Here is a 60,958-nt window from a genome sequence, read left to right as displayed (position 1 = left end):
CACACACACACACACACACAAAAATACATATGACCTTATCACTCTCTACAACTACCTGAAAAGAGGTTGTAGCCAGGTGGAGATCAGCCTCTTCTCCCAGGTAACTAGCGACAGGATGAGAGGACACAGCCTCAAGCTGTGCCAGGGGAGGTGCAAGTTGGACATCAGGAGGAATTTTTTCACTGAAAGGGCTGGAATGGGATGTTCAGAGAGGTGGTGGAGTCACCACCCCTGGAGGTCTCCAACAAACAACTGGACATTGCACTTAGTGCCATGGTCTAGTTGACAAGGTGGTGATCAAAGGTTGGACTCAATGATCTCTGAGGTCTTTTCCAGCCTAACCGATTCTGTGATATGTGTGCACAATCCATTCATATGCTCACACACAAGTACATCCATTTCTGTATGTACATGGGATGTAAAAGTGGGAACACTCCCTTACCTTGGGCTCTTTTAAGTAACAGTGCATGGCCTGAGTCACATCAGCAGCATGAACTGCATTATGGTAAGGGTTTTGACTGTGATAATCTTCTTGAACCATAACTGCAGGAAAATAACAAATATCCAAATTTAAATAAAACAGCAATTTTTTCAAGTACCATTTTATATTCCCTTATTAGGCACAGAAATATGCAATATCACAAGTTACATACACATAAAAGCATCAGAGTCAATAAATCATCAGCTGAACCTCGATGCAGGTGTAAGATTTTTATGCGAAGAAACAGTATTTTCTAAAGGAAATCAACTACATGTGAAGTCATCTCAGAGCAAAAAGTAAACAACTTTAAATCAATATATAATCTGAGATACTTTGAGAACTTCCCAAGGAAGGCTCCCTTTGATAATCTATCCTGTCTGAATGGTGAGGCAACCCTGAATACAAAACTAAGGTGGCACTCTTTACCAAAGCATCAAGATGACTTTGCATCATGCCTTGAAAACAGACAGGATCAGAGGAATTAGGCACTGCTTTCCTGTCAAATGAAGTGCTTTTCTTTCCCCTTCCGGAAAGAGTCATGGAAAGTCACCTCTATGTGTTTATAGGAATCTTCTCATAGTTGCCTGTAGACAAATTTAAGCCCATATGCAGTTTAGAAAACAATCTCATTTAGATGATGGTCTGACTAACCACTCCTAGATTTAATATTCCCTATTTGACTTCTTCCTTGCTTTCCTCCTATTTTATCCATCTTCCTGTCTGTCTTATAACATTATGGGTAGAATTCTTTAAAGGACATCAACATTAACTCAAGTACCTGGAATGAAAGAACTATAACGATAAAAAGGATGGAGGGGAAGAAGATCTGAAGCACAGCAATCAAAGTATATTCTAAAGGTTTGCCTGATGTGACACATTAGTTCTCCCAAGTCTGTCAGTCCCATGCAAACAAACATGCCCACAGCCTCTTTTTTTACCCAGTTTACAAGCCCAAACCATCCATGTAACTGTGACTTCCCTGCTACATCATTACTGACATGAGATTTCTGAAGAGCTGTGGTTGAAGTCAAAATACTGTAACCATTATATAAGCTCAACAGTACTCATCGCACAGCTGACAGCTCATATGAAAAATAATGAAAACAAGCATCTCCAGGCTCTATTAACCTGCAGTAGAACTCTCTCCCACCTATTCCTCACATCAAGGGCATGAATGCATATATCCTTGGCTTACTCCTCAATTTTTGGGGGCTTCATATGCTAGTCCTGAAGTCTACAACTTCCCTACTTTATGTTTTTTAATAACACAGACCGAGGTCAACATTTTGACCATGGTCTGCCAAAACTAGAACAGCACAACTTTATGTTTTGAAGAATGTAGTACTTTGTAATTTCTCTCCCCTTGTTCAGGTCTGGAATAAGAACTTGAAAACACACAGTAGGAAGATGCAGATCTCCAAGTAACCTTTGGGAATCACTGAAAGACTACATATGTGTATAAACGTATATACACACACACAAAGTAAAATACTGAGATCCTACTGAGGACTAAAACCAGATTTCTCTGCTTAAAAAGATTCCTGTAAATTCTCAAATAAAGTGAATTTTGTATGGCACTATGGACCACTTGAGCTGTCTTAGTCTTCCAGAATTTGGTCTTCAAATTACTTTGGACTAGAGTATAAGAGGTAGAAAAGAAAAGAACAAACTATGTTCATGCTAGGAAGCTGTATTTGGAAGAAAGGTTCCTTGATGTAACAGATGGACTAGGGCAGAGCTAAGAAATGTTCTGCTTATTGATATTAATTAGAAGGCATTAACAAAAAGGGAAAGGTGGTAACTTTCAAAATTAGAGTAAAATTTTGTCTTCTTCCAAGTCTAATCTCCTTTTAGAGTAGTCACCATCTTTTGATAACCAGATAATTAATCCAGTCACTCCTAACTTGTCTTTCATTTCAAGTACTATCATTTGCTAAATCTCAACTAAGGAGGAGATAAGCAAGAGGAGAAAGACAAACCATGCTCAGTTACAGCTCGAGTAGCCTAAGACCAGAATTCTATAACCATTTTCTTCACATTACAATATATCTGTCATTAAGGTCACCTGATACACCTTTCTTGAAACTAGAAGAAATTGAATCCACTTTAAAACAACATGAAATGCAAGACAGAACTGATTTATTTTCGTTTCTTAACCTGAAAGAGAACTAAATGATGGAAACAAAAACATTCCCTTATTTGAAAGGGGACAAAAGACTTTCAAATGTGATTTTCCCCTGTTAAATGACAAGCTTTGTAATCACAGAATTGTTCTGTCTGAACCTGTGAAACACTGCTAAAAGGGACCAGAAATTTGTTTCTTCTGCTCAACTGAAAAAAAAAAAAAAAAATCATCCTACTTTTCACAAAATGAAATAAGAGGTACTGTCATGGAAGAACCAAAGGAAAGAAGTCTCACACCAGCCCCTGCCTACATATTGAGATGCAGAAAGAGAACTCTTCCAGCTGTGGAGCGAATGTCCCACTTGGTTTGAATATTCCATGTTGTATTTACAATTCTTTCCATTGAATCATTCCAGTGCCACAGGCCCAAACACTGGAGTAAAACTGTCCTGCACTCTGTCTAGGGAAAAGCTGTGCCCACATTAGAGTGCTTACTTGTAGAAGAGTTTGAGTAAGCCAGAGACAGCAGTGAATTGGCACCAGTAAATAAGGCCAACCCAACATACTCCATAGAGTTAGGAAACTGTATCATTAACTTGGGAAGTAAAGATCAATACAGAAATGAAAATCAAAACAAAGTAAGGAGCTGTCCTGCCTTTCCCAAAGTAAATGTCACACAATGTCACACATACTTCTGATGATTTAGATTTAATAAATGGTATGCAGCATCTGCTATGAAACTACTGAACTTGGTAATACTTGTTTGGATTTAACACTCAGAAACTTTGAGAGATTGTCTCAATCAGTGCTATTTAAATCACTGCACAATCTGAACTGCATCAGTACTCTTCAAACCTTATTGCTAAGCTACACCAGCACTTCAGTTAAGGCACAAAAATGCAGATAAACAGCAATATTCATCGTAATAAAAGGCTGTATTTACCCAAAAATCTACGAAGTTTCATCGTATCTAATTGGAAGTGTTCAATTAGTCCATGAAGATTAAACAGATGAAAGGTTAAGCTGACTAGACTGTTTCCTAAAAATAAGATGAAAATACTAATTCATTGGAAGCCATGAAATCAGTGACTCTTTCATAAGAAATGAATTATTTTAAACAAATTGGTCGCAAAAAATATACAAGCAAATTTCTCTACAGCAATTTATGATACATATTTAAATCTTACTGCATGACAAGATTCCATTAGGTACATCAAGTAATCACCAATGTCTTTGCTTAATTATAATGCATTCACCAACTGTCCATTGTCAACTGATAGGAGGAAAACGTTACAGAGCATTGAAAAAGCAACAGGTTTCAACATGCAAACCTGTTACAATGATATTCAACTTCATAAATATCTTTATGCAACTTAGCAAGAACACACATACAGCTTAAAACCAAATACAGAAATGATCAGGCAGCAAGAAAAGTTAGCCACCACTGTTGATTAGCACACATTGTACATATGCTCTCTCTCATTCTCCTCATATATTTTGCTGAACTACTCCTTATTTCACACATAACTCAAAGAAAAGTTTTACATTTCCCTAGGAAACATATACCATTACAAGCTTACAATGCACTTTGCCTACTCATAGCTATATTATAATCATTTGCAGTGGTAAAACAAGTAAAACTGTAAGAGACAGAGAAATAGCCCAAAATGTTGATTTGAAATAGCTTGCTCTGCAAACATTATGTAATGGCTGACTATCTTCATTTAGCATTAAAGAACCTAGCACAGACAAAAACTGAGGCACAAAAGGGCAAACACTCCTGCTAAATCTAGCTTATTACTATGATTAATGTATTCTTGTGTGCATGTCACTCCCTCAATTCTTCAAACAACATTTACTGAGTAATTTGTTTCCCACAGGTTCATCCAGGGCAGCTCATCCACCAGAGTTTTATATACAGCATTCTCCCCTTACAAACTTTCAAGAACAAGGCTGCCTGGATCTAAATGACCTCCTAAAATGATTAAATCAGGATGCAAAACCAATGGTGGCATAGAAAGCCTTCCACAATAGAAGCTCTACTGGTAGTATCTTCAATATATTTGTAAAAAAGCATATTTAAAAGGTAGAGAGGACTCTTACAAAGATTCCTTCAGATTACTCCCATATAATAATTTGTTTGCAAACATAGCTTATTTTGGATTAGTTTAACTTGCACACAGCTTTTTCTCATTCAGTTATCTAATTTAAAGTCTATCATTATCTATAGAAACTTTCTAATTTTAAAATCCTTGCTATTTTCATTTTTTCTACCCATTTTCTGCATTAAATCAAACTGTGAGGATACTGCTTTTACACTAGGTTAAGCCAAGCGCCCCTTCAACAGAATAGGAGAGAAAATTATCTTCTGGTGCCACATTTTCCTTTCTAAACATTTCTCTTTGCCAACTTTAAACACTCTAACTGCAACTCTGCTACCTGCTCCACATGACTGATGTAAAACCTGCAAGAGCTGCCCTCCATTCTCCTCCCACACTGGCACAAACGTCACTGTGGTGCTGAACTTGGTCATCTCCTTCCATTCCCTTCTAAACCCTGTTTGCACTGCTGGCATTATAATACAAAACTTGACCCTACCCACTGCAGCAGCCCTCCCTCCTCCTTTCTAGCACACTTAGACTGTCCATAGCTTAAACAATACTTTATTATTTTTTTTAGCAAATACTTCTGTAGTTCCTACAGCTATTTGTGACAGGCACACAAAAGTAACCATCATGTTCTTTTCCTTCCTCTATCTTGTGCAAGCTATACATACAGCAGCCTCTGCCTGCTCAGCTCCAAATTCTCCAGGTATTTACACATCATAATTATAATGCATTCACCCCAACATGCCTTCTGATAGTACTATAAACTAATAGAACTATTCTAAAGCTGCATTTATCAGAAAAATACTTGTTCAATATAAATGACCTTTTGAACACAACCATATAAATTACCAGCTGCCCATAAACGAGGAAAGTCTAAGGTAGTAAATTTATTTGTTAATTTATATCAAATTACTACCATAAATTACTAAGAGAACAACAACCTACAAAGTACATGAAGTGACTCTTCTACAAATCAACAAATATTATCAGTACTGACAGTATCATTATTTTAAGAGAGTGACCAGACAAACTAGGACTTAAAGACTATTAAGTCAAAAAGTACTACCTGATGAAATTTGTGCTTTTTAGTGAACAAGTAATCATACACTGCAACGTAAGTGGATTAGTTAAGTTATGTCAGGAGATAAAATACTAACGAAATAGCAGAAGTTAACTCACCATTTGTCAGTCTATCAAAAAGAAAAATATCAAAATTCCAATTTCCAACCTTCTCCAGCATACACTGAAAGAAAACACAAAAGCTGTCATTTTTTTAATCAGTATATGCCTATCTTCTGTAGCCTGGAGGAGTATTTAAGATTTCAGAGACAGATCAAGTCTTAGAATTTCTACATACAAAAAAAAATAGTAGTGGAAGAGTAACTGCATTTGTCTGAAAAACCTTAAAATACACGTTACAAATTAAAAAACTGAGAAGTGCCTTGACAGAACTCGTTGGAGATTTTCCTTTCATCTTTTATTCAATTTCTTAAAAGAAGTAAGACACAATTAAAACCAATTAGGTTAAAACCAGAAACAGTATGAAAGACTCTGCATTCAGTCTTCTCTCACTTTAGTTTTTGCAATAAACTAGTAAACTCATCTGTGTAGTCTTTTACTTCATTTCCTCTTTCCTGTGCTTATAGAAGTAAAATAGTGTCCAGATGATTTAATAGGTATATGAGCCATAATGCATGTCAATCTCTTTAAGAACATGGCCTTTGACTTTCCATCTCCCTGACCTAGCACATCTTCACAGCTGTTACACATGAACTGTTCTTCTAGCAACAGGGACGAGCAAGAACAGCAAACAGCACTTGAGGCCTCAGCAGAGTTCAGCAGTCACGATCTTTGCCTCCCCTACCTGTATCAGAAATTCCTGTCCAGCATACTTTACAACAGACACCTGCCTACTCCTGTTCTCATTAGATTGGTAGAGGTGTTCAGTGATCAAATGATACATTCTAGCTTTTCTCTACCAGCCACTAGAACTCTGCTACCAGAAGAAACAAGAGAATTGACAAGATCTCTTTACTATTCAATTACATGGACATTTTTAAGCTACATCCTCCAGGTTACCAGATTTCTTCCTACACCACAGCCTGATCATGTTCAGCACAAACAGTTTGTTGTATTATAAGTATATTCTTTTTCTGTGTCAAGATGACAAACAAATAAGCACTGCATGCAGTGCCACAGCCTTGGGGATCTTGAACAACCTGACCAATCTTTGCCTGCTCAGTCCCCTGCGGCACTATCTATCCCCTGTCCCCACAAGAGGTGGTGCTCTTAGCACCACCTCTCTTTGTAGTACCTGCCCTCCCTGCTTTAGTGCTGCACAGGCACACTACAGCTATCAGAGTTTTCTAGAAGAATTGCCAGCCAAAAAAAAAAGTCGGTTTGGCATAAACATGTCCTGAGAAACCGTTTACAGCATTTCATTGAGTTTGCAGCAGTAGTTAATGACTCTTTCAGATGTTCATTAGTGAGGTTAGACTAAAAATGAAAGAGGGGGAATAGCTGCCCAAATTGCTCAACTGCATTCTTAAATACAGATACACGTTCCTGTCTTCATTTTTGTCTTCAATTATTCAAATGCATCCTTCACTCACCGATTTTTTAAAAAAATAAAGAAAAAAACACTCATCACATAAAAATCATCCCAGTATGACTGTGGGCAGTAAGCGAGTTTGTTAGAAACCATGCAATTGTTGGCTGGACTTTATTAATACATATATATATATATACACATTTATCTAAACACACAAAAATACTTACACAGGTAAAAAAACCCATACTTAAAATTTGTATTTGGCTGCACTTTTAACAGGCAATGTAGTTACACAGACTAGCAAGCATTTTAAAAATCATGAAAAAAAATTAAAAGTCAAGCAACCAACCTTTGCTTGTCCATTATAATCATCATCTAAAATGTTTGAAGAATTTGGAACAGTGATACCACGGAAAAATCGGGAAGATCTCAGGTATCGCTGGAAACTAAGTAACCTTCTCACATTTCTCGCAGACACAGAGACTTCAATTTCAGAGTTTGCTACAACAAAAGAAAAAAAAAACAAAAACAAACCAAACAAGAAAATAAACACTCTCTCTAAAAAACTTTTATCAAAAAGATGAGTTTTCAGGGAAGTTTAGCACAAAGACAATGCGATTTTTGGGTGTATGAAACATTTTAGCCACAAATACAGACGTTTTTATTTATAATAAGCACAGAGCCTTGGCTTGGAAAAAAAGTTCTGTATAAGCATCCTGTGAAGAAAAAGCAGTATTTAAATCACAGCTGCAACTTATCTTTTTAAGGAACTCTGTTACTGAAAGGACAGAAACGCTATGGAATTTGTGTAAAAACACACCCAGTACCACAAACAAATTATTTTTGGAACACTGCTCTCATGTATGCACATCCAATCTGTGTCCCTAACAAGTCACATAAGGTATGTACACCAGTATCAGTAATTGCTTGTTGGTACAGGAGATACAAGTAGGCTTTGAACATCTACAAGTAACTTACAAAGATTTTAAAACTCAGAAAATCTCTTAACTCTGCTACTGGCAAAACTTTAAAAACACTCAAGTCATTTTGATGCTTTTGCAGATAATTATGCTCTTCTGCCAAATGAGTACCACATTTATTTTCACAGCATATGCAATTCTCTTTCCCAGTACAGTGAAAACACGACAGAAAATTATTTTAGCCTTTTCAAATGTTAAACCAAATATTTTTGTTTTACTCTTATTAGGTTAACTGGTTTATTTGAAGGACTGATGCTAGCTTATGTTCAATTCCACTTGATATGCCTGAAGTGTTTTAAAAACCTCAAGATCAAACTATGCATAGCCATAGCTTTCTGCAATGAGTCAGATAATCTCATTTTGAAATACTTAAGGACAAACTCAGCCTTTACTTTCTTTTCAGCAGTACCTCCAATAGCAGTTTTATACAACCAACAGTCAATAATCTGGATATTCGCTCATTCTACCCAAAATGACTCGTGTTAAAAGACAAAAAATAAGGTATGAAGTAAGCAAGTCAATGCTAACACGTTCTTTTCAAAAATGCAGATCCTCAAAACCAACATGAGCTCAACTCTGGTGTACAGATCTCTTGTCCTTCCAAGAACACAGCATGTTAGAAGTTGGTGAAGTAAGGAGTTACAACTTTTGTTCTTAAAGTCAGTCTAAAATGTTGTGCAGGAAAAGGTGTAGTAGCCTTATTGACAACCTCAATTAAAACCCTTAGTGACTTCTAGCGACAGCAGCTTAATTCTATGTAAAATAAATCTTTATTTAAATTCTTCTCCCTGCAGAAGATCCAACTTACTTTCTGTTCTAGGTTAGCTCATTATCATTTCCAAACCACACTAATAAAACACCTCTGAACAGAACCAAATCATGTGAACATACAGTATCTAACCAAACGCAGCAGAATTCCACATCGACACTCAGCCCTAATGGAGACTGAACTGACAACACTGGAATGTTCTTTCAGACTTGCCTGAAACACTGCATCAAGACATTGAAGTCCACATCAGTTTCCAAGGGCTAAGACAGGCAACTTCACATGAAATATCTTTCATCAAGTTACCATGCTCAAGGCCAAGGACACTTCCTCTGAAGACACTGGTACCTACATCTCCCAGTTAAGTAAACAGGAGAACTACATATTGCAGAGGTTGTTTATAAAGCAACATTTGTGCACAGCAGGCAAATAAATAGATTCTGTCATGCTGCATTGCCAGTATTTCTAAGCACCTTTGTTAACATGAGGTTACAATCTGAGCACTGCCAGCCTGCAGGACAGAGCAGCAGGGAGCAATACAGCTGCTGCTGTTACCAGAGCACAGACTTCAGGTAAGAAGTTCTTCCCCTTCAATCTTGATCCAATCCCTTCAAAACCCAAATTTCAAACCAGAATCTATTAGGTTGAAAATAGAATAATCAAAAATGGTTATAATTAGGTCATAAAATGTTCTAAATTATCCACAAAGTCACATACAAAAGCCAGGAACTTCCCTAAAAGTAGGAAAAATGAGCACTCTTCCAGAAGCACAGATACTTTTCCTAGATCTCGAGTACTCTTCTACAGTTCTATACTTTACAAAAACCTATTTTTGTTGTCATGCTACAAATTCAGTTTCACTGTCACAGAGGCCACCTGTTAACCTTTGACAGACCAGTATGATGTACGTAATACAAGTGAAACAGCAGCTTCTGGCAGCAAAGCACAGAACAGAACACAGAGGTGCAGTAATTCGGCAGTATAGGCCTGTGTTCCACCTATTCTTGTAAGTCACTGGGGGGAGTTTGCACGTGTTCTTGCTTCAGTATTTCTTCTGATGATGATGACGCAGGTACAGAGGCAAATGAGTTATTTGGCTTTCTGTGAAGCTGAACCATCATTACTCTTTACTCCGTGATATGCTATTGAGACTTATTCCTCTTTTAAATATATTTAAACTCTCTAAATTATCACCAATTTGTATAGCTCATGAACCATTAATTTTACACATTAATCTTAGTTTTTCTACCTTGTTTAAAAAAAAAAAAAGTAAAGAAGAAAAAAGTACTACTCCAGCTGATGCAATTCAAACAAACCATTTCAGCCTTCCTGGCAGCAACGCTGCTTATTACAGAATCACAAAACAGCTGAGGTAGGAAACAACTTCTGGGGTTCATCTGGTCAAACTCCTCTGCTCGAGCAGGGCCACCTCAACCACATCACCCAGGACTGCATGCCAGAGGCTTTTGAGTATCTCTCAGGATGGAGACTTCACAGTCTCCCTGGGCAACCTGTGCCAGCACTTGGTCACCCTCACAATGAAAAAGTGTTTCCTGATCTTCAGAGGGAATCTCCTGTATTTCGTTTTGTACCCATTGCCTCTGGTCCTGGCACTGGGCACCACTGAAAGGAGCCGGGCTCTATCCTCTTTGCATCCTCCCTTCAGGCATTTATATACATTGACAAGATCTCCCTGAGCATTTTCTAGGCTGAACAGTCCCAGCTCCTTCAGCCTTTCCTCATCAGCCCCTTAATCTTTCTCACCTTTGTTGGACTCTCTCTGGTACATCCCTGTCTCTCATTTACTCGGGAGCCCAGAACTGGACACAGAACTCCACATGAGGCCTCATCAGTGCTGACTAAAGCAGCAGAACACCTCTCCCCATCTGCTGGCAGTTCTCCTCCTAGTGCAGCCCAGGATACCATTTGCTTTCTTTGCAGCAAGGGCACATGCCTGGTTCATATTCAATCTGGTGCCCACCAGGAGCCTCAGGTCCTTTTCTGCAAAGCTGTTTTCCAGCTGGTCACCCCCAGCCTGTGCTGGTGCCTGGGGCTGTTCCTCCCCAAGGGCACAGCTTTGCACTTCCCTTTGAACTACCAGTTATTGTACATGTATAGCTCAAGCTAGGTAATAACATCTTGACTAAATGTCTTATCATTTAGATCTGCAATGATCAGAGTAACTTCCAAATGAGGAGATCTTGAGCCTTGCCATCCCTCTGCAGATTCAAAACCCTAATTCAGGGGACTACACCAACCTGAGAAGTAAATTTCCCTCTCTGTAACAGGTAAGTATTTGCCACAAGACAATTCAGAACACGCGAGTCAGATGCGGAGGTTTGACAGGTTATTAACTGAAAAAGGAAGGCTGACACAGAAAATAGCTGCCTTTCAAGGAAGGGAGTGGGGGGAAGATAGGTTCTTCAGCTGCAGCAGCACTGATAGCAACCGTGCCTGCTGTTTCCTTCTCCTAACAGATAAATTATTATTACGGACAAAAAACCCACCTGCTTTGTGATTCTGGTAGGGAGAGCAGCTAAGACCAGTTCACGGGAAGGACTGGTAAAATGAACAACATAGTTGTGCAGTGGAAATGTGGTATTTCCCTCCTGGCACATTCATTCCTTTATGTGCATGATTAATACGAGAATGACAGCCTACCCTCTTCCATCGTGAGTCACGAAACAAAATGCTAATTTCAGAGACCCTATCAAGGTTCAATAATGCATTTATTATGGAAAGAAGGTGGTGAAGAATGAAAAGTGCATTACATTTGCTCATGAATAAGCATGCTGCAAAACCATCCCAGCCCAAACATCTTTCATTTGGAGCTTTCAGTGTGCTAAATACCCTTCTAATATCCAATACTGACCATTGGCTCTTAAGGACAGTTTAAAGACAAAATAGCATGAGAAAACAAATACGACATTTTAAAGCCTTAAGAACTGAAAGAGAATGAATGCAAAGTCTGCGTGGTGGGTATGAAGGATGCTACAGCATTCAGAAGTGCCTTTGATGCACAGAACCAGAAGACAAACTGTAGACCTTCGTATGTAGTCAACGGCAGCTGCCCTACGACATTCCCCTTCCCTTCCAACCTGAAGTTATCACCCAAAGTATTTTCCAAGGTTTTTGCACTTTTTGTTTGCTTTATTAAAATGGTTATATTCTTCTTCCTAAGCATTTTAAGTGAGATACTGGTATAATAAAAACATTCCTTTCTCTAAAAAAAAAAAGTAATCCTGGTTACTAATATCAGTTCTTTTGCTAATGTTATGCATACACAGTAATAAAATAGAATAATGCCAAGTTGCCTTCATGCAACAGATTTCATCTGTATTCTAAGACACTAATTTTAATCTCTTCCCACTTCCAATCTTTTAAGTGTGTCATATTTCATGAAGACCTAAAAAAACGTTTTATCACATTTCACAGGGATATTAAATTTTTTTTCTCATACACATATAAAAATAGTAAAGACAAGTGATAATCACTTATAAAGTCATAATATGCTGCTGATAGATTGACTCTCGGAATTTTTGCATCTTTCATATAGCACGGATAGTCAACAAAAGGAACAACTTAATCACGATTTGGTTTAATTTTTTATTGATGGAAAACTGAAACCCTAACAATATGCTTCGATTTTCTTTTAATGAAAAGATAGTGTCTCACACCCTCTGGTCGAAACAAGGCTATCCAGCATAAGAACTGTACCTCCACTTCTTCCCTGATACAGCCCAAAAGGCAAAGAGACAACTATACAGCCTAAAAATCACTGCTTTTTGCTATTGCCAATATCAAGAACACAACTGGGGATCTCAGGTGTCACTGCCCCTAACAGGAAGAGAAATGTAAAAAAAAATATTTGAGAGGACATGTCTTTCTTATGCTTGAATGTAAACACTACAGTCTGAGGTGCATAGAACCACCAGAGGAGGTTTTTTCCTCGAAAAAATATGAAGCAAATAACCACTTTTAATGGAATTTATCTCTCATGATTTTTCCATATTAAACCAACTACACACTTATCATTTTTACATAGCAGATACTATCACTAAACCTGACATAATATCTGAAAGCTTCCACTACCTGTAAATATGTATGTTTGAAAGAAATATTCCATTTCACAAGCTAATTATAAGCATCTTTCTAAGGATGCACCTGTCTCAAGATTCATCTTTCCAGGATACAATTTTCTATTTATGAATAACTTGAAAGTCTTATGTAGCATTTCACACCACTAGAGGGACCCATCAGCATTCTCATGTCACATCTATTCCCATCAAACCATTAAGAAATGCTTTAGATTGGATCCATGAACGTTTTCCACAAGTCCTGTTACTTAGTTCTTCTTTAAGATTTCCACTCACAATTTGCATTTTGAAGCATTTTTAAGACATTCGGTACCAAAGTATTATGTAAAACTATGATTTTGGTTGGAAGATGCAATTTCAGCAAGGACTTAAAACTTGCATCAAAAGACAACTGAGGTCTAAAATACGTTATTATACTTCCTGTCTTCCTTAGAACCACCCTGAAGCCCTTACAGCATCACTGTTAGGCACTATACCCCCTCTTCCACTTAAAAGAAAAAATTAAGCCTGTTTTGGTATTAATGTATGATACATTCAGTACTTTTTTTCCCTTCAAATAATAATGAACACTGGGAAATATGCTGTAGGTTAAGGATAAAGGAAACAAACATGGCTTTGCAAGTGTCTTCTGACTTAGTGGAATCAGGAAAAATTGTTAAGTTTCAAGGAATTCTACCAGTGCCACAACTCTCTTAAGTACTCCAGTAGTTTTCAACAGATCCTCCCTCATGGAGGAGAACTGCTAGGCATCACCACCACCAAAGGAAATGTCTTTCCTGAAGGATCATACAAAACAAAATATTGCTTTAGCAAAGTGCCACAGAACAGTAAAATAATTTAGGTGGGAAGGGACTGAAGAGACTTCTGAAAGTCCTTTAATCCAATTCTCTGCTCAAAGCAGAGCTAATTTGACAGAAACTATTCAAAGTGCAGAGATTAGACTACTTCAGTATGAAGTAAGTACCATTTCTCCAATGGCACTGTAAAGTCATTGCACAGCAGCGAAAATGTAAAGAAAACACTGTGAAAAGGTATCTACAGGATTTTGCTAACATACCTGTCTTGAATTTTGGCTCATCTTATTATTTCTGTAAACACCTAAATGAAACAATGCCATTCCTGTGCTGGAATGAGCAACATTTTCCAATAATCTCAGGACTAGGAAGCTATATACAAGGCATAGTCTTTCCATACCAAGTCCCAGCAATCCTGCAGCTCTGTACATTTTTTGTAACCTGTATCCACCCAGTGGGCAAAGCAAATCTGCAGCTTACAATACAGTGTGAACTAACAAACCTCACTGAAGCAAAATATTTAGAGGAACATCATCAGAACACAAACACAGCCCTTATGAAAATGGGTTATGCTGTGTTAGTCAAGCTACCGATGCTCCTGAAGAACAAGTACATGACACAATGGTTCAACTCTTTTCCCAAAAGGATAATATATTCCAGACCATTGCCCAATTATTTTCTCGATGTCTTCTCAAAAAAAAACCACTTCTCTTCAGTGTCCTAGAAATCTGTTCTATAGGAATGGAATGACAGAATCCTCAAGTAGTCCTTTTTGGCTATTTTTCACTGCCAGAGAGGAAAGAAGAGTTCAAAAATTACACATCATGGTTAACAGAAATTTCCTTTACCAGTCTGTATGACTGTCAATACAAAAGTCAAACTGGGAGTAGAGAACAAAAAAATTCCCACATACTTTATGCCAAATTGTCCAGCATGGAAAAAAACCTAAAAAAAGCCTTTCAAAAGAAGCTACTTGGAGAAGTAACACATTGGAGAGGTTCAAAAGAAAAGAAAAAGAATGTGTCTCTGTCTTCTTCTAAGGTCAAACTTATTTCAGCAATAAAACATGGGGTGGGCTGTACCCATGCAAGACTCCAGAGCACACAGGCTGTTTTACAGGAAATTGATAAGAAGAAACTGTAGGTAAAACAACAATCTAGGATAGCAAAAGAAAAAAAAAACTAAACCTGTGCTATATTCTTAATTAACAGTTTTAATCCAAAAATCTTCCTTGACCAAGCTCACTTTTCACTTCAAGTTTATCTTCACAGTTTTTGTTCAGCCAAAACTGTATTTAGAGCATTTTCTGTGACTTCCCCTTATGTGACTGAATTCTCCACACTAAACCAAAGTCAAAATTTCTCTCACATTGAGGAAAACAATTTATTCGAAAATTCTGGGTTGTGAATAATTATAAGACAATTTTGGAAGTACATCCTTCACAGGAAGGCAGCTCTTGGACAAATTGCTTGAGTACAAGCTTTTTAGTCCTTAGTGCTGGTATTTTCACAAGGAAATATATACTTCATTCAACCTATGAGCACACAGAAATCTTCTTGCATGACTTTATTAATGGTGGAACTCACCCTTCTACAGAGAAAACTGTGGAACAAGACAGATATTCAGCCAGGAAATTCCTCTATTTTCTTGAAACAACAAAGGGCATTCAAATTCACCTGGACTATGCTCATTTTATCTCAATCTCTAGATGGTATCATCAAAAGCACGATCACCTGCTGATACAAGGATTTTCCAAATTGTTTAAGGCAATCAACTTGGATTTGCACTCTTCTCTCTTCTTTGACTTCTGGCCTCTCAGCCAAGGAAAGTTTATATTCACTGTTCAAAGTAAACTTTTCCCAAAGACTTGAGTGAAAAACTGGAAAGTTAAAAACAACACTGCAAAAAGTAGATGCTAACATCTTTCCCAGATCTCAGAGTAGCATAGATGTTCCATGAACTGTAACTTCTAAGTAAACAGTCTGAAGACTGTATAATAAAGAGACTGGAATTTCTTAACGTTTGCACTCTAAAGAAAGAGAATTAGATTTACCCATTCCCTATAAAAGTCTTCCTCTTTTCCTTTCCATGCTAAAAAGGCTCCAACAACTAACAAGAAGAACCAGCTAAGCCTCAATGAAGTCTTAAGTTCCAAGCACATTGCTTTCTCTCCTGTGTGAAGCATTATACTGCATGCAAGTATCCATTTGCTTCAAAACTGGGACATTCCTAAACGATTACAGAAACATACTGATTAACTCAAAAAAAACCTTTCCTCTAAGACATTTTAACTCACAGACGTGACGTATTCGGTTCTCTATAAAACACAAAATGGAGCCCCATATGTTGGCCCCAACCTCATCTCCTCACAGAGCCATGTTCAGACTACAGTGACACAAGAGAATTCTAAAAACCTTTTGACAAGATCTTATTTGTTCTGGGTCAGGCACAACAGGAAAAGCAAAAAGAAAAAAATGTTTTCACTACACAAAACCAAAATATTCAGGTTTTTATCTGGTTCTTCCAGACTATGCCAAACAACCCTTTCCTAAAAAGGAAGCTTAAAAGCATTAATTCAAGTAGAGTGCATAAGACACTCCCCACTACTTTTTCTGTTATCCTAATTATTCATTATATCTTCACTTAGTTCATTTTGTCTTCACTCCCTCACTAATAAGATATTGTACACATCACTGAGCGCATTCACTATTGGGGGTTTTTTTTCAGGTGAAATGGTGAGTGATTGGGGCACATTACACATTTTTTTTTATGCAGAGAAACTCCTCACAAACATAATCAAAGTTTCTTTAGTGTATGTGTGTGTATGTATACAGAGACACATGTATAAATAAATAGATATTACTGACAAACTCTCAATAGCAAGAAAACAAAACCTAAGCATTTATCACTGGTTTACTATTTCTGAAAAAGGGAGTATTTTTACACTGTCATTTACCAATTCTTCTAACAAAGATTTTGTTTTGCACTAGCTTTTATTAACATATTCTGTCAGCACTGCAGACTGAATTCGTCTATGATGTAAAAATAAATGTAATCATGTTAACTGTAGCCTATTTGTAAACCAACAGACAGCAAAACAAGAGTGGTTATAACCACTGCAATCACTTTTTCAATAACTTCCCTGAAAACCAAACAGCACATGCTGCATTGTCACAGTGAACTGCAGAACTCTCTCCTTGTTACGCATGGAGTCAAAAGCAGATCCAGTGTTCTATCTTGTACACATTTTACTGTGCAACTGAGCGACATGTACAGTCGCTGAACAGCATCAGCACTTAAGGGGGAAATTTACTTCGGGGCAAGAAAGTTTTGTGGCTGCTCTCTCCTTTCTAGAAATGGTGGCCCTGAGCTGCTGCATTTATACCCATGGTCCCACACAGACATAAGCAGCAGATCAGAAGCACAGAAAAACTACTAATTGCTGAGCCAACATTAACCAATTGCCAACCAACATGAAGAACACAATCCTGACTCTCCCCACTCATCAGGGAGCAGCCTCGTTGAAACAAAAAATTTGTTCATTAAGCTATTCCTCCTGGCTAGATCCTGCAAGTACCTATGAAAAAGTGACTTCTGGAATAACAGGTAATACAGAAGGAAAACTACCACCTGACAAATTTAGTTTGATCACCAGTCAAATCCTGCAGCTGATAATCCTCAGCTAGGGCTCCCACACTGCCATCTCTAACAATAACGACAAAGACATTTTTCCAACAATCCTCCTCAAATTACATTTCCTGGACAGAAGTTACTGTTGAGAATATTTCTAGCCAGGTTAAGAACTTGAATATTCATGTGCCAGTTAGAGAAGTCTGGGATGAAGGTACAGACGCTGAGGTTATAATGCATAAGATGGCACAGAATTGGTCTTATGCAGCAAGTACTAACAAACTTTACTTCAGCAACACTAGCTGAAGTTTCAAGTTAAAATTGTGTTATGAAACAGAAGAGATTCTCTAAAAAAACCACCACAAACACACATCACAGTAGCTTCCTGATAACACAGCAATGCATTTAAAATCCAGTACTCTTCAAACCTACCAATAAAATATTGGGTTAAGAGTCTATTAATAAAATATTGGAAAAGAGAACTGGTCAGCAGATTATTAGCTAGACCTCCTGAAAGACGTTCAACTTCTTCACAAAAGGTCATTGACAGAAAACAATGCTGAACAACAAAAGTTAGCCAAACAAAATACAAAACAGCAATTATGCTTCAACACTGTGAGTGATGGCCAGTGCATAAGTTATCTGCAAAACAGGTAAGCAATGATCATTGCAAAACATTTAGAACCGCAGGAAAAAAAAGTTAGTGGACAGTAGAAGAAAGTTACAGTGAAACCATACGAACACAATGAAAGAAGCATATCCATGCAGTACAGCTGGGGGGGTGGGGAGGAGCCAACATTCACACGGTTTAAACTGCTTCGGCTGCAGGAGAGACCCTTCTCAGTTCGGGCTTTGCCCCAAGGCAAGAAGAGCTGGCTGGCTCCTCTCACATACTATTGCTCATATGGGTGAACATTTTTTAGTCATGTAGCCCTTATGTGGCAAAATCAAATCCTTCTGGAGTTACTGGGAAAGGACAGGGAGAATATCCTAAAAGTTAGTTTAAATCTGATTACCACAACTTCTCTCTAGTCACACAGTCTCATAGTACAATTATGAAACTCTTTTGCTTAAAACAGTTAAGGAAACTCTGATCAGAACTCAAATAGCACTGCAGAGAAAAAGCAAACATTTTACTGATAAAAAAATCCTATGTAAATTAACATATAATCTAGTGATAGGGCGAGAGATGGTGCAGAATTCCTGACTGTGAAAAAACTCCACAATGTGGCAGGAGCCTGAAGTCAAAAAGCAACTCTGCAACAGGCTACAATCCTGAATTGCAAAAAACCTGACTATAATAAGGCAACTCTGAAAACTGCCACAGCAGCTGACAAGAGAGGGAAGTTACAGCCAAAGAATTTTTTGGGCCTCCTAGCAACATTCTTTGCTGTCATTAGACACCACAGGTGATGTTGCTAAAAGCTGGTGCCTGCGCCTGAACAAGTAGTGGCAAGAAGAAAGGGCGTGAAAATCCTTTTCCTGATTAGTCACGATTTGCCTGATGCACAACCATCAGGATAGAAAGAAACAGTGTGATGAGGACCACAGAAAACAGTTCATTTGACAACAGCAATAACATCATGTGTTGACTGCCTTTTAACAGGTAGTTCTTTTAATACTTGTTAGTATTTTCCCACATCAGCATGAAATGCCACATATATAGATACACAAACAAAAAGACAGTTATGTAATTCATAAATTGCATGCTATTTCTACAGAGAATTTATTATATTCATTAGGGACTTGAGATGAGATTCTTATCCTCTTTATTGAAAAAAAATCGATATAGCACACTCTTCAAACTTTGTTTTCTCACCTATTTTCACGAAAATTTTGGATAAAACTAAGAGTTTTAAATGTGATCTACTTAAAAAAAAAAAAGAGTAACTTCAATTAAGATCTGAGTGTTAGACCAGTTTCTGCCACTCATTTTTATTTATCAGGTAATTACACAACCACACTTGTTACCATGAGATCAGCTTTTCTAAATCTCTCCAATGCATTCAGAATACTTGGAACTGTGCTTATACAATGCTGGTATAGATACTTTATGACACTTCAAACATTCATTATTGGCATAATTTAATTAAGACTTAAATCCCCTGTACTTTTGCTGCATATTGGTTTGGTGGTTATTGAAACTCCATATTACAACAGCTACTGACAAATTTAATTATAACAATATAGATGGACAATTTCACTTTCTTCTCTACAAAGATATTCTTGGAACACTTCTAAGAAAAAAAGTTTCCTAAAACACATTATCAAAAAAATTTAGACTGCTCTTTTCTTGTAGCAGTTTAATCTTTATTTAAGATTCCTCTATGTCCAAAAATTTAAGTCCTAGCTACATGTTTGAATAGATGTAATGTTAATTATGATGAGGTCAAGAATATTGACATCTTCTGTAATTATCTTCTAGTATCCTGGACAGGGCCCTTCTGCTGCTTTATAACAGCAGGAAAGTATTCTCCTGAACTGATTGTGCCTGCCAAGTAAGCACTTGGCACACACATCAGTAGCTGTATGTAAGCTAGTCTTAATTTCCATAGGGATTCAGGTCTAAATTCAATGAATTTAGATTATATTTTTAAAAACAAAAATTTAGCAGTGAAGATCTTCCTCTTCTATTTTTGGTAATGAGCTACCATGAAAGAGTTTCCTAAGAAGTATAAAAAAATGGTCTTGCTATAAAAGCTGCTAACTTTATTTTAGAGGCTCAGTAGTTCAAATTGATGGAAGCCTTTGTTTATTTGTCATTTATCTGCTTTTAAATACTTACAGTGAAAAATACGGAAATCAATGTATGGATGAGAACCTCTTCTCTCTGTTTCAAATCCTGCCCGACTTCTTACTCGCACATCTCCTAGAAACAGGGTCAAGAGTGAAATAAAAGTGTGGAAGAGTGGCAGAGATAAAATGCAAATGAACACAGCCTGGAGGGGTAAAGATTCATGTACTTAATGGAGGAGAGTAATTCAAACAATAGGCCTACTTCAATGCTTTTTGTTTTAAAGGTGAAATTCAAAACAAAGTTTGAAGACTTGTTAAACATGCAATCACATGCTTTCTTGTCAAAATCTCTCCTGCCTAAGCATACGTTGCCAGAAGCATGTGATAAGCATTCAGATGAAATTAGGAACAGCTTGCTACACCAGTATGGTAAAAATGCACCTCAATATGACAGAAAACAAGAACATTTAAAGTTGACTTGTTCCTCAGTAACACACATAAAACGATAACATTTTGTAGAATACAAAAAGGATTCAACTTCTAGAAATGGTAGCTTTTAGCAAATAAGCTAGTTACAATATGGGTTTATATTACATAATAGAATACTTTCCCACTAGCATTTACTTACTTGTGCTCAGCTGTTTGAATATTACACAAGAGCCTATTAAAATACCAAAACTCAGTATTAAAATTTTATCAAACTACTTTGCACTGCAATTAGCTTCAACCTGAATCTTTTAGCATGCTAGTTGATTTCCACTTATGCATTTTACCAACTGAAAGCTGATCAGTGTTATGTCATTGGGTACTAGTATGTGTTAATGTAAGTAGTTCACCCGGATTAAAAGCTCTCAAAGTCCTTTTGCAATTACAAATTTGGACAAATCTTCGAGGATCAAATTCAATACTTTCCCTCCACAAATTCTAACAAAAAAAGTGAAACTCATGCTGTGCAAATGTTTCTAATCATGAAAATCCTTCAAGTATCATATTCTCCTCACCTCAAACATACGGACTTTAATATGAATCCAAACTAAGCATTTAACACAGGGAACTATGACTAGTTTATAAGAACAAAATAAAAATATAGCTATTTAATTTCCAGCAAGTCAGAGACAGCTTGAGAATGTTCTTTTCCTTTTATTCTTTTCCAACCTGCTAATCTGCAATGCTAAAACAAGCAGCTTGTCAGAAAACAGCTAAAGATACTGACTAAAACTTCAGTGATATGCTTTTAATACTTAACAGATCACTTTGTAGAGATGCATATCTATAAACACTGACACATCGCAATTCACATGAATGTTATCTCGTGAGGCATGCTGCAAGGACCACAAAAAGGTAAGTAGGCCCAGGGCTCCCCAAATCCTCACTCTAAAGTTTGCAAATCACTGAACACATCCAAAATACATGTGCCTTTCAGTTATTAGTCCTTCTGTTTTTTTGAAACTGAAAACCTAAACTGAGCTGCAAAGGCAAAGTAACCAAATTACTATCTGTAAATACTGTTTTTCAGACCACTGACAATATATTACTTATGAAGGCTTCAAGCATCCATCTGAGCAAAGTGCAAGAGACTTATCTTGTTCCAGGCAATACAGAGGCAGCAAATTGTAGAACTCTTCTGTTAGGCACAAGCAACTGATGAACTTTATTTACAAAATAAATTAATGAAAAGGAAAAAGAGAGGAAACTTTGGAAGAGAGAAGGCAAATGCATTAGTAGCTGTGTATGAAAACAACCGTTTACAGAGAGGAAAATTCAACTTTCATTACCTCTCGCTCATATTATCTGGGTAATCGGGCATAGCTACAGCTGTGTGAACGAGTTCACCAGCTGAATCAAAAGAAAAAAAAGGGGTTTTAGCTGAGCTAACTTTTTACAGAAAAGGTGATACAGCTTTTGTGAACTATATTTAGTTTGAGCTGGTTCTTAACATCCTGAATTTACAAACCACAAATGGAATCAGTGAACAGTGTCAGTCAGCACACAACTAGGTTTTGGCAAACAATTTACTTGTTCAAAGTGTCAAGAATAGGAAAAGTTCACAGAAAAACACCCGAAGACCAACATGGAATTCCACAAATAACAAAACACGCAGGTTTATCTGATAGATGATGTCCAGGAAATTTCTCTCTTGGTTCTTTTTTATTTACTAGTACTTTGTCTAACAGCATAGACAGAATAACAGCATCCCTGCTACCCTAGAAATGTCTGCAATGTTATGGATTTTCAGTAGGAAAACTAGAAAATTGCCTACAAGTGAAATGCAGAAGTACAACTAACTATACTGCTTTTATCCAGAATTATTAAAACACCTATTTAGAGGAATATTTGCCCAAAGAAGAATATGGCAAACAAATAAAGAGGTGACTGTAATAAGAGAAAGTTAAAATGAGGGTATTTACTCGCGTATATATGGAACAAGAAATTCTCAGCACAGAAAGCAAAATATTTTCATTAAATAGTTGCTACAATTATTTCTCCTTTATCACGGTAGAAGAGGGTGGAGGATTTTTTTAAGAATAAAGGTCTCAACAATGGATGAATATTTTTTAGGACACAATTGGATTTATTCTAGGAAAATATACTACTTCTACAGGGCTGGAATTTATTACAGTAAACAAAGGCAGCAGAGCTGTCTCCACTCTCATTGTACAGAACTACTGCAATTTTCAATTTCAGATAATAAATGTGCTGAAAAAAATCGATACAAATGGAATTTGATGATACCATCTGAAGTTCCTAAGTATATAGAAGCAGAACAAGGAATATCTTCGCACACTGAAGCTAATGTCTACTGCACATGTATAGTTAGTCCCAAAATATCCAGAAATACTGAGCTGTTGTTACACACCCACTGCTTGACTAACGCGACCTGCGAAGATTAACAGATCCCAATGAACTCACTTCATTGTGCTTTCACACAAGTTAAAATATTCACATCGATTTGCTTGGGAAATCCTGCAAAAGTCTTTCGTAACCCTGTGACTCTGAAATTTAGCAGACTTTAATTTTAAGGAAAAGACTTGTTTATCTTCATAGGGTAACTTCACAGAAAGGCACAAGATGTCTCAGATTTAAGATTACTTTTATCAAACAAAAGGACACTGTTATGCAGTTCCTTCAAACAGCAACAGAAGTCCAAGCTCAGAGTCAATCATTGCTATGGTAGCTGAAAGACAATTAAAATTCAATACCTAAACCAAAAGTTTTCATTTATTTAGACTTTTACAAATATATGAAAATGGTTATAAAATCTTTTTAAACCATCATATCACACAGTCTGCTTATAGGTAAATTTCCTTGGGGGTGGGGGAGGGCAGAGAAGTGGTAGCAAGCTGACAGTTTTGGTCTTACAGTGTCTCTTTAGCTAGTTTAGTCACTCTGGAAAGATTCCCCTGTTACCTCAGGGGAACACATTCAAGTCCAGCATCTTAATGACAATGGACTTCCAGGAACAATGTTCTCCCTCTTTGAGAGTTTCTGTGATTCCACAGAATCAAGAGAAAGATTTTAAAACTGTGAAGCCTTCCTTTCAAAACCTGATTTTCTGCACAAATATAAGAAATTATCTGATGGCCGAGTATTTAGATATTCTTTTTCCTAGAACAATTCTATGTGATCAGGATTGCTTGTATTTTTAAGACAGAGGTCACACAGACAGAAACTCAAATGAAGACTAAATAAATGGTGGGAGAAAGAATATAAGAGGGAGACTTGCAGCTGCAACTGAAAACTGAAAAGGAACCAGGGCTGTAACAGAACTTACCTTGAAAGAGATCGTTCAGTTCCTGCCCCTCTCTCAGATTCCTGCCTACATGGCAAGGACAGCACTGATACTTACGAGGCAGCTGAAATGCCACAGCTGACATCCCTGCGCGTTAGGGTTACACAGCACATACCTCCTGCTACCCTAACGCTCCAGTGCGGCACAATAACAATGCAGCAGCTGCTTTGGGAGCTGAGGCCTTCTGGAGCAGGGGCAGAAACCTCAGAGATCACGGAGGACAGCTGGGAGCAGAAACTACAACAGCCACCTCAAGGTAAAGCACCCAAGTCAAAGCCATGGAGTTGTGAAGAGCAGGGTTTCCAGACAGAATTACTAGCTTCACAGATTAAAGTTCCTATTAAATTTGTTGGAGAAACAGATGACAGGTCAGCAGAATAAGCCAGAATTAAAGAAAACTGAGTACAACATAGGAACCGCTGCCAAAGAAGAGTGTGCCCTTGTGTTACACAGCTTTCCTCCAATGTTTTCTATTTGAAGCGATCAAGACACCTCAAGGAGGGTAAAATGCTCCAGTTTCAGTTGAGAGGTACATGCTCACCAATCCAAGCAGTCAGTGCCCCATAGTTTCTACCCCATGCACAGCAGCAATATTTTCAGGCAATATAAAACAACAAGAAAAGGAGACCAGAAAAGCAAATAGGAAAGTAACAAGAAATATCAAGATTATACAGATGCACTTACAAGGTATTTTGAGAATTCCTCACACTGCTGAGAAAATTAGCTGAGGTGATGCAGATGTATTAGCCCTTCCAAGGTCTTAAAAGAAAAATTCTACAATGCTGCATCTGTATCTATATTTTTAAATAGTAAATAAGCCACTTGGGAGTGGCTTAGTGTGTATTTTGGGACTGGGGTATGACGGATGAGTCATTACAGTCAGCGCTGTTTGTTTATATCGATACACTGATGAAGACAGTTTGGAGCGAGTTGTTTATTTTGTGTACCCCTAAAATTTGATCTTTTAAACTGAACCTAGAAACACTGCCACATCACAGGAATTCCTATTTACCCTGTGTACATGGATTTTTATAGGAATCCCATTGCAACAGGCTCAAAACATTAAATGAAGCAACTCTACTGCTAGCACAACTAACCAGAGGCAGAGGGATATATCCTAGATACCCTTAGGTTTATATAGTTGGCCTGCTAAAATAAACACCTTATCGAGGTACAATTTATTAGTACATATAATCTGTATGGAATAGTAACCAACCAAGTAAAAGGCAAAACCTCTTCTGACAGTGTCTAACTTCCCATTAAGTTATGGCTGAGGATTCCTGACAGTTTGCTCTGCTAAAGGGCACTAAGATAAGTAAAACAAAGCCAAAACCCTCACAATACTGTAGGAAATGCAATACTTCACATTTCTTGAAAAAAAATTAATGGAATATAGTAACTCTTTAAATCTACGCTCATATGAATGTTTCTACATACTGATGCATCCAACTGTTCAGCTTTCAGGCTGGTCTTTTTTACAGGCCATTTACAAGTACAAAAGTAATAAATATGTAAATAGTTGCTAATTTGTAGAGTATTGTGTAAGTAACATTTGGGAAAAACAAGTGATCACTAATAGGTGAGAAAATAATACAAATTTATCACACTGATTCAAACATTCAGTGAGCAAGTTTTTGTTTGCCTGTTGGTCCCCTCCTCCCCCCATCCACCTCCCAGAGTCAATCCTTTAAAAGACTTGCTGCTTCTGAATAGCAGAACGGCACAAATGAGCTACGCTAGCAAGCAAGGGTCGTGCTACTCCTAACAAGCACTAATCACACATTGAAATAACTAATTCCAATGAGAGAACAAGTGAAAAATTTAATTTACTTAACATCATGTTCTGAACATTTTCCAGTCCTACCTATGAGAATAGTGAAAGATTTTCAGGACAAAAGAGATTTTTACCTCCGTTCAGGTGTGTATACCAAGAACTATGGGAAGCCATGCTTTGCTTCCCTCTAGAATTATTTGAGAATTATCACAAATCCTTCTGCAGAAATGATGGACCTAACTACTTCATTTTCACTTTTGAAAACAAACCAAACCTATTTCCTGAACAACAAAAACCCAGCAACTTTTCCAATAAACATTTAGAAGCAGCATCTTCTGTCCTAACAAATCTCCAAAGTAACTAAACTTTGATCAAAAATCCTTCAGCAGACACTCAGTGCTATAGTATCAACAACTTCACAAATATAAAAAAAATAAAATCAAACTACTTGAAAACCAAAACTGTGCAGATGCCAAGTCAAAACTGGATTTATATGTACATACTCACACATATGCCTACATATGTAGGTTAAGACTATAAATTCATATACACACATGTGTACACATGGATATAGCTTAAAACTTTAAATTCATAGACAATGCAGTTATGCATTTCTGGGGACTGTAACATGTACAATATACAACTAAACTGAAAAGACTGAGGGCATAAAAAGACATGTTTTGGCTGATTTAGTTGGAGACGGTTAAGAATTTGTAATCACGAGCTGTTGACATTCACTGAGCCGTGCGAGACATCACGCAAGCATTCATAGTCCATTTCAACACAGAATCATAGCTCAAGATCGCTTAAATTAAGTGGCATCATCTTGCAGTGAAGCAGACTTTGAGCATATACACAGTCCCCATACCATCTGCACCACCAGCAGCTTCCAGAAGAGGTGCGGGAAGTACGAATCTGACAGCCAGATCTCCAAAAACTTTGCATCTTTCTCCTCTCAACAACTGACCTCAACTTCTGTGCACACACTATCACAGAGGGTCTCCACTGGATGCCTGTCCCTCCCAATACTGTTCTTTCATTTAATTTTGCCTTTATCCTTTATCTAACTGCTACTCTGGAAACACTCTCCAGTAAGCTGACTGAACTACTGGCCCTGTCATGCATCCTTTCCCTTCTCAGGTCACCTTCAGGGATTAATGAGAAAAATATTGTTCAAAACAATAGCATTATTTTAAGAACACCCTGAGCATTTCAATAGCCTCAGTATTAAAGTTTCTTTAACTGTGTGGGAACTCACACACAAATGTTCTCTAAGCTACAACTTTAACCAGAAGGATACCACGCAGAGGTGGTAAACTCTATCACAGAAATAAAGATCCATCATGAGACACTTAGAAAGCTCAACTTCTATTAAACACACTAGGTTAATTATAAGAGCTTCTCTTTTCCTTTTAATATAGGAGTAAAATATCCAACTCCATGGTTAACTCAGGGAAAAAAGGCAAACGAGCAAAAAACCCAAGTCAACACAAAAGAACCCAAACTCTTCAAAAGAATCTAACCAAAATCAAAGAGAATGATAAGCTTATGAATTCAACACAGACATAAAAAAGTTATTTAAATCAATCATAAATGTTAGAACTTTGTAATATAGAAACTGGTATGCTTACCTAGCATACGAATGTACAACGCAGTCTGATCAGAGCTGTCATAGGAAATTGCTCCACGTCTCTGCAAAACAAAACAAAAAATAAAGGGTATTTTACGTAAGTTAGAAATAAAGAATTTTTAAACTGAAATGAAAATAAAGTATTAATTGACTATTTCCAATTTAACTCAAAGTTAATAAGCTTAGCAACTTTCATGCAAAATGCATCTTTCAAATATATATATATCTACTGAATTTGTTCTAAGAGGGTCAAAGGAAGGACAAGAATTGGTATTGAAAAGATTACAGAGCATGGAAAAAACCAAATTGTACATTTCTTTCCAGATGTTCCTCAACCATCCCTCACAAAAAAGATGCAGAACAAGATTACACAGACACAAAAAAGTGCTTCTCATAGCCTTCTAGAATGTCAGACTTAAAACAAATACTTGTAGTTCCTGGTTTATATATTTACTTTTACCTATGGGGTATTCCACATTGCAAAGGTAAAAGGAGGTTTAAAAGAAGTAAAAGAGCTCAAAAGACACCATTACTGCAGTCCTAGGCTGCCACATTCTACTTTCATTCTACCCAGTACTTTCTCTAGGTAAATCAAAGGTACCACTGAAGCAAGAAATAATACATAAAGGTATTTCAGAGAAAACAGGCAAGAAGTAGTTCACAGCTGATGATACAAGTCTAAAAGAGTCATCAGGTGATCCACGCACAACACTGAGATAGTCCCATACAGGCTGTATTTCTCACCTACCCAAGATACCTATGTTTCACTTTGTAATTCCACAAGGTGGTGAACCACTCCTCTAACAGCTAAAAACTGGAGGAATGTTCTCATTCTACAAAACACTGACACTAGTCTTCAGACCTTTGCTCAACCTAACACCCAGCCTCACATCTTGCCCTTACTATATTTTGACCATCTTCTGCCACTTCCTAGGGCCTTCATTAATGTTAATTTCCTGACCCTGTAATTAGAGGATCACCTTCCCAATCAGACCTCCATTCTGACAGTTCAGAACATTTGTTCTTTAAAGAAATAGATATATTATGTCAAATACCCACTAACATTTTCAAACTTTTTCATATAACCTACCTTTAAGTTTCAGCAAATCCCAGCTGGAATGTATTTTCAGTAGCTTGGAACATTTCATATCACTGACTAGGCACAATCACTGATGTAATTTAGTGCTAACTTGCAATTTGCACCTGTCTATCACAGATTTCTGGACATGTCCAGTACAGTTCTGTAATCTAATACAGGAGAAAGCTAAGCACACAAGCAGTAGAAGACCCATGTCCAACTGGAGCATTTGTCTCCATGAAGAAATGCAAAAATTTACTGAAAAATAAATCCTTTTGATATGTTGATTCTAAAATATTATTTGCATTCTAAAATCTAAAATATTATCTGATAGATAAAGTCGTATAAAGTAGTATGTCCATGTATGATATCAAACACAAAGCACATTTTAAAAAACATAAAGCAGTTGCTTATACAAACAAGTGATTTTGTTCTGCAAGGACTCTGAAAGACCTTGTAGGAATCTCTGAACCATCAAATCCTTTTAAAATTACCTTTCAAGGTTTGGTTTCCTAAGGAAAAAGTGAGACAATTTATTGTGTAAACTTCACTACCAATACTTCACAAATAGCAGGACAATTTCAGCTAATTTTGCTAAAATGGTCGAGGTCCTGATGATACTTTTCATTAAAATTTGTTAAGTAAAATAGGTAAGAGGAAAACACTTATTAGCAAGTTCCACCAACAGACAGCGAAAGGGTGGGTGATGAGTGGTCAGACCTCTTAACTTTGGACCAGGCAAGTAAGTGAGGTACAGATAAGTAGGAACACTGTGGTGGGCAGTCAAGAGACTAAGGATGGAGCAAATGGTAAGGAGGTTTTCTAGCAACTTGTGATAGGCAGGTAAATTAAATAATATGATCATCCAGACATGGGTTGTTTTGTGTCAGCTTACACTGCAAACAGGTAACAGATGACCTACCACAGGTTGTGGTGTATCACCTGTTTTCTCACTTCAAATAATACTGTTCAGTGTTATTTGTTATCCTACTCCCTAAAGTACTCTAGAAAAATGCAAGGAAAAAGCAAAAGAAGAGAAGTAATTTAATCTACTCTGTCTGTGGTTCTTTTAAGATATACTGCCCAGATTCCATTATTTAAATCCAGCAAAAACAGACCAGATTTAATGCACCAGCTTCTACTGAGATGTGAAGTAACACATGTAGCAAATTTGTAAATAGAAAGGCAAATGTGTCTTCAAGAACTAAAGTTACTGTAAGGCACTCAACAGTTCAAACCAAGATTTTTTTCCCCACTGATGATCAAAAATGCCATCTTCCTCATTGCTAATCCAAGGCCCACTCTCTGTATCCTACACCAAGACTATACTTATCCTAAAAATGCACCTTGCTTACACAGTTCAGATGACCATAGCGTACACTGTATCATCCTACAGAAACCTGGGCTAAAATCTTCATGGACTAAAGATTGACTTCCGGCACTTTGAAATATCATGTTATCGTTAATATTTTTAACTCATTTAGCATAAAATTTTATTCCTAAATCTCTGCCATCTCTTTGGTCTACCTGAAGCTTTGTACCTGTTAATAACGATGTTGAGCCTCTGCACAAATCCCAAACAAAAAAGCACCATTCCAACAAGCAGATAAAATTATAGTGCTCAAAGTTAAGACAATCCTAATGTGTTTAGGCAGGTTCCCTTTTAAAGCACACAAACAACTTGGTGGGAATGTCTGCTGGACTTGAAATGATTCAACAAATTCCACAAATGATTAGGTGAAGTTCTCAACTGCTGTTCCTTTCACAGCCATCTGAACTGGGTGGGCTATTTTGCTTCAGTGGTCAAGATGGATGTCAGAAAAATGACTGGAAGGATTGTTTATCCTGGACTTCCACTTTGAAAACCTCACTTTAAAGTTCAGTTTCATATTAGAGCATTATTTATTCTTTCAGAAGGGCAATACAGTAAAAAAGCTTTCATTTCTCCCCTCTTCTGTGACATATTTGTGGAAACTAAATGGAAGAAGTTCAAACAAAAGTGGAAGATCCATTAATCCTTAACAACAAGAATGATACAAGGACTGCAAAAATAGGCAATGGGAGCACCTACCCGAACTCAGATTTGAGTCAGATCTTTCTCAACATCTTTTCACAGAGTATAGGAAATTATTAAAGGCCATGCAATGGGATCAACATGCCAAAATAGCACAGAGATACATCTTCAAAGGGAAACCGCTTCAGTGATGCTAGGGAGTACAGCATAGCCATACAACACTTGGAAACAGAGCACCTGCTGCTGTTTGTGTCAAACAGAAATGTTTCCATTCATGTATCAGTTTTATCACACAGACTTCCCAATATCTTTCAGAGCAGAGCACCAGCATTGCTGCCAGGCACATCATTTTGGCAAGTGCCAGCTAGCCAAGCTTTAGGCCTGTCACACAAAACAACTGCTGGTCTCATTCTAGTAGAGCTGTTGGCCTTCAAAATTCAGTACCTCCCATCAGAAAGAATCATCTGTGTTTTTTGATGGGAGTACACGACCCTCATTCTGCAATTCAGCTCTTTACTCCTAAGCTGGAAAAGAAAAGACAGAGGACAGACAGCAATGCAGCCAGGCAGGTATTTTTACCTACTTGGCTTTTCCAAGTTCTTTGCCTCACTATGAGAGAATTGGTCTCAACTGCTCTATCTGAAAATGAGTTTGGAAAAACTGCTACATCCTTGCAACTGCAATTTACTGGTTATGCTGCCTCAAATATGCACACTTGGAAAATATTTAAGATCATAAGACAGTTTATCAACTAGGAAGTCTTTGGAATGACAAACTAATTAGATCCTATTTCTCCAACTATTACTGGATTTCAAAAGCAAGACTGTAATATATCCTAATTCTTAGCCACAAGGCACCACCAAGTTTTTACTCACTAAACACTGAACTATGTTCTTTTAAAGCATTTAAACTGCCACTAAATTCAGGTAGGACACTGCGAGATGATCCCAGTACTGCTATTTAAACATTTCACTGCAGTTCAAAGCAGTACTTGAAACTTTTATGACAAGCTTATCAAATCAGGGATAAGGAAATGTGGTTAAATTTCAGGAAGGCAATATTAATCAGCAATAAGAAACACAGACTCCCTTCTAATATCTGAATGTGATATTTTCTTCCATATAAAGCTATCTCACATGATCATCTCCCACAACAGAAGGCAATCATCTTTAAACTTAGCTACAGCTTGAATGACAGTTACCAACATTAGTGATACATACATCTGTAACAAGCACCTGTAATGTGTTTTCTCTTGTATATCTTAGATGTGTATCATGTGGCATCATAAGACTTACCCAATGCTTTAATCAACATTAAAAAAATGAATCTAAATTTAACAAAAATATACAAAAGCTTGACAACTGATCAGAAAGTCTAGTCAAAAAAAAGCATAAGTGATTGACTTAAGTGAGGACAGAAATACACAGGGCTACTACCTTTAGAAATTGAATCAGAATAGCAGGAAGGCTCAAAGGCAACAGCATAATAGTGTATTTGAATGAATACAAAAATATTAACTCTTTAAAAGAAACAGCTATTAGTACATGCAAAAATATAACCATAAACAGCAAAGGTTTTTATGCCTAACTGTATTATATAAACTACCTGGAATTCCTCCCCCCCCCACCCCCTTTAAAAGAATCGTTGACCAAACTGGATTAGACATAATCCCTAAACAGGCTTTTTATGTCAAGTTCCAGAAAACCAGCAGTCCACCACTATACCAGTAAAATGTGGACGGTGTACCAGGCTAGCACCACTGGCTGTAAAACACTGGCATTTAGAATCTGCCTTCAGTCACAGGTGAACATCCACTCAGTATCCTGGTCTATTTCTTGATGTGACACAAGTTGCCACAAGTGCTGCCAACTAAGCCTGACCAGTTTTGCTTTTAGTAAATATAGAAACCCGTTATTGGCAATGACTGAAGAATACAGGCATGGAGGCCTGGCAAGGTTTGTTTTCACAAGCTTCTTCAAATTCAAGCTTCTTCAGATTCTCCTGTAAATTGTACAAAAGTTTTAGAAGTGTGTCTCAAAAAACCCCAAAACTATATATAAATGTATGAGCTCTGATTATCTCCCCCCCTCCCAAGTTTCCCTCTCCACTGATTCTGGCTCTCCTTCACAATCCTAAACTTAAATTTATCCCTCCTTTTGGAATTAATTGCAGATTGGGCAGTGAGCTATGCTGAGAATAACCTGGTCTCATCTCCAGGCACCGATCTCGCTTATGTTTACTAGCACAATATCCATTATGGAGACACTCACGTTCTTTAGAATGAGAGTAGGAACTCCTAATCCTGCCTAACATTAGCACACATTTTTCAGAACACAGACATCAAGTGGAAAGGCTACAAAGTAAGAGAAGTAGTCGATATTTCACACGGGCAAAACTCTGAAATCAACAACACAAAAAGGATATCCTGTCCAGGAAGCAAAATACACTAATTTGTATTATTCCCACTGTGTTTCCAGTTGTTTTTCCTTATTTTCACAAAGCCTTTAAAGCGCTCTAAGCCCGGGGATCTGCGAGTAACAGAGGCAAGCAACCCCCTGCCATTCAGAAGCCATTTCAGATCCTTTCCCAGTCTCCTTACTGGCACTGCTACAAACACTCTTCCCACTTCAAGGCAGGCAAAAGTCAAGACCTACAAAATCATGCATGAACACTTAGGAAACACAATCTTACATCTGTTTCCAAAACAGATTAGAATTAAAAAAAGAAAAATAAGTACTGGTGGAGTTCTTAATTACTTCTTTTCTCTCGGGCTACTTATAAACACAGTCAGTCAAAACAGAGTAATAAAAGGGCCCTACCTTAGCAGTAATCCATTTGATAAGGATCAGAGCTAAGCACCAGATCAATGCAATTCCCATTGGGTCACCCCGCAGCATACTCCGCCCGGACGAGCCGCAGCTGTCAGCTGTCAGCGGCACCGCCCGCACCAGACCCCGCACAACGCAATGGAAAGCACAAGCGGCTGCAGCTAGCGCTCTGCACGCGGCACAGCACGCCCGGACACAGCACCGGACCCCAGCGCTCAAACCACCTCAGCTAATTCAGGGTACTGCCTTGCCTTCAAACGCTAGGAAGAGCCTGTTTCCAGCAGATTCCACCACAGATGATATTCAGGAGTTCCTTTTATCTCTGCCACCTGGAGAACTGCTACGAACTGAACTTCAAAACGTATTTCAAAATCGCTTTTATAGCAACTTACTATAAATAAAGCTCATGAAAGAAAGTCAGTGCACTGACTACATGTGGTCGTTCAAACCAGTTGTCATGCTCTAATCTCTTCTTTTGTCTAAATACCAGGCCATCCTTCATACTATCTTTCTTCCCACTCACACTCGTGTCTGAACTGGCATGTGGCTTTGGTTTATTGCTCCAAGGGCTGAACTTGCCAACAGTCCCTCTCACATCCCCCCAGCACTTCCCAACGCTGGAAAGCAAACTGACTTCCTCTAAGAGCACTGATTATGCACTCAAGTGGTTCTACACACGTGGTGCAGCTTTGAGATTCATTTTAATTTTTGTCATTTTAAGCTGACAAAAATGTTTCATTTCAGAAATACAGAGAAATCTCAAATAGCTTGGAAAAAAAGCAGCTACAGAGGGGAAGAAAAGGAACAGTGTGGGCTATTGAGTTTAAAAAGATGAAGTTGAATAACTGAAAGGCAAATTATACAACAATTATGTTCTTCCTATAATTATTTTTTTTATTGTAAGAAGATCATATTGCAAAATTCCAATATGTGCACAAAAATACAAATGTTACTACAGATCAGCAAAGGAATAACTTTAGCACTGAGAAATTAATTTTCTCCCATCCACAGGAAAAAAGGGACACATGCCATATTGGACATTCAATGAACGAAGGGGGCTTGGTAACTGGGATAGGGCTCTTTGATATTTTATAATATAATTCCCAATATTTATGCTGTCTTTTAAAATATAATCATGATCTCTGCACCAGGTGTGAACTCTTACAGCACCATTACATTCCAAACATGTATCTTCTGCTCTGTCCCCACCTCATGCCCCTGAAAACCAGTCAGATCAAAACCATAGGCAGGAACATTCAGAATGGACCTTTTGGTACCTCACTTAATGAATGCAGCACTGCTCTAAAGGTCTGTCAAGTTCCACCTAAAACACAAACTGTCACAGACACAGATTTAAAAACATTACCACCTCCAATCAGTTGACAAGGTTAAAACACCCTGACAATTAGTCCCTACTAGTCCGGTGTTACTTTAAAAAAACCCAACAAGCCCACAATAAATGGCATTAGGCTGTACTATCAATTTGGCACAACCAGAGCAGATCAAAACAGCTGCAGCTGAAGTCTTTATACCTATACTATATGAAGCCCAAGAGTTTTTGAGGGGCATTTTTTGCAGGCCACATTTACTCAAACTTCCTGAACCAGACCCTACTACCACAGGAGGATCAAAGCTGCCACAAAATGACCCAATACCTGGTCAAACCTCTAGACTCCAGTGAGGATTAGAGTACAACTGGTACATGAAAGGAATGGAATGACTTAGTTTCTTTTGGAAAAAGCCTGATTATTACATACCCAAACCACTCTGCAAAACAAACAAATGGGCATGATAAACAGGGACAATGAGGTGATTTGCTTCAAGACTGAACTCTCCTCCAAATAAAACCCTAACATAAATAGCCTTATACACTTTGAAAGGTCAAGCATTTCTCTCTGTCACCACTATTTTCAATCCCTGATAAGTCTTCTGTTTACCTGTCTCAAAATACATGAGGATGTTCTTGGAGTGTGTGGATGGTCTTATCCCAGAGCCATGGTGCAAGCCTTCCTTCTACCAATTTTGGAAGCACAACATTATCTTAGGAAACACAGCTATACAAAGTAATCACCCTTTTCTCTTCAGTCTCCTACAAGTAAGTGGTTTAATTAAGTAGCCTCCTCTTACTGAAAGTTTCCTTAAAGCTATTGTATCATGCATAAGTTTAATAACAGAACACAGAAATAAAAATAGCTGGCCATCTGTTAAGCACCACTATGGCATTATTTGTTTTAATTATGGTTTGGAAATGTAAAAACTATTTTGGAAATAGGATTCTGAATCTGGAAACAAAGTAAGATCAGAAAGTGCAGTGGTTTGTATGAGAAGTATAAAAAATCAACACAGAAGCTAAAGTGCTTCTTTTGGGCAAAGTATTCTTTGAATAATCCCATTAACTGTTCCAAGGTGAGGGTGAAAGAAATTATGTTTACAAATATGTACAAGAAATTATTCAATGTCATTAGTAAGTATAGTAAACCTTCAGGTAGAAGACTACATAAAAATAAGATAGTACTAAACTCCCCTCTGTGTTAATATACTACCTGTTATACTACCTCAGTTCTGGGAGTGCAATCAGGGACCCTTGAGCTATGGACATCACCATCAGTCTCAGCTTCATCTTGAAATGAAGAAGCACACCAGAAAGAACAGCTATCATACCTTGCATTTTTTGTCTTTTAAAAATCATGGAAGTTCCCAAGGTTGTTTCATTTGCATTCCTCTTTTTCTTCCCTGCTTTTTAGCAGACTCTTTTTCAGTTTTTCTAAAATCCATTTTCTCAATGCCTGCAGAGTTACCACATTTGATAAGGCAAGATTTACAGTGCTTAACATTCAAATACAGCATACAGTCATTATCTAGTTACTGTGTCCTTACCATCAGCCCAAATGTACAAGTGCAGTTGCTGTCTCTTACTATTTCTAAACAAAGATACACAAATATCCCAATGGCTTCAATGTAAACTTAATGACATGCAGCATTCTAGATGCATCTAAGGAGTTGAAGGCATGTTTTACTATAATGTCTGCATTTGCTGAGCAAAGCTTTCTATGCAATTCCTTGTAAGACAAGCATTCCTTTACAATACAGCAGAAAGCACTTGGGGTCTTGCAACAGTTGCTAGAAAGATTCCACTAGGAATTTTCTAAAGATACCAGTCTGCTTTCATTGTTAAACTGGCATCACATGGGACCAGATCCCACTGATTCAAAGTAGCTCCCCATTAATATGCCATGGTTTATTTGCAAGGATCCAATTATTTCCATATACACTCCTGGAGATCTGCAAGGCTCCACATGGAAATCCGTTATTTCCTATTATGTATTCTGTTACCTGAAGTACCACACACAGGATTCCAGTTTTACTTGCATATTTCTAAATGCCAATCTGTTCCAATCCTTTTCTTTTCCTTTTTTATTTTACTGGAGTTCATCAGCCCTGAAGAATGACTCAGTTTTGCCTTACGAACCTCAGTAACTGTGTGCAGAAGTGCCTTTAAATGCTCCACCCCCCCAACAAAAAACATTTCAATAACACCTACAGGAAATCCAGAGCTGAAGCAAGAGCACCATATTTCACAGACACTGTTGGGACTCCTCATACGACACCCCTCTTCAAACACAGCAAGGCTTCACAGACCCCCATCACCATGTGAGGTTTTATGCCAAAGTTTGAGGCCTGTTGCTAATCACTCCTACTTGCCAGAATGACCTGATTTCCTGTGCATGCACTTGTACACCTGGCCCAGAAAACAGATCTCCATGGAGTCTCCTTCGCCCTTCAAACACCCCCTTCCAGAACAGACACAGAACAGCAGTTTGTGGTACATTAATTTCTAGGATACACTCCTGACTGGCCTATGACTTGCTATGGACCAGTCAGGGAACTCAACTGTGTTTATATTAACAGCATGTAATGACAGCAGATGAACAAGGCTATCATTTACAAATTCATCAGCATGTACTGAAAAAAAAACAGCTCTCAACTCATTTCCATCTTTTCTGTGCTTTTCTCCCTGCCTCATTATATATCATGTGTGATATATAATCACACATGATATATAATGAGTCCCTCCAGCAGACTTCTCTAACAAAGAATAATTAAATGGTAATCTATGAGTATTCTTGTAACAAGTGTGGGTAGCTATTGCTGTAGCCCAACCCAACCACTAAACACTGCACTCAAGGAAAAAAAAAAAAGAGAAAAATACACGATTACTTTCACAGATACTGAAAGCAGAGCTTTTAGAATTTCACAATGTATACACAATGACCAACTCTTACAAATGCTATTTCTGTTTATGTCTTAATTTAAAATGTTATCTAAGCATTTTACTTTCAATTCAGCTTCTTATTTAACAGATTTGCCATGTTTGCCTATGTTGCAACCAGGTACAAGATTCCAACTATTCTAGCTGCCTATCAAAAAAACATACAATAATTTCAGGTAGAAAAGACCTTTAAGATCATCAAGTCCAACTGCTAATCCAGCACTGCCAAATTCAACACTAAACGACATCCCTAAATGCCAAATCTACACATCTTTTAAATAACTCCACGGATAGTGACTCAACCACATAAAGCCATGTATCAGCTGGCAAGCAATAAGCAAACATGAAAAATTTAAGCAAGTTAGCAAAATTCACCATCATTGCAACAGCCCAACTCATTGCAACTAAACTCAAAAGGCTGGTTGGTCTTAAAGGGCTTAGAACTCCAGAACATGAACTTCCAAGGCCAAGGATGGCTACAGAGCCAGAAAGTGGAATTTAGCCTTATCCCTAAAGACCACTTTTCAGTTTTAGAAATCTGCCACTTCAGTCTTTTATAAGTTAGAAAAGGAAGCTCCCCCTTAGAAAAGATACAATTCCAACGAACGAAAGGAAGCCAACAATGTGTTTCTGTACCATCACTCATTCTGTGAGTTTTCTATTGCTATTGTTAGCAAAAAAGTATTAAAAAGTACTAAAAAGTTCAGATGACAGCCTGCACACTTGTATTTGTCATGTGCTACTTAGGAAACATTTATTTTTTAACTGTTGGATGCAGTGAGGCTTATCACCTTGGACAGAGAACCATTTTAGCACAGCTGCACAGATGTTCAAAACCAGGACTGGTCTGCATCAGCCTGTATCTGCCCACACCTGTTTGCAGTTACTGTCATCTGGCTCATTCACAAAAGCTCTGTTGCACAGCAAAAACTGGGCCAATTTTAGAGTTCAATACAAATGCCTTCATTAAAAAATTGGACCGTTGTTACAAGACAAAGTTCTAGCAGGACCTGAAGACTGAAATCCATTCACTAAAGACAGACTGCCCTGAAGGTGAGATGCAAGGAGTTGAGTTTTGGCTGCTCTGAGTTACTGTATTCACTACTAAATACACCTTCAGCAAAGACTGAATGGTATACTGGAAGCAAATAAACAGCAGTTTCAATTCCCACACGCTTCACATATTGCAAGTAACCTGGTTATGTAAGTGAAAACAGATGAACAGCAACATGTGACAAGCTCCCAATGTTTTAGACTTTGTAATAAAACATTTATGTTCTATTTCTAAAGCACATCCTTTGAACAGTGAAAGACCATCTTACTGTGCTATATTTAACTGGGAACCTAAATAAAAAACATTTGAGTTTACAATCTCACAGGAAGATATCACGAAACTGTCAACGCAGCACAACATCAGAAAAGAAAATTACAGAACTTTCAGTCACAGAAGTTGCATCTTATAATTCTTCATATATTATCTATGGAAGACACAAAGGACACAAGTCTATCCTCCAAATTTGAGGCTTATGTTTTTTTTCCTTGGAGAGAAGCTTTTCTGATCATGTCTATGCTTATATGAACACTACTAACTCACCTGTGCAGCTTCAGAGCGTCCAGCAGCATGTGTGGAAAGGGGGAACACAGGAAGCAATCAAGGCCTCCCCAAAGAGCAGCTCTGTGTATGATTTTCCACAGGGGCATCTGTCCAGCTCATGAACTCAAAGACAGCAAAGCAGAGCAATGAATGAAGGCTAAAAGGTGCAAGAGCAGGGCACAGTGTGAGCTGCTCCTTTTGACTTGCACCCTGGGCTTCTCTCTCTCTCACACATGAAAAGGAAACAGAAGTTAATAAAATCAACTGAGAGCTTCTATTTGACCAAGTGATGGCTAATCTCCCATAGCTAAGAGGGCTCATGTCCCTCTAAGCCTAAAAAATATCTTCCTGCCTGGTTCTTGTCTATCAAGTTTTCCCTAATCCAGGCACTACTAAAAGTTACTTTTAACCCCTTGATACATACATACTACAATTGACTTTGGAGGAAGCATTTAAAAAGCAGTTTACACAAAACTAAAATATTGACATCTACTGATTGAAACTCCCCAGGCAACACAGCTTCCATTTATTATAAGCAGGTATTTATTAATGCAAGGATTTTCAGTTTTCAAATCTCATTTTAAAAAATGAACAATTCCCACAAAAAAATCCCACCAAACCCACAAACCTAACACATTTCAGCATTTCCCTAGGCAATCACTGCCATACGCTAACGCTCCAGAAGTATGCTGTAAACACTGAAAAGGCAGTAATAGAATATTATGTTGCTGAAAAAGATTAGAGTTCAAGGGGAAATCTGGAAGTTTCACATTCATAAATTAAGCAGAGGTAGCAACAGAACGTGAAATAAATCAAGCCTGGCTTTCATTTTTCTATTCTCTGATTATTTCCATTAAAATAACTGAAGGATTACACTGGACAAACACTGAAACTGGTTACACCATTTGCTGCCAAATCCACAAATCAATATAGTATTTCATTTATAATATGATGTCATTACAAATGAAAATAATTACCTTAAATAGTCATCACAGAGTTTATAAAGATTAAAGAGATTCAAAGAAAGATCATATTGGCCATGCCCATGCAGTTCACAAAAGGCAAAGCACAAAACTAAGAAGCAACACATGGTAAATAAAATACAGAAAAAGTGAAGAGAAATTGCATCAACCAACTGCACGTAACTTCTTTTACCTCAAAATAAATCTAACATTTCAAGCTTAAAAACAAACAGACAAACCCACAAAAAATACCCAAACACATACACACAAATCCACATCATTAGCAAAGTTACAGTTCTTTCTAGAGAAAATTCATCTGAAGACTCATCTGCACTAAACACTTATTTCAGAACTTGCTTATCCACTATACCCAAAAATGCTTTTAGCCTTCTATGGATTTGCCCAAGAACTAATTATACCTATGCCCATTAAGGTTAACCAATTTCAACTGAACTGGTTAAGCAGAACAGTTTCAGCTGAACTCCTTAAACTCGAAGAGGTTCTAATGAGTCAGGAAGCTGAAAACCCTAGTCTTGCAAATGCCACAGCTCAACACCTGCCATTTCAACACCTTCCCTCACTTTCCAGACTAGTATGTTATTGCCAGCTTCCCACCTTTTATTTTACTGAGCTACCAGTACAACCTTCTTTTACATACTTCCAAATTGTCATTCTGTAGCAGATGTAAATTTCTTATAGCAAATGCTTTAAAAACTTGCTAATGAAGTTTAACAAAGGTATTTTCAGGCAAAACTTGTTTTGTAGACATTTATACAGTTGTAAAACATGCAGTTGTTGCCTTCCATTAATATTCTGTCAGCATGTGGGTGCCGCAATCCACACCACCCACCAAAGACTTTTCATCAAAACCCAAATCTACTCATTTCACCATCTCACCCGCTATGGATAAAGCTGACCCTGAAACAGAGGGAGCTTTTCAGCAGTGTTGTGCCTTATGCCTGCAGGTGTGAAGCTGAAAAAGACTACTGTGTTTTAGAGTGAAACACACTGAAAAGGCTCAGCCTTTAATTACAGAGATGTCAGCTAAGATACATTTTCTTGGATACAAGGAAAGAGGTTCTGGTTTTGTTTGCTTTGGTTTGTTTGTTCTAATACATCAGTACTAAGAAAGACGTAGCTGACAAAGGAACAGAACAATTATAAGCTCAAAACTAACAAACAAATTCCCAGGCGAAAGATTATGACTGCAATGCCCAGTTAGAGGGAAGCATGGAAGGAGGTATGGAAACAGGCACACAGATAAAGTGTTCTATTAATAGATTAATACATTTTTGATACACTTCACAGCTGACACATTGACATAGAAAAAAGGTGGAAAGTTAGAGGAAAAAACTGAGGGATTTCTTCAACTTCAACTAATATTTTTCTACCGCCTTCTCAAAAATACTGTATCCTTGCACAGACTTCTCATCACTCACCCTAAGTGTGCACTTGATCACACAACATTCCAAGACCTCCTACAATTAAAAACCACTTTCAAGCAATTTTTCTTACAGTAGGAATTTCACAGCAGTATACCTCTGAATTTAACATTCCATTTTTGCAGGTAACAAGATGCCACTTTCACTGTCAAGTCTTTGACATTAAACAGAAATTAAATGAAGAATCTAGCATGGGGAAAAAAAGTTATTTCAATAGGATTTAAAAGATTTACATTTGTAAAATGATGTTCCATTTCCATTTTACTTAGTTATCCTGCGGGGATGCTGAGAAAAGCCATACAATCATTATATTGTTTCTCTAAAGAAGCAAGAACTGTAGCAGTACCAACAAGAATGTTTATCTCTGAAGCTCTTTGCCACCCACCGGACACCTGTCAGTCTTGGCACTGGCCTTTATGTGCCCATGTAAAGAAGATTTTGCATGGCATAGCCCTCTCTCGTCCAAATTAGGCTAACCTCATCTGCATTGACATCAGTGCCTACAATTTTGGAATCTCATCGACAGAAATAGCTTTATCACAGGGCCCAGCATACAAATTAAGCATCTGTATAGGGCATGTTGAACTTGTGGAAGTGATAAAAAGCTGTAGTGGAAAAAATCTTAGCATACTTTGAAGCTGTATCTAATTAAGGCAACAGTTAGCTGCTTCGGGTGAATTTATTATTTGAAGTCTTGGGTTTAGTCCACTTGCAGCATCTCTGCACACAAACTAGTGTTAAAACCCTTTATTTTAACTGAGAACCCTGAGCAGTAGTTCTGCTTAGTACCTCTGAATGCATTTAATATTCCAGGTACATAGAAATCGCACACATTTTTATTACCAGATCTCAGTTCTGTCTTCAAATTTGGCATCACTAATCATCCTGTTGTTCTGCAAGAAGCCATTTCAGCTTGCTACAGGATTATCTGCAGTACTAAATTTGTGCTGTCTGCACGACAAACTAAAAATACAAAGACACAATTAATTTCATTAATGTTGTATGACTTAGGCAGTAAAGGGGAAATCTAGTATATTGGATCATAATTTCCTTATAAATGTAATGAACTAGTTTTATAGAAGCACTTTTGGAAATAAGCAGAATGACAAAACAATTAAGCTACATAAGGAACGTCTGAAACACATTTGGAAAATGAGGGAAGAAAAGAGTAACCTGTATGACTGTAGCATAAATTCAGGCTTCTCTTCATTATTTCAGAGCTGGGAGTTCACAGCTCAAAAGGCATACAGCACCACTCACCCCATTCTCCAGGGCAAAGGAGGATCTGCTGTCAGTTACTTCTCCAAACATGACAGAAGATAGACACGAGCCTCAATATAATTAAAGTCTTTCTCATTTTATGAAGGAATTTTAAGACTTATGGAAATATAGATGATCATGTAGAACAAAAGAATAGTAGAAAACATTAAAACCATTTTTTGCTTTACAAGAAGTTGGTGAATATGGATGTCATTGCTTCCGAAGGCAACAGTACTGGAAGTCCACAGACTACTCCCAAAGACACAGCTAGGAAGTATAGAAAGAAATGCAACCCAGCCTGTAGTTCAAGAGCCCTGTTTTCTTGGAGGGGCCATGGGAGCCAGCCTGTGACATACACAGCAGAACCTTGCTTCCCATGCTATAAATCAGTTCACTTCCACTGAAATCACCCCAACTTCTTCCTTACACTTTCCTGCACAAAACTGCAAATTGTTCTCAGGCCTCTAACCAAAATTTTCTACATGCAATCAAAGAACTCACTCTCATTCTACTGTCCCCTCTTTTGCATCATATTCCACTGAATAGTAGTGTAGAACAGGAAAAGGACATACTGTGGCACACCAGTCATCAGTGAAAAGCCAAACCCTCAGTCTTTCACTTACTTCCCAAACTGTAAGGAGCAAAAACTTTCAAATCCTGAAAATAACTGATTAATTTTCAACACTGAACTTTTATTCTGCTGGAGATACACAAGTATTTCTATTAACTAGCTTTCATTTCTTTCAGGAAAGTTTCAGACATGTCCTTCTAGACAACAATACAGACATTTGGGAAAATATCCTGCACTGAAAGGTATACATGGCAACAAACCACTAGCCAAGATAGTCAGCTGTTTATAATCCATACTTCTGAGGCCCTTCATTTTAACCTCACCTTCAAAAATATTTTAAAAAAAGAGTACTAGTGCATCTTAACTGAACTCTTCTACAGCATATACTTTTTGGGTTTTAATAGACCAAGAGTAAGAGTCCATTCTGATTTTCCACAGAGTTCCCAAGTCAGGTTATGCATATTGGTTGTTCCCTCCATAACTATGTCACAACTCTTTTCTTTAAAAGTGGAAGGCCTGAAATGGCAATAGGCTTCACATACTGCAAAGAGCTCAGCTCTAAAAGCAGAATGAATTTTCTCAGTGGCTTCTCTCAAGCATTCATCAAAACTATCAGAGCACTTCACAAGTATCATCCTCTAGCCACAGCCCAGCACTGACATCAGAACTCAAACATCAGTCCTTCTGGGCACCCAATTAAAGATGGTTAGAATTGTATTCTTCCATTTTTTTTAATCACACAGGGCCCTCACATAAGCATAGCTCCCTGGCCTATGCATCTTCCTCTTTTGGGAGTGGGTAGAGAAGAGGAAGAGGGCAGGAAAGGCAATTCAAGCTGTAAGATCTCACATCAAGCACTTAACAAATGAGGAGCAGACAATCATGACCTAGGAAAAGCTCGATTTGAATGTCTGCACCAATAAGCAATTACAAGATGGAAGCATGAGAAATATCTTTTTCTCCAGAGTGGCATTTAACTGCATTTTAAATACACAGGATCTTCTTAGGGGAAAAAAAAAAACACCAAAAAAAAATACCCCAGACAAACAAAAAACAAACAAACCCAACGAGGAATGGTTACAATGCTTCTCACAACAACATCAAGTACATTTTGTGCAATAAAGGAGGCAGAGATTTCCAGGAAAACATTAACAAAATTAAAACTTCACAGTGCATTGATGTAAGGATGTTAGCATGGATTGCACAGGCAACCCAAATGCGTATTTCCTAAATGCTGTGCTTGTCTTTAGAGTTACATCCATAAGGGAAGAACACTTATGTCATAGTTCTTTTATTTTCCTCAATTGGAAAACAAAACAGAAAACAACAAACCAACTCACTTCACTGGTCAGAACATACTTTATCCAGGTAACTTCCCAAAGAAGTTGCAAACTCTACATTCATTTCACAGGACACTTCTGCAGTTTTAAGGTATGAATGATATACACAACATTTCTAATAACAGGAAACAAATTAAAAATCAGTTTCAAAAAATAACAAACTGCAAGTGAATCTCAAGCAGTAGAGCAATAAATCGTTACAAAGAGATATACAAATACACTCAGCATATAAGCTGTATTTAGAAACAAACGCACAAATGAAAAACAACCATTCCTCATCAGCAAGTAACAGTGTTTTACAGAAAGCTGTACAATGCAAAAAAATTAAAGTACTTCTGTACACCAATTCATTTTTATCCTTCTAGACCTGAGATACTTACAGTTTTCATGAACAACTGAACTTCCTGCACTGGGCTGCTGCTTCTATCATCTACAAACCCAAAAGTTCAAAAAAGTCTTTAAAGGTTTAGAAGTTGCCCAAAGTTGCTTCCTCTAGGCCTACTAGGGTTGTAAGTAGTGTAGTAATCAGGGCTAGGTGTGGACAGGACGTTATGCATAATGCAAACTGTCCTTAGTGATGAGAGTAAGTCTTGATGTGCACAGTCCATGCCAAAATGCCTTGGACTCTGAAAATTTACCACTGTACAAAACTTTGAACAGCTTAGCCACAAGAGCACTGCAGAGTGCTCGAGAGCCTCCTCCTTTACAATAATTATAAAGACATTAAACATTGCTTAATCAAGATTCCCTGTTTAATAAAAATAATTGCTTGGTGTTTTAAAATCCACAGGCACAGGGCAGTTTATCTGAAAAACTGACACCTCTCATCAGGTTCTGGCTTGTGTTTAGTGGGACAAGACTACTATCCTAAGTACTTCAGGATAACCTTGAACTGAGGGATTGCTGTGCTCCTGTCACGGTATCTGTGCCTGGGGTACGACACCCGGGGCTGGCACTCACTTGCACCTCAATGCATGGACATTGCCACATCTTTTTACTCCCTAATTTTGAAAACCAGGTTTCAATATAACACTCAACATCCATGAAGAAGCTGAACTCCTTTCCTGACTCCAGCCTTCCACACCCCATGGACATGTACTGCTCTTCAGCTGTACACCTTTCAGCCTTCCACTGAAGCATGGCTTATCCTAAGTCAATATATATTATTCCACCTCTTCCTGAATCCAGACTCGTTGTGAAGGAGTGGGATAAGCTCATACAAATGCAAGGCTCCTGGAGAGAGCCACTGGAGTAGAAAAAAAAAAACCTCTGATTTTTTGCAAGTATCTATGATCATTATGTTGGAACAAACCACAAAAACACAGCTTTGACATCAGAACTGTAATTCCTTCAAGGCTTAGAAAGGCAAGTGTGTTATTGCATTACAGAAAAATACAGTTATCTACAAAACCAGGATAATTTGTGAAACACACAGGTAAATTTCAGTTTGCATCAAACAGTATGTTTTCATGTTAATATTTTTCCTTTTTTTGTAGAAAAAAAATAAAAACATCTAGACTCTACAAAAATTCTTTGAATGCAAAGTTATTGAGGTCACAACAATGTCCCCCACAAAACCAGCTGAAGGGACAATAAACTACTTCCAGCAGATGAGATTAGCTGGATATTCTCATGATATTTTCATGGAAATCATTCCATGTAAAATGGAATTCTATATGCAAAATCAAGCAAGTAGCTTAGCAGCCCGCAACCCCTTCCTCCCTATAAATTATATATAGAGGAATTTAACTTTTATTCTCTAACCAAATATCACAGCATATTTATTTTAATTTTTCCTAGACATTTTACACCATAAAATATGTTCTGACAAACTCCCCCGATGGATTACCTTGCTATTTTTTCCCCTAACATCTATGTATAAATTATGTGCCACAGTTTGAGAGTCTTCCTTTAAAACTGAAAGGGTGGTGATCTCCATAACTGCCAGTATTTTTGCTATTGCAAACATAAAAGGGTGAAATGTAAGAAATCTAAAGAACAACTAAAGAGAAAGTCCCTTGCTGCACTGCAGATAAGATTAAAAATAAGTGGAAAAAGCTTAACGTCATTACTTATCATTTGTGTTTGCTCTTAAGACTGACAAAAAATGGGAGATGGAGGGTCTGAAGAAATCTTTGAGACAGGATTGCAATTTTCACGGAACCACATTTGGATTTGGGTCGCGTGTCCATTCCCATGTTACATATCTATTTGACAGAGGTTTGTTTACTCAGTCTCAACTTTGATGGGTTCCTGCACTAGCAGAAGTACAACCAACTCACTTATTTCTGAAGAATATACATGAGTGTACCTGAAGCCTAAAGACAGCCCATTCAATAGTGCTATGTAGTTGCTCTTACCTTTTAGCTTTCATGCTGCAGTGAAACCTTTTAAAGGAGATCTGCAAACTGCTCCAGTTCATTAACCAAGAGTTTAGAAAATGAAAGGCTGGGGAAGGCCACCTCAGGCTTGGAGTGAGGCGTAAGAGCTTCTCCTGAAATACGATGAGCAAGCATTTTGCAAGGCCAGAAGAGTAACCCAGCTGTCTGCAGGAGCTGGGAGAAGTGACTGAATTCGTGTACCTCTAAATGTACACAGCATGTGTACCGTGAGAAAGGAGAAGACAACATTCACAGGCATTTCTTTAGCTGCCACTCATGACAATTAAGTAACTGCAGGTAGGAGCTAAGCCTCACCACCACCTGGTTAATCCAGAAGAAACCTGGGCTCCACTTCACAGTTCACACAAACAGGGACCAGAGGAGAAGCCAGGCATACACTTGCTTCCTTCAACAAGCTCCATTTTGACATGCATAGGCAAAACCACACCAGTTTGGGCAAAGTTCTTTCAAACTATCCAATTTCCCTATGTTTATCAATCTGAACTGCCAGATACCTGGAAATCCTTCAGAAAGCACGTTAGTATCACACGCAGCACATCAGTACCTTCTGGGCACTGAGATCATTTGCTACTACAAAGTCTAGAACAGGCTCTGAGCTTATGAATATCGGCACAGCCTACATGTATGCACTAAATCTGTACCTGTCAAAGCCTGCTACATGTGTGCAGAAGACTGCTTGGATTCCTAACTTCTCTCTCCAATATAGGATACTAGGTGACTCATTTTCTTGATATGTACATGCATCATTTCAGTGTAGGCAAGAGACCTTTTTCTTTTAAACTGCAGGTGATGTCCAGCTCCATCAGACCAAATCAGCATCAGACCAGTGATGTCCCTTTAAGTGAAAAAAGTCCTGCTAATAATCACTTGGCATATTTGATGTCAATCCATGTTCCTGAAAAAATTATGGAGGAATAGGGGGACACACACACTTGGGAGGGAGACTGTCCTGCTTTCTAGAGCAACATTTTTTGTACCTGTAGTCAAACCTGACTGGCAAACTACCAAAAAGCATCCAGCACTAAAGCATCAAAGAATCATCAGCTCAAAAGAAAAACAAAGAAATTAATAACTAGAAATAATGGATGTCAAGCATTACACAGACTTGTATCTTAAGCTTTGCAACTAGCCAAGAACTGTAATATCTCTAAAATAGTAAATCAATTCTATAATTATTACCAGTGAAGGAACAGGCCCATTATATCTGTTGATATAAAAGGGTAATTCAGCACCTATAAAGGCAATTTAATAAAATTGATAAACTGTCTTCAGTATCTTGATTTAGGTGCCTTTCAGCAAATCTACAAAATCCTTCTCAAGTACGACATCAATTTTTCCCCCCCTCACACTCCTGTTTAGATTTCCACAGAGCATCAACAGCACACAACTGAACTAGTATTTCACAATGAAGGCCTCCAAGACATCAAGGCTGCCAGATTCTGGATGTGTGTGATGACTGTACATCAGGTTCCTTATTGTGCTGGTAAAAGAACACACCGCCTGCTGATGAAACCGAAATCATTAATCCACACAAAGTTTTTTGTTACAGTAGAGAAGAAATGTAGTCAGGCATTAACTGCTGAGGCCCCTGTCCATCCCCTGTCTACCCATGAAAGAGCAGATCATCGAATGTTATGGGGTTGGAATGGACCTTAAAGAACATCTAGTCCCAACCTCCCCCTGCCGTCAGCAGTGACATCTCCCCACTAGACCAGGTTGCTTAAGGCTTCATCCAGCCTGGCTCTGAACACTGCCAGGGTTGGGGCATCCACAACCTCCCTGGGCAACCTGTGCCAGTGTCTCACCACCTGCACAGTAAAAAACTTCTTCCTAATATCTAATGTAAATTTGCCCTCTCTCAATTTATACCCATTACTCCTTGTCCTATCACTACAGTTCCTAACAAAGAGTCCCTCTCCAGCTTCCTTGTAGGCCTCTTCAGATACTGGAAGGCTGCCCTGAGAAATCCCCTATCAAGAGACTGTTTTCAGGAACAGCACCAACCCATGCCAAAATACTATCAAGAATAATATACTTTGTTTTAAAGCAATGGCTAAGAATAAAACCTATTTTAATAAGCCTAAAACGTAATAATCGCCAACCAATTTTATGATCTATCAATGTTTGTAATTTAAAGGCACTAAAACAAGACTTCCACTTTTTTTCAGCAACATAAAAACACTAACCAGTTAACCATTAGAGAAATACTGAGAATTTTATCTGAAATCTTAAGTTACTGAAAACACACAAGCTTGAAATGCAAGCTGAAAAAAGAGGGACTGAATAAAAAAACTGTCCCCCACTAATAGGAATAAAAACCTGGGAACAAAAAAATATGTATTCCAATTGCTGCAATTATGATGCTTCACCTATTGTACTTGAATGAAAGCAATAGGCTACAAAAGTAATTTTTATTTGCCATGACGCACAGAGCATTTTTTAGTCCAATTATTTAAATCATTACTATCTGGAAACATCGTGAATGCATCATATTGTGCAACAGGTGCAAGGGTTAACTTCTAAGGAAAGAATTTAACCAGTTTATGTGAACCTGGATACTCCTGAGATAGTAAAAAATACTCAAATTGCAACTGCAGTTCTTACATTTGTCTGGAGCACTGGTCTGCAAACCTTCAATGCACAGCCATGCCTATATTCATGGCAACACCAAGACAGCTAGTACTACTCATAAAATCAGTTACTTCACTTCTCCAAACAATACACAGATACACAAAAAAAACCCCACCCAGACTAGTTCACTTCAGAAGAAAACAACACTTAGTTTTCACTTATCTGCACACCCTGAAACCAGGTGGGTTTTTTTTCAGAAAGAGACCCAATACTGAAAGCATTTTGCAGGTCACATCTTCCAGAAGAGACCTTAATCACCAGAGTACTCAGCTTTCGTTCTTCCTGCTCCACTTCTTACAACCCCACTTTCCTTGCCAATATGTGAGCTACCACAAATTCTTAAGTAACTGACATCATTTCCAAAGACAAATCACCTAGATGGCTGGACAAAGCTGATTAAAAAGATACAGTACATCCACACCAGCTCCATTTGAATGCGTGGGAGGAACCGACACTGGTGCCAACGCATTTATGTAACTGGTCCCTGCAGATGTTCAAAGGCTTTGAGTCGTCAGCTGGATTTGGAGATACACATCACAAAGCAGACTGGCAATTTAAAGAAAAACCCTCCAGGTGGTGTTGTGTGGATTTTAACATGGTGAAACATCTCGAAAAACATGCTGGGATATCTACCATATAGAACAGCCAGTTTTAAAAACCTCAATGACACATTCCACCATCAGCTAATTAGAATTAATTTGTGCCCCATGGCCTCAAGAGCTGCTCTTAGAATACTTAAAACTCCTTAATCACCTTTAGGAAGGCACCCCTTTTCCCACTATTTCATCTATTATAGTAGGACAATTTAAAGAAGCAAATCTGAAGATTCTTAAAGTCAAAACTTGTCCATCCACATAGAGTATTTTTAAATGGCTATATTTCTTGTTCAAGCGTGTGCCTGTGTATGAGCACCTGACACAGAGAGAATGAATGAATGACCAACTGACCTAGTCTGTCCCTTTACCATTGTCAACAGAAACAAGAGGGCTGCACTTGGCCCACCTTTTGTACCCTTACAATGAACCAAAGGACAAGAGCAAAGAATGCATAGTTCTGAAATACCACTACATAGGAACTCCTGTCTCAAATATTTGAAACACCTATCCATGAACATCCCACTTACACCAATCTTTCTTTCCTTTTAAATTACAAGCTCAGCTATACCTTTTGCCTGTCTTTCCTACTAGTTTTACGTTTTTCTCCTTTGCATTACTGTTGAAATATTTTACGTCTGCGTATTTAACCTCAAAAAACACAGCTCACACTTCTATTGCTTCTATTTGCTTGATGAATTCTAGTGAAAGTTGTGAAGTAAAAATAAAAAAAAGCAAACAGCAGTCTTAGACAAGACAGTAGGAGATGCAAATGTTATGTTCTTCATTTTGTGATTATGAAGGACGAGTCACTGGAGTTGTCACACAGCATGATGAAGAGTCAGCATTACCAAGTACAGCCCTTGTGCACCTATGTACTAGCTAGCTTCATTCAAACACTGCTTGAGAACTTTGAAAATGAGCAGCTTGGCAGTCCTTTCTGTAGCAGAATGCCTACTAAAAAGTCAAATGGAAAAATTTTATACTTAAATACTTGAAATATACTCACAAAGGTGTACATTCATGAAAGATAAATGCAGTTGCTTATCATGCCAACAGCATTTTTATGTCTATGGGATCCTAAGACAACATTTTATTTTAAAGCCCACCAACCAGAGATTCTTTCTGTAGTCTAAAGAGGTAGAAGACATTATGTTGCTCTCTGTAGCAACAAACATACCCAGTAATCAGAATAACCCATGGCTGCTATTAGAGGCCTAAATAAGTGTTGGAGATAGGGCATTAAAAAGGCTATTATCAAAGACATGTCCTTATCTAACAGAGTCATTTTTCACAAATAAGCATAAACACATTAATTTCCTTCAGTGAAAAACTACTACAAGAGCACACTGCAGTCAAAAGTGAAAGCAACACTAACAAGTCCAGTATTAATGCCTACTTACAGTATCTGCACCAGTGATCCTGCACTACTGGTCACAGGCCCCAGCTTGCATCATCAGACCCCCAAATATGTCTTCATTCTCAACCCTCTTCTGTCTCAAACAGCACCATGAGGGATTACAGACTGACCAGACTCTTTTCACCCAAGGATGAGTCACTCTTCCCCTCGAAAGTATAGGAACAGAACTATCACATTCTATGGCAGACAAAAGAGCCTACAGAAGAGCCTATAAGACTTGGAAAGGGAACTTATGAAGGTGGAAAGACTCCCAAAACAGCTAAGTTAAAGGACACACTTCTGTGTGTCTGCACAGGTGAGATGGGAACAGAAATGCTGAAGGAAATGGACACTTCAGCAGCACCTTCCAACCAGACCACACAGGACATGAGAGGTCACTGCTGCTAGGCGAGAGATGACAAAGTCCCTCAAGCAGAGGTTTAGCAGTATTTTGATTTTACTGCAACATTATTTTTCGTAACAGTACTGAGAAAAAATTAAAATGCAGACAATCCATGCACATTTCAGCCAAGTAAGTGTAACTAGCTAGTACACGTGTCTAGTTCAGAACTGCAAACTGAAAAATAAGTATTATGGAGGGCAAAACTCACAAAACATTTAGACCAGCGCACTACAAAACTAAAGAACATAATCACTTCACTAAAAATCTATTTTAACTACAAAACCATTTAATCTGCCTTGAAAACTGTCAATAGCCCATCTCTGTTGAACCCAAACATTACATTGTGAATGCATCAGTGAATTTTCACTAATATATGTTTCTTTTTTCTGAACTAGAAAATGTAGGACCATGGACTGAAAAAACATCAAAAACCTGCAGGATGCAGAAGGTATTGAAACAATACTGCAATTATGATATTAATTCCTTTTTCTGCATATAAGGGAACTTTGCCAGGTCAGTTTGTTCATGGGATGAAACCTGACTTTGAATTATTTCAGTTCATTATGTGTCTAATTAACCCACATCAGTACCTTCCTGGGTATCATTGCCATGGGTACCAAACCCTTTCCAATCACTAAACTGTGGACTAAGGACACATTGACAGTCCCCCTTCATAAGCTATGTCAGGCCTATACACTCTACTGGTTGAGTTGGGTGTTGAGAAGACTCTGAGCAGCCAAACAAAGAGTAAGGGTTCAGAAAAAAATGCAGAAACTATAAACTCCAACCATACTCTCCATCTGAACACTGAGTAGAATGAGGCTCACTTACAAAACCAGGATTCTCTCTCTTTCCCCATGTCCTTCTTCCTTTTTCAAGTCTCTTGAAACTACCTCTTTTCCCAAATTACTAAGCACTTTAACAACCATACTCTGAAAGACACTGTCACTCCAGAGTTAGAGCACAGGTTCTTACACCCACACCCACCCAAAGTCAGCCCACCATCCAGCAGCATGGGCACTGAAGCTGCCTGGTGAATTATGTGCTAGGCACATCTCAAATGCAGCCCCTTTACCCCAGTCGCATGCAGCCAGCAGTCCTGAATCTGCTGAAATCAGAGGCAAAGCAGCAGCACAGGAGGCCCAAACTGGGAGCACAGATAATTATAGCACCTATGAGACAATACCACTGACCAGATGGATGTGAAGCAGCTCACATCCTTGTGAGGTCTCAAGAGAGACTTCAAAAGCCACTGCAGCAGAAGAGTAAGAGCTGTCACACTACTCTGACAGTGCTGGAGGCTACTATATGGTTTCAACAAGGGTGAGAAAATTGATACAGAGGCACTGAAGAAGTAATTGAGAAGCAAGCTCAATGTTGGAAACCGTAACTCAGCAACTACTGCCTCACTGGATGCCTCTTTTTATTGTGTAGGCGCTGCCATACTCTGCAGCACAGTCTTTTTCCATTCCCTGCAGAGAATTAGTGGCACAGCCCATAGCCAGCAGAGTATCACTACAGGAGAAGCAGGGATGAAAGCATACACCACCACTACGTGACAGCACACACATGCCTTGGTGTCCATGGAAGCCTTAAAAGTCCACAGCTTTCTCCTCCTGAGGAGGGCTGCTTCCTTCTTTTTCCCAAAGCAATTAAATCAGTGGAACTTCCAAAGAGCAGAGACCTGCTTAAAACCTTATTACATATTACTCTAATAAATAATCTATACTTTTGCAACAGATCCATTTCCTTTATTTACCAATTTGGTTTTCATTGGCACTTTTAGAGTCAAGTGCTGAGCCTGATAAAGACACCTGAAACTTTCATAGAAGGTTTTTGAGAGGCTGTATCTGGGCCTGGGCTACTATACAGGAACACGAAGAAAGCAATGCCACAAAGCAGGCAGCAGAGGTGAGAAAATACAACAGATGAAACAGATGGGGATCAATGTGTGCATTCAACAAAACCATATTGCTTTCAAAACAATTTCATGAAATGCAGAGGTAATGTTCTGCCATTGTGCATTTCACAGAGATTATCTGATCTTCGCCTTCTCCCACGGGGAACAAACCTCAGAAGGCACTGGTAGCACATCTCTCATACACTGCCTTTTGTCAGTCCTCGTTCTTTGCTCTCACAAATATTAGAAAGGAAATTTCAGGTAAGACCTTTACACGCTGTCTTCTACAGCAAAGAAGAAGAGCTGCTAAGAAAGGACGCCAATGCACATCACTTTTTCCATGCTCAAGTTTTACTTCATCTGCAGAGCAATCATCTGCTACTGATCAATTCTCTTCTAAAACGCCAGCATGCATGAAATGGAAGCCAATACATTTATTGCCACAGCTTCTTCTCTTCTGTCATGACCAAGCAAACGTACCAGCAGCATGGCCCATTTAATCTCCCGTATACTGACAGCTCCCAGGAATGTTCTCATGGTGCTACTGTTGGCAGACCACATATAGCATCCTAACTCACTCAAGGCACTACTCCTAGGTCAGGGGTTGGGTTCCACACAGGCCCCTAATGAACCCACCCACAAATACCTCCACGGAACTGAATGCACTTCAGGCTGAGATTCAAAATAATTCTGCCAATCAACATCAGCATACTGTGTGCTCTACTAAATTCAGCAGAAACGGATGGCTGAACAACTGTGCACACATGTACACAGTCAATCCAAATTTGTTTGACTTGGCAACTCAGTAACATAAGGAACAGCTATTACAGTACAACTGTCCTTGGCCTAAGACATGCTTTGGGCAAGCTCTACAAAGTTAAAAGGAGGTATCAAACAACAGGGAATCTGGAGAAAGGAAAACCAAAAACAACTAGAAAGAACAATCCCAACAGTTACCTGACACCATTCTGAAGCACTTACAACTGTAAAACTAATATGTCTTTAACTATTGTTCATTCTGACCAAAAGCTTCTAAAACCTTACTGATAATGATAAAGGCTAGTGACTTATTAAGTATCAACTTCTTGCTGAGAAAGATCAAGTGAAACCAACAGATAGTTGGTTATATATTGTTATATTTAGGATATTCTTTTGCCCTGTGACTTGATGAGACATGGCAGCAAATGGTACAATAAACAATGTTTTCTGGATCTATGCAGCACTCACCATATCATTATTCAGTTACCACATTTTCACATACATGATATATCTATGTATTTATTTTCATATGTATATATACACACACACACACACACACTCACTCCCACGGACAAACACACACCAGCAAACCTTTCAAGTATGCTGAACAATTCTCCAAAGACAAAGGACAGGATTGATCATGTTCTCACACATTTCACTTATAAACTGTAACAACCACGACACTACTTCTCTTTTGAAAAATGCAGAAAGATACTTTCAGATTCACATGAAAATAACCTTTCATTTGTACATTACTTCTAAATGTACTACTCATACAGATAAGGAAAGCAAAGATTTTCATATTTTGAAGTCTATTAACCTAAATTTTGAAATTGGATGTTTTACAGTTAAAAAACTGAGGAAGAAATACAGGTTCTTTTAACTTAACATACTTAACATCAAGCATTTGTTCAAAGGTTAACACTGGCCCTTTTCAAACATACCTGCTATGAAGACAAATCTATCCAATATCTGAAACACAGAACCATGGATTCATCTAATAAAGATGAAACTACAGATTTTGAAGCTGTATGAATAATAATATATATAAAAGACACAGGGTGCATAACACTTCTTTGGGAATACTAAATACCTGAATACAGTGCATTAGTTAATTTGAACAGCACCAGGGAATTATTCAGCCCACTCCTGTTTGTGGAGAAAGTGAAACAATTCCACACAGATGTCAGCTGTTCTGGACATTCCTCCAATTGCAATGGAAACAACTTGAGTCAGTGTTGCCACACACTGTGCGGCTTCTGCCTCCACGTCCCTGCTCCTTCCCTTGCACCAACACTCCTCAGATGCTGTAAGGAAGCCAGGGAGAGATAAACCAGTAGAAAATTACTGCTACAAAAAGTAAAGGGCTTGCTGCTGCAGCAGCAAGTAAACCAGCTTTCCATAGGGTCAGAGGAGTGCAAATGTCAGCACAAGAGGAGTAAAGATACGCAGCTAAAAGCAATTACTGGTCAAGCAATACTGCTTACATTTAACACCAAAAGCACCTTGGAACTATGACTGCAGACATGAAATAAAACTCTTAAGTGAAACAGAAGAATTTCCATTTAAAATAGTATTAGTGATAAAAACTATGGCTCCCGTCAACAATAACCATCAACCACCATGCTCCTCCAAGCACTGAGCTTAGCATTACGTGTCAAACAAGGCAAAAATTAAAGAAAGTGCCTCCCTATTTCTGATGACACATTAAATATAAAAACCATTGTACTTAAATTCAACAATCTTAATTTGAGAAGTATCAAAGCCAAAAAACTTCTGTAACGTTTATTATTACATTAAGAAATGAGCTTCAGATGTATTCTTCAGCTTACTGACCTCTGTCCCTTCCCCCCTAACCAGACCCTCTGCCACATTCAGCATAAGAGAAAAATTTAATCTCCTGGTAACAAATTACTTTCAATACAACCAGATTTTTCAGCATGTAGCTTCTTTCCTATGTTCTCACATAAACACAACAATATTAAGAATGAAGAAAAAAGTCTTAAACTTCATTAGTCATAACAGTCTTTCCTATTTATTCAGCCAATCACAAATAATAACTCCTTGTCTAATCCTCTCAAATCATCTTTCCTAAAAACTTCATGAAAATGGATTAGCCTTGTAGTGCACAGCAGATTATTTCACTTACAGTCTATTGTATCAAAAGGCGATGGGCGGAAACTTTTAACCAAGGGCCTCTTATTAAGGCAAAAAAACCCCTTCAGGCCTCAACTTCAGCTGGAAGAGCACTGGCAAAAATAATGTCATAGTATCACAGGAAAAAGAAACAACACAAGGTAATCATAGCTTTAACCATTCAACGCTCCTATGAAGACAGAGAGCCTTTCTCCTCCTTGAAACAGCATAAAACCCAATATGGATCACAAAGTACAAGTCCAACACATTCCCCACAAGCAAAACCTCAGGAATTTAGTACCTGCAATTTGCTATGTTTAACTTCTAGTCCTCATTTATGGCAGGTTGCAAAATTCTCATAATAATCTGAAGCAAGGGGACCATACGCAGAAGCAAACCAGTAACCTTTTTGGAAGGAGAAGGAAAAAAACATTGAGGGTGAACAATTTTTTAAAAAATATTTGGGACATTAGGACTTTCTCGAAGTAAAAGACTCAATATAAATTTCTTTTTTTTTTACTTCAGGCAATAAAGTTTTACCATTTCCTCTGTCAATTTGTGAGCGAAATAGTATATGTTTTATCTGGACAAAGACATAATCGGTTTATTTTGTCCAAATGAAAACAAGTTAGGAAAAGCTGACTAAATACACTGTTTAAATTCAGTGAAAAGTGCAGAAATTCCTAGTATCACCATGCTAAAGGAATCATAGCTCAAACTTTATAACAGAAGAAACAACAGAATAAAACTCCGTAAGTTACTCTCTAGATCTCTCATAATAAACAAGAACATCAAAGAAAACTCACCTTTACTTCCATACACAGACATTCATTATTTAGTAGTTTCACACCATGTTTTGGGCTGTAAAAGAAGCTACAGATTTTTTTTCTTTGCCCAATACCAGAAAGAGCTCGATTATTGCTGCTGCTGAAATCTAAAGTCTGAAATTCCACAGATAATAATCAGGGAAGAACTCCTGGCTTTTTGAAAACTGGTTACAGGACTTTACCATTCCAAAAGAGAAGATAGGGCACTGCAGACAAGACACACACACTCACCACGCACACACACACTTCAGGTGATTACTGTGGCACATGAACTTTACTGAAAGGTTTAAGAAAATGGAAGTGCAAGTTCATGCCTGACTAAACATGAAACCTCTTCCTCAGCACATCATCAACTGCAGCATCAATATATGGAGTGTATCAGCTACAAACAGAGCAAAAAATAACACAGGCCAGTGTTACTCCTGCCATGACAGCTATGAGTCCTCCACTACCGGACTATACTATTCAAAATATTTTTTGTAGAAGTGTGAACTTTTTCTGATCTAGATGTCTAACTAAGACCCTCAGGAAAACACTTGCTTGTCACCATCCCAATATCATATGTGCCTCAACTCTTAAGACAACTAAGAACCATCATATCAGACAGAAACCTCACACAAAGTTGCCAAACCTTTCCTGTTCCAAGGCTGATCCACCTACCAAAGTCTCAAGCCTCCCATTATAACTTTTTCCATCACAGCCTTCATAAAGGTTCCTGTATCTTTTCCTTTGGTTTTTTTACCGCTTAGGATAGAACCGACCCCTTGCCCTAAAGGGGGAAACAGCTTGTATTTCACATGTATTAAGTATCCAGTTTTACTAGCCAGACTAGCCTCCAGCTATGACTGTTGGGGGGGCGGGAGTGGAAAGTAGGGAAAAAAACCCTATAGCTGGTAAAGGAAAGTCTCTCTCTTTCCACATATCTCATCTGGCAGAAAGGAGTGGAAGAAATACTAAAATATTCTGCTAATACAGAGCCTGCTTTATTATTCTCATTGCAGCACACTCTCTCTGATGCTCAGGCAGGCAGAGAAGGAGGGCCTGCTGCACATTTTGGCTTCTTCACAGCTTTAGCTAGGAGCTGAGAAAAGAATTCACCCTCTACCTCGCAATGAGAAGCAGAGTCCAAGAATCTCTTTAATTATAATTATTGTGGGAGTGTGGTCAGGAAGATAATAAATCAGATTGCCATATCAAAGGTGTACACAGCAGGGGGAAGTGGGAGGAAAACAGGAGTCAGACTGCTGTAACAGAAGTAAAAAATTCTCAGGGTATGGAAGGGAGGAGGGCAGGGAAGGTGAGATAACAGCCACAAATTTATTTTCAACCAGAAAGAAAACAAAATACTTGGCTACAAATCCCTTACAATACACCTAGGATGCAAACATAGAAATAAACAATTCCCCAACTAACCCCTAAATCCAGTTTCCCAGAACAGCATTTCTGTAATACAATGTTTTGTCTTTGGCAAGCTGCCTTGCTGGATTACACTGGATGCTTATTTACACTGCAGTGACTTGGTAATGACATAATCAGAACAAACTGAGAAAAACTTCACATCTGATGAAACACAAACTCTTCCAAGTTTTCCTATGAGGATTTCTGTGCATAACTCTGAACTGGAATTTGAGAGATCCAGGTTCAATTCCTGATCCCAGACACATGCTTCCTCTAAGACCCTGCATGCATGTGCATGCCCACAGCAAGCATTTGTATTTGCTTGTATAAAATAGAGTTTTCTCAAGCAGAATTGAGCATTTAACTTAGCTGTGAATGCACACAAAGGACTATTTGCAGTAAATGCATCATGTAGTATGGTTACTGATTCAAGGTTTTAGCACGTCCATCCTCAGGCCTTCACATATAAAGAAAGGATATTCTAACAGAATATGCTCCATTCTTTTAATCACATGGCAAGACACATGAATTTGTATGTTAGACGCCCAATTGTCCCAATTCACACACCGGAAAGTACTGATGTATGTTAACAAAGATTTACACAGTAAAGGACAACCAAGTTATTGGTCTTCACACTTCTGTGAGGAAAAAAAACCAGAAAGGCAAACCACCAAACTAATCTGAGCTGTCAAATTACTCACTACTTCCATGTAGGTTCAGTGGCTTTGTAACAAAGGCAAATACAACAGCTTTAGTCCAATCCAAAAGGTTTTCCATATATGTGAGCCACAACCTGGCAGGACCTGGAAATAGTCTCCTGAATGCAAGATCCTCTGTGCTAGAAAATTACTGAGTATAATCAGAAATCTACAATTTTAGCATAAAACCAGTGGGAACTTGTAGCTGCTGAGTGATGAGGGAAACACATGAAAACAATAAGCCAACAGTCACTGACATGACAGAGAACTGTTGTAACAGATCACCATTCTAACTATCATCAGGGGCTTTTCTCCACCATAGGCTTTGCAGAAAATAAAAGAACAGAAGAAACAAGGATTCAAACTACAGATGTCCTCAACGTTGTTTTCCACACGGCAAAACTGTAGAGCACAAGTGTCAGAAACGTACATTATTTTTACGATACTTTATTAACTCATAATTGAGCATATTAGCACATGGACTCAGAATTAACCCAATTTGGATAGCACTGCTTTTTTCAAGCAACCTAAAAAAACAGACTTACTTAGCAAATAGAGGTTTTTTTAAGAAAAGCTGCTGAAATAGACATCTCATACAAAACACTCCTAATTCCAACAACCTGTATTTGCATTCCATTACGGCATAATTAGTTCATACAAAATACTGAATATTCATACACTGACTTCTCGTAAAAGTGTTTTTTGGTTAAAATTCAATATTTCACAACTTAAGGGGCACATAGCTACAATCTCTGTTTCCAAACCAGTTTGCCTTCAAAAGCCAGCCTCAGAAAACTAAGGTTCATAGAAAGCACAAAACATACAATTACACAATCTGGACAGAGAAGAATTGACTCTGGACCAGATGACCCACTGTGGTCCCTTCCAACCTGACCAATTCTGTGATTATGTGACTTCTGGTGATTTAAAATAATCTAATCAATGGGGACTTTAAACTACTGTTCTGTTTAGATCTTACATAGACAATTATA

The 60,958-nt window shown here is 38.0% G+C and overlaps 1 protein-coding gene across 1 annotated transcript; it reads right to left on the bottom strand.

Moving 5' to 3' along the window:
* Positions 1-442: 442 nt before the first annotated feature.
* Positions 443-33,432, bottom strand: LOC103811869 (high affinity cAMP-specific 3',5'-cyclic phosphodiesterase 7A; the record flags this gene model as incomplete). Its single annotated transcript, XM_009084868.1, has 7 exons — positions 33,373-33,432; positions 27,463-27,523; positions 20,317-20,400; positions 7,614-7,765; positions 5,893-5,956; positions 3,549-3,644; positions 443-543 (listed from the first exon to the last, which is right to left on the bottom strand). Coding segments are annotated over exons 1-7 (618 nt in total), but the record flags the coding sequence as incomplete, so codon positions are not given.
* Positions 33,433-60,958: the final 27,526 nt, after the last annotated feature.

Source organism: Acanthisitta chloris, unplaced genomic scaffold, assembly GCF_000695815.1.
Source record: "Acanthisitta chloris isolate BGI_N310 unplaced genomic scaffold, ASM69581v1 scaffold16051, whole genome shotgun sequence".
NCBI classification, from domain to species: domain Eukaryota; kingdom Metazoa; phylum Chordata; class Aves; order Passeriformes; family Acanthisittidae; genus Acanthisitta; species Acanthisitta chloris.
Note: the sequence above shows the minus strand (reverse complement) of the source record. Positions and strands in the feature narration are given on the sequence as shown.